Here is a 72,089-nt window from a genome sequence, read left to right as displayed (position 1 = left end):
TTAGAGATCCCCGCCACGACCAGGCGTCTATAATAGAAATTAGGGACTCTCTAAATGGTCACTGTCCGGCAAAGTGTCACACACTGCCTATGTAATCGACCAGTCATCACATATGACCTTATGGTGTTGAACAACCATCAATCGACTCACAATCTAGTCACTCCGAGACGTCACCTCATTAAGTGACTAGGGACAAGATACAATGTTCATCTTATTCACTTGAATAGTGTTCAACATTGTCTCCACAACTTATTCAGATAAACAAGGTATTAAAATTTAGTCACACTAAATAAAAATTCATAAAAGAATTAATAAGAAAACAATGAATGTGATTATCATATATATAATAAAAGATACACTATCCAATTATTACATATCCATAATCTAAAGAAAATCCGGTACTCGTCTCAATCCCATAGAGACGACATGACCATCATGCTTGGCCTTTGATAAAGGCTTGGTTAAAGGATCGCAATGTTGTCATCCTGTCCCAACCTTACAAATGTCAATTTCCTTCCTTTCCACATAATCTCTAATTACATGGTATTTCCTTTCAATGTGTCTAGATTTGTTACTAGACTTAGGCTCTTTGGCTTGAAAAATAGCTCCACTTTGTTATCACATATATAGAGTGATAGGATCTTTGGCGGAATGGACTACTCCTAGCCCCTCCATGAATTGCCTAATCCAAACAGCTTCCTTGGCAGCCTCAGACGCTGCAAGGTACCCAGCCTCTGTTGTAGAATCCGCAGTAACACTTTGCTTGAAGCTCTTCCAGCAAACAGCTCCTCCATTTAGCATAAACACGTAGCCGGATTGGGATTTCATGTCATCCCGATCGGTTTGGAAACTTGCGTCCGTATAACCTCTTACACACAACTCAGTTTCTCCTCCAAACACTAAGAACAAATCCTTAGTTCTTCTCAAGTACTTAAGGATGTTTTTTACGGCTATCCAGTGACTCTCACCAGGCTTGGCTTGATACCGACTTGTCATGCTCAAGGCATACGCAACGTCGGGACGAGTGCAAATCATAGCATACATGATAGACCCAACAACGGAAGCATAAGGGACGGTCTTCATGTGTTCAATTTCCTTAGGGGTAGAGGGAGACTGTGACTTGCTCAAAGTAATCCCTTGGCCCATAGGTAGAAATCCTCTCTTGGAGTCTTTCATATTGAACCGGTCAAGAACTTTGTCAATATAAGCTTCTTGACTCAATGCTAGTATCCTCTTGGACCTATCCCTATAGATCCGGATACCTAAGATTCGTTGTGCCTCTCCCAAGTCCTTCATTTGGAAGTGTTTCCCTAGCCACTCCTTAACGGAAGTGAGCGCTGGAATATCATTCCCAATGAGCAATATGTCATCCACATATAGGACAAGGAATGCAACCTTACTCCCACTAAACTTCATGTATAAACACGGTTCTTCCACACTTCTAGTGAAACCGTATTGTTTAATGACATGATCAAAGCGATGATTTCAACTCCTAGATGCTTGCTTAAGACCATAAATGGACTTCTTGAGCTTACACACCTTCTTAGGGTTAGATGTATCCACAAAATCTTCGGGTTGTATCATGTACACCTCTTCTTCTAGAATCCCATTCAAGAAGGCGATTTTGACATCCATTTGCCATATCTCATTATCATGAAATGCGGCAACCGCTAAGATTATCCTAATGGACCTTAGCATAGCGACTGGAGCAAAGGTTTCGTCATAGTGTAAACCATGAACTTGGGTGAAACCTTTTGCCACCAATCTAGCTTTGTAAACATCCACATGTTTATCCACGCCGAGTTTAATTTTGTATATCCATTTACACTGAAGAGGTCGCACTCCCTCAGGTAAATCCACCAAGTCCCATACTTGGTTCTCGTACATGGAATCCATTTCGGACCGCATGGCTTCTAGCCAAAGCGAGGAGTCGGGACTAGACATGGCCGATTTGTAGGTAGTGGGTTCATTACTCTCAAGAAGTAACAAAACACCATCCTCTTCGATGTTACCAAGGTAGCGATCAGGTGGATTAGAAATCCTACTTGACTTTCTAGGAATAATTACCATTTCAGAGGAAGAGGGAATGCTTTCCTCCACGTTCTCCTCTACCTCATTCTCGGTTTGTGGCTCTCGAACTTCTTCAAGTTCAAATTTTCTCCCACTCTGTCTCCTAGAAATAAATTCCTTTTCTAGGAAGACAGCATCACGAGCCACAAACACTTTGTTCTCGTGTTTATTGTAGAAGTAATAGCCACGTGTTTCCCTTGGATATCCTACAAAAAGACATTTGTCAGACCTGGGTGCAAGCTTATTGTCAGACTTGATCTTAACGTACGCTTCGCAACCCCAAATACGCATGAATGACAAATGAAGGACTCTCCCTGTCCATATCTCATATGGAGTCTTATCGGCCGCGTTAGTCGGGCTTCGATTTAGTGAAAATACTGCAGACAAGAGGGCAAAACCCCAAAATGAACTAGGAAGCTCAGTTAGACTCATCATTGACCGAACCATATCAAGTAAAGTTCGGTTTCTCCTTTCGGCCACACCATTTAATTGCGGTGTGCCAGGAGGAGTCCATTGTGATACTATACCACAATCTTTTAGGTGTGAATCAAATTCAATATTTAGATACTCACCACCACGGTCGGACCGTAGAGTCTTTATCTTTTTATCCAATTGGTTCTCTACTTCCTTTTGAAACTCTTTGAACTTGTCAAAGGCTTCACTTTCGTTCTTCATTAAGTAGACATACCCATATCCACTTAAGTCATCAGTAAAAGTAATGAAGTAGAGAAAACCTCCTCTAGCGGTGATGGTTAATGGTCCACACACATCCGTGTGTATGAGAGCCAAAACCTCACTAGCTCGTGTCCCTTTTCCCGCAAAAGGTGCACGAGTCATCTTGCCTAAAAGGCAAGACTCGCATGTACCATAAGATTCGAAACCAAATGGTTTGAGCACTTTTGATGAAGCAAGTCTCTTAATGCGTCTTTCGTTTATGTGGCCTAAACGACAATGCCAAAGGTAGGATTCGTTTGGATCACCCTTTTTGAGCTTTTTAGTTTCCATATGATAAACGTCATTAACATCATTTAAAACATAAATGCCTCCAATAGAAATGACTTTGCCATAAACCACATCATTTAAAGAAAAAGTACAACACTTGTTCTTAATCATAAAACAAAAGCCTTCCGCGTCTAACGCGGAAATGGAGATGATGTTCTTAGTTAAAGTTGGTACAAAATAACACTTATTTAAATACAACTCTAAACCACTAGCTAAAGTGAGCACATAGGTCCCTACGGCAACGGCGGCTACTCTAGCTCCATTGCCCATGCGGAGATCCACATCACCTTTTGCTAGTGCTTACATGTCCCTTATACCCTGCAAATGGTTACAAAGGTGAGAGCCACATCCGGTATCAAGTAACCAAGTGGAAGTACAATAATCATACCAATAGGCGTCACAAGCCCTTCCTTGAGATCCTCCAAGTATTTGGGACAACTCCTCCTATAATGCCCCTTCCCATTACAATGGAAACATTCGGCCTCGGAGAGCTTGACACTTTTTGCCTTGGGATTGCCATTCTCAACGGCCTTCCCCTTTCCCTTGTCAATTTTCTTTGATGATTTCTTGAATTGGGACTTTTCTTTTCCCTTTCCTTTCTTGACTCCAAGAGACATGTTCTTTAACTTCATGGTTAAAACATCTCCCTTTTCACTCCCAGTTGCCTCCATATCCCTCTCCGCTTGGGTGAGGAGTGCATGAATTTCATGGTAACTCTTATCCATGTCATTCATATTGTAGTTTACCCTAAAGTGGGCAAACTTGGTGGGGAGTGAGTGAAGGATACGATCCACCACAAGAGTCTTAGGAATCTTACACCCTAGACGCTCTAGGATGTCAACATATTCGACCATTTTAAGGACATGGGGACCAACCTTTTGGCCCCTCTCAAGCTTAGCTTCAAAGAAGCGTGCCGCCGCATCGTATTGACGGACTTTTGGTGTTTGTGAAAACATAGTGATCATACGAGTGAATATCTCGTAAGCATTTAAAGAAATGCATGAAAGCTTGAGCTTTGGCGATATTGACCATATCAACACATTCTTGATATCATTCAACATCCTCACATAGTCATCATAGGCGGTCCGCACCGCCGATGAAGCTCTTGCACCGGGCTCGATAGGAGGAGCATCGGTCAAGTAAGTGAGCACATTGTCGGACAACGCGGCACTTTTGATGTTGGATTCCCATTCAAGAAAGTTACTACCGTCATCTTTTAAAATACATTTGTCCATTACGGACCTTAGCCATGAATCTTTTCCTAGTGAAGTAGTCGATGGAGTTGATGAAGTTGCCATTGCGAATTAAATGTAAATGACGTGAATTGACAACCGCGAAAATAAAATAAAATGCATGTGAGTGGCGATTTTGGCATGCGCGAAAATAAAACAAGCAAACATGCAAGCATATGAATAAATCCTAGTATGGCCTCCTAGTTAATAAAAACTAGTCTATTACATTTTGGAAACCAACTCCTTGGTCCCTTGCCTCTTCATTGTGGGATTTGGAACACCTTCCAAAAATAGACTCCGTCTCGTTGTAATCCGTCTTTTGGAAACGCCGGTAAAATAACTATTACAAATGAATTACATAGCTATTCCTATTATAAATTAATTAATAAAATAAATAAAACTATTAATTAATTACAAACCGACGATACGAGATCGTATTTAATTACAAACAAATCGATATTCCCATTCATTTCGGGTAATAACGATTAAAATTAACTAGGCCATACTAGGTACAAAAAGATAAATACTTTAAATAAATGACAATCATTCATTCAACTTAAATAAATATGCTTAAAATGCTGTAAATTATGATGCCAAAATAGCCCTACCTATCATTCATTGGTATCCATCTCGGTTTTGTGGATTTAATCGATTTTTAACATGTAAAAATCAATAATTAACTCTTAAATCTCATTTAAGTCCAAACTAATAGTCCAAACTGTTTTGAACCTCAAAATTAGTCCTCACTAATTTTATGACAAATTATTAGTTTGGTTTGGTGATAATTTGCTAATTAAATCGGAAAAATCATAATATTTAAGTAAAAATCCAAAATAATTGAAATATTACCCAAACAATTGAAACAAAATTTTTTAGTATTCTGGAACACTCCCAAGAACACCAAAAAGTCAAAAAAATTGCCCAAAAATTTCGGATAAATTATGTGAAGAAAAAGATCGATATTTATCGGTTTTTAACCACTAAAACCAATAAACATCAAAACAAAGTGAAAACACACATGCAAAATTACTTTTGACATTTAAATAATATACTTAAATGTACATAAATTTATCATGGGCAGAATCCAAAAATTCGAAATTATGATTAATTAATTGGACTTTTATCGACTTTTTACTCAAAAAATCAATAAACATGCAAAAATTCGAACCAACCTTCAACCTTTTGCATACAATCAGTAGAAAACGTGCATGAACTACCATAAAAAAGCCATGCACCGAATCAACATTTAACTAATTTTAGTCAATTTTTCACTAAAATGCGACATTTTGACTCGGTTTTCTACCAAAAATCATTAAAATTAGCAAAATTACTTGACAAATCACCAAAAATTCCACAAACCTTTTGAGATCAGTAGGTATGCATGTCCCAAAAATTTCGTGCCAAAACCTCTTCTAACACAATTTTTGAGTTTTTACTAATTATCTCATAATTCATAAAAATGCTTAAAATCAACATGCAAATTACAAGCCTAAGCTCTGATACCACTTGAAAGATCATAGATCCATATTAGACTCTCTAATAAAATAAATTTATCTCATAAATTGTTGTTTATGTGATCTATGTAACATGCATGCTAATATGAAAGCATAAAAAACAAAGTATAAGGAAAAACAATTTCCTTACATTGAATATGAGGTAAAATGGGCACAAATTAGTTCTCCTTACTAATTTGTTCTTGAGCTAAAATGATGTGGATGATCCTCCTTGAAAAACCTTCAAATAGAAAGTCTTCTCCAAGTAGCACCCAAGAACTACCCAACAATATTAATAAGTATGAACTAGTAACTTATTAATATGTGCCCTTGATAATAATACTAGTAATATTACTAACTATTCTTAGTAATAATTGTATACTAGAGAAATGTTGTAGAGAGATGGAAGAGGTTTTTGTTCACATGCAAAATGAATGATTTTTGTGTAAGTAAGGTGGAGTGAACAAATGACCAAATATATGGAGTGTAGAATTGGGAAAGGAAGTGGCGGGTGGGTTGGTGCTCTAGTGGACAATTTTTGTTTTATATTTTTATCTTACATCACATGCAAAATGTAGTATAAGACATATATTATGGTAGTATACAAAATAAGGTAAAAATGATTATGTGAGTAATCATCCATTACACTTATTTTACACGGTCCACATGACCATATACGGGTCCATGTTGGTTTTTATATTTGTCGCACAAATCCGTGTAATTTTCATTTTAAACATCGTATCATGTTTAAATGCTTCCATAATAAATTCGTCCAATTCACTCCGTAAATATACGTGTACCACTACACATATTATTTACGTACTAATATTAATCACATTAATCAATTAGTACAATTTTAGTAAATTAACAGTTAATTAACTAAAACCCGTTTCCCAAAACTTATTATTTAATTATCGCATAATTAAATAATAACTGCCGCTCCTCGAGTTCGCAACTCGAAATCTCTCTAATAATAATCGACTAACCTCTTAGTCTATAAATCAAGGGACTAAATGAATTGTATCTCATACAATTAATTAGTTATCAATTGGGGTTCGTTCCTTTAGGTGTGACCGAAAGGGGTCAGTTGATCACCGCCGTCTCACGACAATAACGTCAAACTCTAGTCAGCCAACCGTTATCGATTTACGTTAATCAACTCACGAGGATCAAATAATTAAATATCTGATGATATTCTATTAATGAGATTTATTATGTTAACGCACTATTGTGGAGGACACTAACTCCAACATGCAACACATATCAATCAATCAATACTATAAATATATTCCAGAAATCAAGGGACTTCAATGTAAATATTATACTTCCTTCGTTCCTTTGAGTTGCTTACGTATTCCTTTTTGGCCCGTTTCATTTGATTGTTTACGTTTCTATTTTTGGACAAGTTATGGGCTTACAAATGACCAAGTTGCCCATACTTTTAATTAACCAAGTTCACCCTTTTCACTAAAACCCAACCAAACCATCGACCACAACGACTCCATGTATCCAGACAGTCTGACACCACCACCACCACTAAAACCACCGACTACCACTGAATCCCCACCCGCCGAGTACCAATCGAGTCGCCATAATTTCGCGCCTCTCTCCAGCGACCACCATGTCAATCACCAATTAATTCACCACCAGTTACTTTACTCGAGCAACGACCCTCGCTCCTCTCTAATCTGCTCTTATTTAGCGTCTGACAACTAGCGAACTAGTAATTCGTCACCTACACCCGCCATCGGTACCACCAAATAACATTTACGGTAGACACAAGCTTGTCACCGACCTTATAATAGGCCACCACTAAGATCACCGACTATCTTCATCTCTCTCCTCTAAACACCACGCACCTCCTCTGATCACCATTTTCTTTTCCTCGATATTGACATCAGCACAAAATTGCACGCGCGGGTCTATTTCTCTATCACTTTATGTATGTAGTGGGTGGTGAATGGATAGAATCTCATGTAGGTGGTGAATGGACAGAAGCTCCATGAAGATGGTGGATGTGGCTATGAAATCTGGTGAGGAGGGAGAGACGCCTAATCAAACCCTAAACCCTTTCATTTATTATCGGAACGAGAACCGTAAACTGACCCCTAAAAAGGGAAGGGTGAACCTCTTTCCCAGGTGGCCGGGTATCTTAAAACGGGACGAAAAAGGGTTTAGGGTTGGATTAGGTGGCCCTCTACCGCGGAACCGCCTAATCCAACCCTAAACCCTTATTATCAGAAAGGGGTCATTCGGAAGAAACGTACCTACTATACAATAAAATGAACCTAGGACTCTTTTGAAATGTACCTAGTAGGTAAAGGGATTAAACGAGGGGGTCGGGTATCCTAAAACGGGACGAAAAAGGGTTTAGGGTTGGATTAATCCTAAACTCTTTCCCTTATTATCGGAACGGGAACCGTAAACTGAGCCCTAAAAGGGGAAGGGTGCACCCCTTTCCTAGCAGGTCGGGTATCCTAAAACGGGACGGGAAGGGGTTTAAGGTTAGATTAGGTGGCCCGCTACCACGAAGCCGCCTAATCCAACTCTAAATATTTTCCCTTATTATCGTAACGGGAACCGTGAACTGAGCACTAAAAGGGGAAGGGAGAACCCCTTTCCAAGGGAGCCGGTTATCCTAAAACGGAACGGGAAAGGGTTTAGAGTTGGATTAGGCGGCCCTCTACCATGGAGCCGCCTAATCCAACCCTAAACCCTTTCCCTTATTATCGGAACGGGGTCATTCGGAAGAAACGTACCTACTATAGATTTAAAATGAACCTATGACTCTTTTGAAACGTACCTATTAGGTAAAGTGATTAAACGAGGGAGTCGGGTACCCTAAACCGGGACAGGAAAGGGCTTAGAGTTTGATTAGGCGACCCACTACCGCGGAGCAACCTAATCCAACCCTAAACCCTTTCCCTTATTATCACAACGGGAACCGTAAACTGGGCCTAAAAGGGGAAGGGTGAACTCTTTTCCGAGGGGGACGGGTATCCTTAAACGGGACGGGAAAGGGTTTAGGGTTGAATTTGTAACACTCCCTCATACCAAGGCACCTTACCAAGGACTACCCTCGTAAGGGCCTTAATGTGACTTCAGGACGTCTCCCAAGTCTTTGCGGTAGCTCCAAACAACTCTCCCCGGGTTCATTTTATTTAGACTCCCTAAGTTCATTGGGTTCATTAGTTTTAGGTGCCGGAATCGTCGGATCTGATACCACTTTGTAACACCCCCTCATACCAAAGTACCTTACCAAGGACTACCCTAGCATGAAAGGCTGTTACCATCTCGGTTGCCCGAGGTTAGTATATCAAAAGCAACAATCCAAAAGACATTTATTAAAGTACAAAAGGTTTAAAGTTTACATAATCTCAAAATCCGACATCAAAGTACTATCATAAATCCAACGACTATAAAAGACAACTAAGACTCTTGACAGTGGAAGCTAGCTTGCGTGGTGACTCCCTATGACTGCCCCAAAGCTAAACGACTGCATCACCTGTCACAATCTGTTCAACATCCCCGAATGGATCACCACAGATTTTACAAAACAACAACGGGGTCAGTTACTGAATAATTAAAGTAAGACAGGTACAATAAGCAACCAGCTGATCATCCTCCTCCTCCGGTCTCCCGATCTCACACAGTAACCGACTACACACCGAAATGTGTAGCCCTGCCAGATTACCTATTGCAATAGGTAATCCTCACCGCCAGTGGGGGACTGCAGCCAATCCCCACCAAAGTCCCGCTCATCAATGAGCGATATCCGTGTCCCTTAATGTGCACATCCCCTCCCATGGCGGGTTCCACGGAGGGCGAACTAGGGTGTGAAGCCACTCCTGCAAGTGACTCCACCACAATCATCACAACACCAACACTTTCACCATACCAACACCGCACCAACACTCCAACGATGATCAGCAGACAAATAATCGTACGCAAAATAACATAATCTCAAATCAATTAAACAGGAACTGAGTAGGGAAATCCTACCTTAGCACAACTGCAAGAAACACAAGCAAGCGATCAAGAACGGCTCCTCTACGAAGTCTCCGCCTAACAACAATCACATAACAACAATCACTATATGCAAAACCCCATTTTCCCCAAATCATAATTAAGGCCAAACCCTAAAAGATTAACCAACGAATTATAGGAACGAGGACTTACCGACGACGAAACAAAGGATGAATGCACTTGCTAACGATCACACACACACACACTAGGGAGAGATTTGGAGAGGATTAGAGCGTCGTTGAGTGATTAGGTTTTGTAAAAGTATAATTAGAAACTGGTAATCGTGTTTATATAACTCTAATCGTTTCCAAATCAAATCGTAATAAAAACACCCGTCAGACCGGATACTCGGTCGAGTATGGAGTATACTCGGCCGAGTACCCTCTACTCGGTCAAGTATTACACATACTCGGTCGAGTGTTCCTGGGCAGTAGCCAAACAGGATACACGACGCACTTTACTCGACCGAGTAGGCCATACTAGGCCGAGTACTAACCTAGGAAAACCGTAGTATTACATTCTTCCCCCCTTAAAAAGAACTTCGTCCCCGAAGTTCACACTCTACATATACACTCTACAACCAAACACGACCAGCAAACTCCCAACACAACGCACCAAACAAACCAAGCATAGACATACTAACACAAAACGTCACGAAACATTACTAAAACATTACTAAGACATTACTAAGGTGACTCAAACTACCCCAAAAACGCACATGCGACCATCTCCTAACCCCCTAAAAAGACAACGGTTACGTCCCCGTAACCAACCATACCTGATCAAAAAGGTTAGGAAAAAGCTCTCGCATAGCCTCCTCGGGTTCCCATGTGGCCTCTTCCACATTATGATTAGACCAAAGCACCTTAAGTAAGACGGTCTCCCCATTCCTTGTCTTGCGCACTTTGCGATCTAGTATCTCCTTAGGAACCTCGGCATAGGACAAGGACTCATCAAGCTCTATGTTCTCAACCTCAAGCACATGTGACGGGTCACTCACATACTTCCGGAGCTGTGAAACATGAAAGACATTGTGGACTCGATCCAAAGCTGGTGGTAAAGCTAACTTGTAGGCTACCTCGCCGACACGATCCAAAATCTCATATAGACCAATAAACTTCTGGCTCAACTTACCCTTCTTCCCAAACCTCATCACCCCTCGCATTGGTGACACTTTCAAAAGGACCTTATCACCCACTGCGAACTCGATGTCCCTGCGGTGCAAGTCGGCATAACTCTTCTGGCGATCCTGAGCTGCTTTCATCTTTTGACGAATTAACTGAACTTGTTCTACCATATCCTGTACCAACTGCGGTCCTAGAACCACCGACTCAGAACTATCATCCTAACAAACTGGACTTCGACACTTCCAGCCATACAAAGCCTCGAAAGGTGCCATCCCGATGCTAGTATGGTAGCTGTTGTTGTATGAAAACTCGATCAAATCCAGCCTATCCTCCCAACGTCCCCCAAACTCCATGGCACAAGCTCTCAACATGTCCTCTAAGGTCTTGATAGTCCTCTCCGTCTGACCATCTGTTGCAGGATGAAAAGTTGTACTCATCTTCAAGGTTGTACCCATCAATTCCTACAGTTCTTGCTAAAACTTTGATATAAATCTCGCATCTCGATCTGACACTATATCCTTAGGTATACCATGTAACCGGACCACATGTTTCCTGTAACTCAAGGCTAGCTGCATCTTGGTCCAGGTATCCTTCATAGGAACGAAGTGAGCTGACTTTGTTAACCGGTCGACAATCACCCAAATCATATTGTTACCTTGCTGTGTCCTAGGTAACCCCACGATAAAGTCCATAGAGATCGACTCCCACTTCCACTCAGGTACCTCAAGAGATTGAATCTTACCCTATGGTCTCCGCTGCTCACCCTTGACCCTCTGGCAGGGCAGACATCTAGCCACGAACTCAGCCACATCTCTCTTCATATTAGGCCACCAAAAAGTCTTCTTGAGATCTTTATATAGCATGTCACCCCCTGGGTGAACCGAATAGGGAGTACAATGAGCCTCTGTCAGGATTACCCTCCTAAACTCTGTATCATCAGGAACGCACCATCTCCCATCAAAGCGAACACTCCCGTCTGTGTGGGTAGAAAACCTGGAAACTATGCCACTCTCCACCCTATACTTCCACTCTTGGATCTTAGGATCAAGCTCTTGCTTACTCTTGATGTTCTCATACAAATCCAGCTCGATCGTCAAATCCCTGATGGCATCCCCTTTCCTTATCATATAGATCCCCACCCTGGATATCTCATCCCTCAGCTTCAGCAGAGACATAGATGTACATAGCGAATGAACGCTCTTCCTACTCAAGGCATCTGCAACAACGTTAGCCTTACCCTCGTGATAGATGATCTCCATGTCATAGTCCCCGATCAGCTCCATCCATCGCCTCTGACGCATGTTAAGCTCTTTCTGAGTGTAGATATATTTCAGACTCTTATGATCTAAAAACACCTTAAAGGTTGCCCGTAAAGGTAGTGCCTCCAAATCTTAAGAGCAAAAACAACTGCACCCAGTTCCAAATCATGAGTAGGGTAGTTCTCCTCATATGGCTTCAGCTGCCTTGATGCATAAGCTATAACCTTCCTATCCTGCATCAGCACACAACCCAAACCATTCTTTGAAGCATCGGTGTACACTTCAAATTTTTCACAACCCTCTGGCAAAGCTAGGATAGGATCTGTGGTCAAACGCTCATTTAAGGTTTGGAACGCCGTCTCACAACTCTCATCCCATCGAAAACTGGTCTCTTTCCTCATCAAAGCAGTCGTAGGTCGTGCTATCGTGGAAAATTCCTTCACGAACCTCCTGTAGTAACCAGCTAAACCTAAGAAACTCCGAATCTCAGCAACATTCTTCAGTGATTCCCACTTGATCACTGCCACAATCTTGCTAGGATCCACAGACACACCCTTCTTAGATATCACATGACCCAGAAAAGCCACCTCTTCTAACCAGAACTCGTACTTGGATAGCTTGGCATAAAGTTGATTGTCTGTCAAGGTCTGCAAAACTAGCCTCAAGTATTCCTCGTGCTCCTCCTTAGTCTTGGAGTAGACTAAGATGTCATCAATGAAGACAACCACAAACCTGTCCAAGAACGGACTAAAAACTCGGTTCACCAAATCCATGAAAGCTGTTGGTGCATTCGTCAAACCAAAAGGCATCACCACATACTCATAATGACCATAACGGGACCGGAAAAATGTCTTGGGAATATCCTCATCTGCTATCCTCAACTGGTGATAACCTGACCTCAGATCGATCTTAGAGAACACTCCTGCTCCACTCAGCTGGTCAAACAGATCATCAATCATAGGCAAAGGATACTTGTTCTTCACCGTGACACGGTTAAGCTCCCTGTAGTCGATACAAAGCCTAATGCTTCCATCTTTCTTTTTTACAAACAACACTGGTGCTCCCCATGGTGACACACTAGGTCGGATATATCCCATGTCTAACCGATCATGCAGCTTTTTCTTCAACTCTTCCAGTTCTTTAGGTGCCATACCATAAGGTGCTTTAGATATAGGACCTGTTCCCGGTTTAAGCTCTACGTTGAAGTCGATATCTCTCTTTGGCGGTAACCCCGGTATCTCTTCTGGAAAGACATCACTAAACTCTCCCACCACATGTATATCAGAAGCTGTCAGCGGCTCCACCCGGCGATCTCTCACTTAACAAAGAATCAAGGGACACTTTTACCTCAAACATGCCTTTAAAGTCATTACTGCGATGAACTTACACTTAGGCTTCACGACAAACTCCTTATAAGACACCCTTATTCCCTTAAGACACTTTATTTTGCCGACAATCTATCTTGGCATCATACTTACCCAACCAATCCATCCCGACGATAACCTCAAACCCACCCATATGAAACTCTAGCAAGTTAACCGGTAAGTCTACCCCTCCAACTAACATAGACACGCTCCTATACAACTTAACACATGACACCGACAGCCCATAAGGTATAAACACATCATCTTTTACTAGCTCAAACTCCCCCAACCCATAGACAAAGCATGGCCTCTAGACACAAAAGAGTGTGTTGCCCCCGAGTCAAACAAAATAAAAGACGGTGTATTATGAACAAGAAAGGTACCGGTAACTTCATGTGCATCGTTCTCAGCTTCTTGCTTGTCCATCATGAAGAGTTTCCCACTGCTTTTCTGACCTCCTCCCTAGACCGAGGCATTAGAAGTACTCGGCTTAGCTGCCGAATCCTGGGTGGCACTGTTGTTCAGGCGTTGGTAGGATCCTCCACTATTGCGGTTAAATCCGCCATTGTTATTTTGTCCCCCACGGTTACCCCACGACCCAGATGGCCTGTTGCTAGAAAAACTCTGACTCGGACCCTGTGAGAAATTCCCCTGGAAAGCTTCCGAGCCTCCTCCAGTTCGAGCGCTCCTACAATCACGTCTCTTGTGGCCTATGCCACTATAGTTGTAGCAAGAAAGGTTGGTGTTATCACTCACACCCCGTCCACCACCCCTGCCCCAAGCTCGCGATCCTCCCAAAAACCCAGCTCCACCTGAAAAATCCCTTGCCTGACCAAAGTTGCCCTTCTTGTTACCCGACTGGTTGTTATTCTCATTCTCTACTTTCCTCTTCTCAGCGGCAGTTCTCTCAGTAGCTTCCTTAGAGACATCTACCAACCTCTCAGCTTGTCCAGCCCTCAAGTACACATCTTTAATGTTGGACCATATAGATATATGATTAAGTTTTGATAATGACAAGTGTGTGCTTCGTTTTATATATACTCTTGCTTGTAATCGTTTGTTTAGTCTTTGTTAGAATAACTTAGGATTACAAGTTTAGCAAGTAATGTTATAGCTCTCTTAGCTATAACATTGAAGATTTGTGAAGCATCATTCAAGTCATGTTATAGCAGCTTGAGCTATAACATTGAAGGTTCTTAAAGCGTCATAAGCAACTGTAACAAGTTTCAAGTATGATGATCATTCAAGCAAAAGGCTAGATCAAGTCTTTAACAAAGCTCAAGATGAAGAGCTTTTGATCAAGATCAAGAGAAGATCCTTTACTGAAGATCTCCAGGAAGATTAGTTAGTATAGGTCTTCATCTAATGACGGTATCTTAAGATAAGAGTATTGGGAAAGTAAAGTTATAGCTATTTCACCTATAACTTTACTAACCAAACTTAAAGTTATAACTGTTTCTACTATAACTTTAGGTAGCATTTTAATGGCACGATTTTAATAGTTTTTAAAATCATTTTTCAAAGGATAAAATTCTTTAAACATATTTCGAAATCATTTGTGTATATAGTAGAGCTGAATTATGGGTTGTTATAATGGATGACTTGCATATCCCTATTGGTTAGTAAAACGACTTATGGGTCGTCATGCTACCTAGGGTTTGCTAGTCTATTTAACCTAACCCTAATCCATGAAGATAGGATTTTAACCAAGATGGGCACGGGCCTAGGGTTTCAGCCGTGAGCTGCAAACCATTGGGGCGTGTGAGGTTGTTGTGTTTAAGTAAACTATCTAATCAAATCTAGCTTATATTTATATAAGATATTTTCCTATCTTTATAATATATGATTTGATTTGTTTACTTATTCTAACTTCTTAAAAGATATAGTTTTAGATAACAAATAAGATTTACTTTTATCCTATTTACCTAAGCTATAATATCTTGGATTAAATTAGGAAAGAGATAAAGATTTATCTCTTGTAATCTTTGCCGCCAATCTCACGGCATCCTAGGGTTTCGTGCAAACCCTAGTTCCCTCTTCTACTATAAATACAATTGATCATTCCTTGTTTAAGTAAGCTTTTCGAAATACAGCAATCTTTGCAAAACATATTTGAGTTTAAATCTTAATTGTCTTATTGTTTTGTTTTTGAAAATATTGCGAAAAGTCGTGCTCTTCAAATTGCTTATCTTACTTAAGATTACGTCATAAGATAATAGTACTTCATATTGTTTCTTACTCGTTCAATTGTGTGAACACTTAGAAGAACAATTAAGTGCTTTCTTAGTAACTTAAGATAGTCAAATCGAATATCTAGTGATATTCAAATCGAGTTATAGTTAGAGTTAACTATACGAGTTGGGTTGATAATTTTGTAATCCGGAGTAAGGTACTAAAATTATTAATAGAGAATAGTGGACGTAGGCTTCGACGTGTGAAGCTGAACCACTTCAAATATCGTGTGTCTTTGCATCTTTCGTTTCAGTCATTTCATTACGTTCATAATCAATTAGTTAATTAGTTAAAGTTTAATCAATAAACTTTAAGTAATTAATTACCTTGATATAAAATAAAAAGTAAGCATAATTTTTAAATACTCAATTCACCCCCCCCCCCCTCGAGTATTTCGGGTGTGATAGACTCTTCAATTGGTATCAGAGCCTCGTGCTCTTGATTGCCTAATCGCAAAGAGGCTAGATCCGTCTATCTTTTTATCTTTTTATTTTATCTTTTTCCGCTGCCTTACACGTGTGAAATGGATTCCAAGTATCTTAAGTGTCCCGTCTTTGATGGGAAGAATTATGGACTTTGGAAAAACATGATGACACACTACATAAAAGGACATGATTGGGAGTGCTGGACGATTATAAAGAACGGACCACATAAAATCTTGGTCGCATCGTCCGAAGGCACTACCTATGAGAAAAAATAAGAAGACTATGTTGAGGCTGATTACAAGAAGGCTGAGAAAAACTCGAAAGCGATAAGCCTGTTACAAAACGGCATGACATCGACTGAATTCGATCATTTTTCTTCGTGTACTTCGGCCAAGGAAATATGGGATGGTCTTGAGTTGGCCTATGAAGGAACATCGGCTGTAAGGAAATATCGCATTGATTTGGTAATTCAAAAATATGAACTTTTTAGAATGGAAAATAATGAATCTCTGGATAGCATGTCAGCACGATTTTCTACTATAGTCAATGAGCTCAAAAATCTTGGTAAAACTTTTAACTCCGAGGATATTGCTAGAAAAGTACTTAGGAGCCTAACCAAGAAATGGCGTCCCAAGGTCACGGTTATGGAAGAAGTCAGAGATCTCACTTCCCTTCCTTATGCAGAACTTATTGGTGCTCTCATGGCTCATGAACTCATCCTGGATGACGATGAGGCTGAGTCCAGTAATAAGAAGAGCATGGCTCTACAAGCTTCTGCTAAAGAAGAAGATGATTTAGAAATAGAGGACGAAACGGTCTTGTTTGCTAAACGATTCAACAAACGCATTTTCAGAAATAAGCAAGTAAAATCGTTCAATAACAATAATAAGTTCTCTAATAAGAAAATTTCAGAGTCAAAGAATACGTTTGCTAATAGAGGATGCTTCAAGTGTGGAGAATCCGGTCATATGATTAAGGACTGTCCCACATGGGAGAAAATTAAAGACAAAGCAAAACGTGACAAGACTAAAAAGGAATTCAAGCAAGTGATGATAGCATCTTGCTGGGGAGATCTAGACCCTGAGGACGACGAAGCATCAGAAGAAGAAGAAGTTGCTAACCTATGCTTAAGCAACGTCAGTCTTGACCTCTTCTCAGACGATGATAAAGATAGTGTGGACTCCTACTGCTCCTTCCTAGGAGATTCTGATTCAGAAGAAGAATAAGAGGTAAGCTATCTTGAACTTAAGAAGAGCGTTAAGAAATTGTCTAAGAATGCTTTAATAGAATATTTTGAGCAATCTCTTGATAAGTGTCACGAACAAGAGATGGAATTGAAAGACTTGAAAGAACAAATTCTCGATATTGCTGAAGAGAATCAACTCCTTAAAGCAAAAGCCAAAAAACTCAAATCTAAAGTTACAGCTAATACGGCTACAACTTCAGATACGACAAATGCTGAGAAGAAGGCTCTTGAGTCTAAAGTTATAGCTAATGAAGCTATAACCTCAGACCTAAAACTCAACATTAAGCATCTTCAAGCCAAAGTTATAGCTAGTGAAGCTATAACATTGGAATTGAGGAAAGTCAAAGAGCTTCTTGAGACCAAGGCTACGGCTAGAGAGGCCGTGATCTCAGATCAAAAGAAGGAGATTGAATCTCTAACTCAGCAATTAAAGGAATCTAAGACTGTTCTTTCAAATACTAAAAGAACGCATACCGAGATGGTTCGAGTTCTTAATGATAGATTCCAGAACTTTCGTGACAACTATGAAGAGACTCATCCTCCCAAAGTCGTAGAGTCAGACCATTCCAAATGCAACAAAGAAATAGAGTCCCTAAAGGAATTACTTTTGCATGCTAGGAAAGTTCATGAGAAATGGGAAGGTAGCACACGTGTTCTAAATTTCCTAACTGAGCAATCAGATAATAATATGAAAATGGGATTAGGACATGAGTGCTATGGTCGTAGAGATCACTCTAAATGCAAATCAACCCCTTCCGAACGAGATTTCAGAAGGAGAAAATATACGAATTTACCAGAATATTTGATTTGCAATTACTGTGGTCATACTGGACATATCCAAGAAAATTGTGTCAAATATGCTCAGGATTTAAGAAAAGGAATCAACTTTGTTAAAGCATCCGACACTATTTTCGAAGATAATGATTGTACCCCATCAGAACCAAGTACAAGTGAGGAACGCAACAATGATCATCGTTGGTTCTACGATATGAGCTTCGATTTCAAGAAGGCTACCAAATTAAAACAAACACCTAAACCTAAAGAGTCCTTCAAAACCAAAGCTCCCCCCAAACAACCCGAAAGACCTCGACATAAGGAACCCACAACTCAACCTAAAACGGTTCCTAAACAAACCCATTCGCCTCCAAAACGTAAAGTCATAAAAAGGGTTTGGGTTAGAAAAGATCTAGTTTTTAGAGTGACTAACGTCAAAGGACCCAACTTAGCTTGGGTACCTAAAAAATGTATCTAATCATTTTGCAGGTTGTGGTGAAAGAAAATAAACTATGGTATCTTGATAGTAGATGTTCAAGGCACATGACTGGAGATGTAAATTTGTTTCTTTCACTTGAACCCTTCGATGGAGGTAAGGTCACATTTGGTGATAACAAGAAGGGCAAGATCATCGGTGTTGGTAAAGTTGGAATATCCTCTTCTCATGCCATTAGTGATGTTTATCTTGTTAGTGGTCTCAAGCACAATTTACTAAGTATCTCTCAATTATGCGACAAAGGAAATAAAGTTGTCTTTCATTCAGATTCCTGTCGAATAATAATTGAAGGAACAAGTAGTGTTGTGCTTGAAGGTCACCGTAGAAGGAATGTCTATATGATTGATTTAAATAATATTCCTACTAATTCATTCACGTGCATGAAAGTAACGACAGATGATCCGTGCCTTTGGCACAAAAGATTTGCTCACATAAATTCAACAACGTTGAATAAGTTAAAGAAATGGAATTTGGTTGAAGGACTTCCATCAACCAAATTTGATGAAGAAACCCTATGTGATTCTTGTGCTCGTTGCAAACACGTTAAATCATCGTTCAAACCCAAGAGAATAGTAAGTACCAAAGAACCACTAGAACTCGTGCATATGGATCTTTGTGGCCCAATGAAGGTAAGAAGTAGAGGTGGATCCAGGTATGTCTTCATTCTAGTTGATGATTTCTCTAGATATGTTTGGCCTATATTTCTCTTTTCAAAAGATGAAACTTTCGAAGAATATGCAGTTCTAATGAAGCTTGCCCAAAATAAATATAAATCAAAGTTAGTCTCCATTCGTACGGATCACGGCACCGAATTTGATAACCATGCTTTCATACAATATTGTAGGGAGAATGGTGTTGGGCATAACTTCTCGGCACCACGAACCCCACAGCAAAACGGTGTTGTGGAACGTATGAATAGAACATTGGAGGATATGGCACGCACGATGTTATTGTGTAGTGGCCTACCTCGAAATTTTTGGGCTGAAGTTATTAGTACTGCATGTTATGTTCACAATCGAGCTTTGATCAGACCTATTCTCAAGAAGACTCCTTAATAGCTTCTTAGGGGACGTAAACCTAACATATCACATCTACGTTGCTTCGGGAGTAAATGTTTTGTCCATAATAATGGTAAGAATAGATTAAGTAAATTCGATCCCAGAAGTGACGAAGCGGTGTTTGTCGGTTATTCTAATCATAGTAAAGCATATAAGGTTTTCAATAAAAGAACCTTATGCATCAAAGAAAGTGTTCATGTCGTTTTTGATGAGAATAATATGTTTGACAAAGCTGAACAGGATGAGAAAGAAGATTTGAACGAACCTGATTTCCGATTATCCAGGGATGAACTTCCAGAATTGGATGAGGAAGATAAAGAAATTGAGGGCAGAAATGATGAACAAGGAAGCCCTTCGAATGATAAAGGAAAGAGTACTGAGAGTTTAGTTGATGATACTAAAACCTCTTCTCAATCCAAGCAAATGGAGGATAAAGTTATAACTGATGAAGCTATAACTTCAACTTCTAATCAACGAACTAAGTTCAAAGTTATAACTGATTCTGTTATAACCCCAGACTTGGATTCAGGGGGAACAAGGCTTGAACCCCAATCATTCGAAGAAGGCGAGACAAGTTCAAATGAAGATGTGCCTCCTGTTTCTAAGAAATGGAAATATAAAGATTCTCACCCAATGGAAACCATCCTAGGAAGTCTGAATGAAGGCGTTCGAACTCGTAGAAGACTTAACAACTTTTGCTCTTTATACTCCTTTCTTTCAACCATTGAGCCAACAAATATCGAATAAGCACTTGCCGAACCATATTGGATCGTTGCTATGCAAGAAGAGCTTCAACAGTTCGAACGAAACAAAGTGTGGCATTTGGTTCCAAGACCTAAAGACCGAATGGTTATCGGTACGAGATGGGTGTTTAGGAACAAGCTGGACGATACAGGAGTTATTGTTCGAAACAAAGCTAGATTGGTTGTACAAGGGTATAATCAACAAGAAGGAATTGACTACGATGAGACCTTCGCTCCTGTAGCCAGACTTGAGGCTATTAGATTATTAATAGTATTTGCTGCTCATAAAGGAATTAAACTTTTTCAAATGGACGTTAAAACAGCTTTTCTTAACGGTTATTTGAATGAGGAGGTTTTTGTTGAACAACCCCCAGGATTTCTCGATAGCAAGTTTCAAAACCATGTTTTCAAATTAGATAAAGCTCTTTATGGTTTGAAACAAGCTCCGAGATCGTGGTACGACAGATTGTCAAAATATCTTCTAGAAAGCGGTTTTAAAAGAGGATATGTCGATAAAACCCTATTCCTGAAAACTGAGGTTTCTGATTTATTAGTTGTACAAATATACGTTGACGATATTATTTTTGGTTCAACTAATAATCGATTATGCAAGTATTTTTCAGATTTAATGACCTCGGAATTCGAGATGAGCATGATGGGAGAACTCAAGTTCTTCCTTGGACTCCAAATCCAACAAACTTCTGAAGGGATTATGATACACCAACAAAAATACATCAAGGAGCTAATCAAGAAATTCGGTATGGAAAATTCTAATTCTAAGCCAACTCCTATGGGTACTGAGAAGAAGTTGACTTTGGATGAAAACGGTAAGTCTGTCGATGAGACGACTTATTGAGGTATGATTGGCTCACTTCTTTATTTAACTGCAAGTCGTCCAGATATTATGTTTAGTGTATGCGTATGTGCTCGATTTCAATCGTGCCCTAAAGAATCGCATATGATTGCAGTTAAGAGAATCTTGAAGTATTTAATTGGTACATCTAAATTATATCTGTGGTATCCTCTTGAGTGTAGTTTCGATCTCATAGGGTATTCAGATGCAGATTATGCAGGCTGTTCACTTGACAGAAAAAGTACTTCCGGCATAGCTACATTTGTTGGACCGTGTATTATCACGTGGGGGTCAAAGAAGCAAAATTTCGTTGCATTATCTACTGCTGAAGCCGAATACATTGTCGCTGGGCTGATATGTTCTCAACTTTTATGGCTTAAGCAACAACTATGTGATTACGGTGTTAATGTAGGGTGTTTACCTATTTTATGTGACAACATAAGTGCTATCATTATATCTAAAAATCCTGCACAGCACTCACAAACTAAGCATATAGACATTAGACACCATTTTCTACGGGATCATGTAGATAAGGGCAACATAAGACTGGAATTTTGTAGTACAGAGAAACAATGGGCTGACATTTTTACCAAAGCATTGGCTAGAGAACGTTTTGAGATTTTACGGTTGGAAATTGGTTTAATTGGTGGCAACTAAACTTGTCACAAATATTTTATTCTCTATATGACTGACTAGATTTGACGAGATTGTATGACTGTGTCCGTATTTTTCGTTGCACGTTTATTTATGTCAAATTTATATTATATTATGAGAATATTCCATTTTCTAGTCATATATATCTTAAGTTTTATTATGAGCCAAAAGTCGTAACCAATTGTTCCAATTTCTTGCCAAAACCGAAATTCCCACAAGTTTATCTCTTACCATATCTTACCATATCTTAATATATCTTGTCATATCTTTTAGACAATTTACCCTAACCACTTGTTTATATTATGGTAAATCTTTTTTTTAAAAAAAACAAAAATCAAAAACTTACCTAACTCCTCTCCACACGCCACCTCAACTTTCCTATTTCCCCTAAACCACTACCATAATTGATCTCATCCTCCCATAAATACTCCCTCCTACCGTCACCATCACAAACACAAAACCCAAAGACCTCTCTTTAGACTTTTCTACACACTCAACCTCCAAAATCCTATAATCATCATGGCTCCTCCCTCAACTCGGTCCACAACTCGGACCGGGTCCTCCAAACCTTCATGCAAAACCTATGTTCCTATCAAAACTCCCTCACCTTCATCAAACCAAAAACCAACTAACCCCGATCATAACCGGGTTGATCCTAACTTAGAAGGAAAAAGACAGAAGTTAAATAAAGGGAAAAAGAAGGTCGTGGGGTTTGAAGATTCGGTGGAAGAGACTGAGGTTGTAGCTACTCAAGAAGGTCATCAAAGGACGATGTTTCGAGAATACATGCCGAATGCAACATCAATGGGGCTTGATAAGCTTCGACTCAGTGAGGATGAAAGAACCCGTGTCAACTATGTTATGAGGTACGGTATTCATGGTGGTCGTATTTATTCCGAAAAGTGGTATGGAAAAATCGAAGCCTTACAATTCTTTAAGGACTTCTTGAATTTTCAAGAATGGAAGAAAGTTTGTTCCTTTGTTGGTCCGGTTTATCCTATTGAGGTAATCCAATTTTATTCTTCCGTCTCTGTCAAAAATAATGTGTTGCATGTGGTGGTGAATGATACCGAAGTCAAAATCTCCCTTACCGATTTTTGTACTCTGTTTTCGGTCCCTGATGATGGGATTGAAATAAATCCGAGTGCGGAATGGGGAGATGTGACGGAGGAAGAGAAGCTTACAATTAAGAAGTCATTTGATGTTGATGCTACGGGGTCTAGTAACATGCTTGCGGGGCCGTTTACCCCAAAATTAAAATTCTTTCTTAATTTCATTTGGAACACGGTTGTTCCGAGAAGGGGTGGCCGTGATAAGTTGTCAAGTTATGAGATGGTGTTGTTGTCTAAGTGGCTTGAAGGATCCAAAGTTAGTCTTCCTCTTCTCGTGTTTCATAAAATCGTTCAAACAAGTATTTGTGTCACTGAGGAAAAATTTTATACAACTTTGGATTTGCCATATGGTATGTGGGTGTCTCGGCTTTTGGAACAAAAAGAGGTGATTGGGATTTCTAGCTATGGTGTAAAGGTGAAAGATGAGATGTGTGACACTCATCTTAAATTGATGAAAGTCGGTGCTATTGGACCCGATTTGGTGTTTTTGGCAAAAGGGAATGTGGTGGAGAAATCGTCAGATGTGGTTTCGGTTGTTGAACAAAAATTGGAAGTGTTTATGGCAAGTATTTGTGAGAAATTGGATGCACAAAATAAGATGGTTGTGGAGTTGGTCTCGGGTTTGGGAAAAGACAAGAGTGAGGCTTCGGGTTCGAAGGGTTCGGATCATGGTGAAGTCTTGTCTTATTTGCATGGGCTTGAAGCACGGGTTGATGCTATGGCTAAGGATGCGGCTAGGGCGGCAAAGGAGTGTGTTCGTCATTCTAGTTCGTTGGCTAACTTGGCTAGTCAAGGTGGGGCTTTGTGGAAGGAAGGGAAGGCTATGCATGCGGATATGCGGGTTGTGTACGAGGCTACTCAAACCTTGTCATTGAAGGTGCTTAATTTTGAGCGGTGTCTCACGGCACAAGCTAACCATGTCCGTTCATGCTTTGATCGTCTAGATTCTCTTGAGTTTAGGACCCGTCCCGGTTATGTCAACCCCAATGTCGTGAAACGTGACATTCCTTAAACTCGTCCTCCTCTTTTCCTTGCCTTTTCTTTTGTTAGACTTTATATTTGGAATAATTGTCTAATTCGGCCCATTTTGGCTTGATTTTCATTCGGCCCATTTGGCTTAAAACATTTGTTCCTATTCGGCCCAATTGGCAATTAGACTTTCTATTTGGCTTGTTAATGTAGATTACTTTCTCGTTTTCTAATATTTCCTTGCATGATTAATACGTGTCTCGACTCATATCATTCTAGTTGTTTTATGTCTTTTCTCGTCTTTTCGATGATGTCAAGAGGGGGAAGAAATCCTCGTGACTTAAGTATTTGCCTAAGCTTGCTCCTTGTCGGAATCTTTAATCTCGTAAGGTCCTTAGATGTTATACTTTGTATATAAGTGATTGTTCTTGCGTTCAACTGTCTATGACTTTTTATAGTATTATGTTAGAGGGGGAACTTACACTTAGTCACAAATCTTAAGAGACTTGTCATCATCAAAAAGGGGGAATTTGTTGGACCATATAGATATATGATTAAGTTTTGATAATGACAAGTGTGTGCTTCGTTTTATATATACTCTTGCTTGTAATCGTTTGTTTAGTCTTTGTTAGAATAACTTAGGATTACAAGTTTAGCAAGTAATGTTATAGCTCTCTTAGCTATAACATTGAAGATTTGTGAAGCATCATTCAAGTCATGTTATAGCAGCTTGAGCTATAACATTGAAGGTTCTTAAAGCGTCATAAGCAACTGTAACAAGTTTCAAGTATGATGATCATTCAAGCAAAAGGCTAGATCAAGTCTTTAACAAAGCTCAAGATAAAGAGCTTTTGATCAAGATAAAGAGAAGATCCTTTACTGAAGATCTCCAGGAAGATTAGTTAGTATAGGTCTTCATCTAATGACGGTATCTTAAGATAAGAGTATTGGAAAAGTAAAGTTATAGCTATTTCACCTATAAATTTACTAACCAAACTTAAAGTTATAGCTGTTTCTACTATAACTTTAGGTAGCATTTTAATGGCACGATTTTAATAGTTTTTAAAATCATTTTTCAAAGGATAAAATTCTTTAAACATATTTCGAAATCATTTGTGTATATAGTAGAGCTGAATTATGGGTTGTTATAATGGATGACTTGCATATCCCTATTGGTTAGTAAAACGACTTATGGGTCCTCATGCTACCTAGGGTTTGCTAGTCTATTTAACCTAACCCTAATCCATGAAGATAGGTTTTTATCCAAGATGGGCACGGGCCTAGGGTTTTAGCCGTGAGCTGCAAACCATTGGGGCGTGTGAGGTTGTTGTGTTTAAGTAAATTATCTAATCAAATCTAGCTTATATTTATATAAGATATTTTCCTATCTTTATAATATATGATTTGATTTGTTTACTTATTCTAACTTCTTAAAAGATATAGTTTTAGATAACAAATAAGATTTACTTTTATCTTATTTACTTAAACTATAATATCTTGGATTAAATTAGGAAAGAGATAAAGATTTATCTCTTGTAATCTTTGCCGCCTATCTCACGGCATCCTAGGGTTTCGTGCAAACCCTAGTTCCCTCTTCTACTATAAATATAGTTGATCATTCCTTGTTTAAGTAAGCTTTCCGAAATACAGCAATCTTTGCAAAACATATTTGAGTTTAAATCTTAATTGTCTTATTGTTTTGTTTTTGAAAATATTGCGAAAAGTCGTGCTCTTCAAATTGCTTATCTTTCTTAAGATTACGTCATAAGATAATAGTACTTCATATTGTTTCTTACTCGTTCAATTGTGTGAACACTTAGAAGAACAATTAAGTGCTTTCTTAGTAACTTAAGATAGTCAAATCGAATATCTAGTGATATTCAAATCGAGTTATAGTTAGAGTTAACTATACGAGTTGGGTTGATAATTTTGTAATCCGGAGTAAGGTACTAAAATTATTAATCGAGAATAGTGGACGTAGGCTTCGACGTGTGAAGCTGAACCACTTCAAATATCGTGTGTCTTTGCATCTTTCGTTTCAGTCATTTCATTACGTTCATAATCAATTAGTTAATTAGTTAAAGTTTAATCAATAAACTTTAAGTAATTAACTACCTTGATATAAAATAAAAAGTAAGCATAATTTTTAAATACTCAATTCACCCCCCCCCTCGAGTATTTCGGGTGTGATAGACTCTTCATTTAAGATCGGTGATAACCCCAGCTGGTAACCGATTCATAATCTTGGGTGCCAAACCCCTCTCTAAATTAAGAGCCAAACTCCATTGCCCTAACTGCATGTCTTCCGCATAGCGAGATAACTCGAAGAACCGGTGATAGTACTCGGTGACTGTCATGTCATCAGTCATGGTAATGGAATCGAACTCAGATCTCATCTTGTGACGGATATGCTCCGACACAAACTGTTCCCTCAAAGCGCTCTTCAAGCCCGACTATGGTATAGCCCCTAGACCCTCAGCCTAGTAGAAAGCTCTGGCGTCTTCTTTGACGTTTTTCCACCATACAGCAGCCTCACCCCTCAGGTAGTACACTACCTGCTCAACAGCTAACTCTGGCGGACACTTAACAACCTCCAGAAGACTCTCCATCTCAGGATGCCAGTTTTCGAGCAACTTTGGTTCCCCGACGCCCTCATAAGTAGGTGGGTTAAAGCGAGCGATGATAATGCTCAGGTGGGTCGCATCCACCGGTTTCTCAGCCCCTTACCCACATTCTTAAGAGCTTCAAGGAGTGTATCCTGCTGCTCGATCATACGGGCTATCTCATCAATAGACATCTCAGATGCCTGGATTTGCGCAACAGTCCTTTTTTGCGGCATTTTGAGTTGATAAGAAGCAAGGAAATGTAAGCACAAAAGCCTAAGGCTCAAAATGTAAACGATCCTCCGCCAAAGAAGCACTCGGCCGAGTATGTAGCGATACTTGGTCGAGTAAAGACTACTCGGTCGAGTATCACTGATACTCGGTCGAGTAATCCACTCCAGTAGCCAACGTCAAAAACTCAGAAATCATACTCGGTCGAGTATAGATAGTACTCGGCCGAGTATGCTTTACTCGGTCGAGTATGCTAAAATACTCGGTCGAGTAAACACGACCAGTAGCCACTGCTACTCACTGCCAAACAACACTCAGTCGATTGCTTAGTTACTCGGCCGAGTACCCCCTACTTGGTCGAGTACCTGCCCTGCTCGGCCGAGTCAGGCAAAAAAAACGAGATATGCTATACATGCTTTCATACCCAAAAATACATGCAACACATCATTAATCTTTAAAAGCCACGTAATAAACACGTAACATGCTAACACATTCATACAAAAATCCAAATCAACGAATCTCGCCTTGTTTTTTACATGCTACTACATACCACTTCTTCTACTGCATTATCCAACCATTCAAGTTTCAAGTACGACACACATACATTAATTTAACATGTAACAATTCCCCCCTGGTGACCAGTTTGAGATCGTAAGGGCCTTAATGCGACTTCAGGACGTCTCCCAAGTCTTTGCGGTAGCTCCAAACAACTCTCCCTGGGTTCATTTTATTCAGACTCCCTAAGTTCATTGGATTCATTAGTTTTAGGTGCCGGAATCGTCGGCTCTGATACCACTTTATAACACCCCCTCATACCAAGGTACCTTACCAAGGACTACCCTATCATGAAAGGTTGTTACCATCTCGGTTGCCCGAGGTTAGTATATCAAAAGCAACAATCCAAAACACATTTATTAAAATACAAAAGGTTTAAAGTTTACATAATCTCAAAATCCGACATCAAAGTACTATCATAAATCCAACGACTATAAAAGACAACTAAGACTCTTGACCGTGGAAGCTAGCTTGCATGGTGACTCCCCATGACTTCCCCAAAGCTAAACGACTGCATCACCTGTCACAATCTGCTCACCATCCCCGAAGGATCACCACAGATTTTACAAAACAACAACGGGGCCAGTTACTGAATAGTTAAAGTAAGACATGTATAATAAGCAACCAGCTGATCATCCTCCTCCTCCGGTCTCCCGATCTCACACAGTAACCGACTACACACCGAAATGTGTAGCCCTGCCAGATTACCCATCGCAACAGGTAATCCTCGCCGCCAGTGAGGGACCGCAGCCAATCCCCACCAAAGTCCCGCTCATCAACGAGCGATATCCCTGTCCCTTAATGTGCACATCCCCTCCCGTGGCGGGTTCCACGGAGGGCGAACTAGGGTGTGAAGCCACTCCCGCAAGGGACTCCACCACAATCATCACAACACCAACACTATCACCACACCAACACCGCACCAACACTCCAACGATGATCAGCAGACAAACAATCGTACGCAAAACAACATAATCTCAAATCAATTAAACAGGAACTGAGTAGGGAAACCCTACCTTAGCACAACTGCAAGAAACACAAGCAAGCGATCTAGAACGGCTCCTCTACGAAGTCTCCGCCTAACAACAATCACATAACAACAATCACTATGTGCAAAACCCCATTTTACCCAAATTAAATTAAGGCCAAACCGTAAAAGATTAACCAACAAATTATAGGAACGAGGACTTACTGACGACGACACAAAGGATGAATGCACTTGCTAACGATCACACACATACACTAGGGAGAGATTTGGAGAGGATTAGAGTGTCGTTGAGTGATTAGGTTTTGTAAAAGTGTAATTAGATACTGGTAATCGTGTTTATATAACTCTAATCGTTTCCAAATCAAACCGTAATAAAAACACCCGTCAGACCGGATACTCGGTCGAGTATAGAGTATACACGGCCAAGTACCGTCTACTCGGTCGATTATTCCACATACTCGGCCGAGTGTTCCTGGGCAGTAGCCAAACAGGATACACGATGCACGTTACTCGACCGAGTAGGCCATACTCGGCCGAGTACTAACCTAGGAAAACCGTAGTATTACAAAATTAGGTGGCCTGCTACCGCAGAGCTGGTTAATCCAACCCTAAACCCTTTCCCTGATTATCGAAACGGAAACCATAAACTGAGCCCTAAAAGGGGAAGGGTGAACCCCTTTCCGCGGAAAAGGGATTAAACGAGGGGGCTGGGTATCCTAAAAAATATTTTCATAAAAATACACATTTCTTAAGTTTTTTCACTTCTCATATTTTCTCATTCATTTCTTTTTGTTTTATATTAAACTAAAATGGAGCGAAATATTAAATATTAATGAGATACCGACTTAAAATGTGTAAATAACACCCATGAAAATAAAAACTCTATTTATGCCCACATGTATTGCGCGAGATCTAGACTAGTGCTTAATCATGCCGAGTAGATATGATATATGTCATGTAAACGTTAGTTTTAAATCTCAATAGTTATATACTTGAGTTTGTAAATAATTATTTACTAACTTTAACGCTACATAAAAACTAAATAAGAAAGAAAATATTTGCCTAATCAATATCGAAGATCAGCTAGTTCGAGTAATGTTTCAAGAGCCCAATTAACTACGACTCAAGCTAATTGGATTGGGGAGTCGATGGTTAATTATGTTTGCCTAATCAATATTGAAGACCAACTCAATTAATCGGTCAAGGCTAGACAAACGATTAATTGGGAAATAAATGGGGATTTATTATGAGATTTATTTAAGCATTTAGGAGTATTTATTTGAGCATTTAAACTAGCTTTATTTCAGCATTATAGTAATTTTATTATAGCTGTTATAGGGTTGTTTTATTTGGTAACTTTTAGCCTAGTCAAAGTCTAATTAATGGACTTAATTAGGTAGTTTATTACCACATTAAGACACCCGTTTTGAGCGTGTAAGCTTGGCTATTTATAGCCTTATTTTCCTTTGCATTTGCATCCAATAAATAATATACAAACACTTTGGTTTTCGATTAAAATTGCTGGTGCAAAATCGATTGTTTTTATTCAACGCGTATTGAGTAAATTCACGATAATTCTCAATAGGTCTTGAACTTGATCACCATTGTCGAGTTATAGGTCTAACTTGCCAAATATCCGTCCTTTGTTTGATAATTGGTTGCTTCACATATCACGGTTCAGATTGGGTTGCACCTAGTGCATTCGGATCTCATAGTGTGTTTGTTGCTCTAAGTTTCGAGTTAAATCACTTTAAGACAGTTCATAACACCGTTCAAAACTCAAAAACTTCGACAATCAGACAGTTTCAAATTTAGTTAATTCCGCTGCTAGACACGAGTTCCATACTTCCATTCTTTGAATCCAACTCGTATCATATCTCTAACTTACTAGATACATTCCTTTAAATCACTAGATACATATTTTTCACCATAAATAACATTGGCATTCCCTCAATCCTCTCCTTTTATGGGTTCACCCAAGCGTAAGGTAAATGGCTCGAATCCACAACTTTCGTGTAATGCAAAAGACCAACCACCACGGCGAAAAATTTCAATCATGTTAGTGAATGCTAAAAAGTAAATAACAGGATCACAAAAGTAGTAATAGCCCGCGATTTTGATATTTTTTTTTTTTTTATTAGGAAAGAAAACTAGCTTGATCCTCTAGGGTAGGACCAACCTATCTCATCCTTTCGAATGAGGGAGGTAAGTTGAAGCCACCGGCTATCAAACCACCTCGAAAGAGTTGGACATGAATGTCCAATAGAAGCCATGAAGTCAGCAACCTTGTTGGCTTCACGAAAGCAATGTTTAATTATCACTTTATCGAAAAAATGAAGGTCTAATTTCACATCCTTGATAATATTAGAAATTTCCCAAGGAATTTGCCAAGTACCTCGAACTGAGTTAATAACACATAAATTATCACCTTCCACAATTAACTTTGGGATTCCTAAGTATTTAGCTGCTAAAATACCTTGTTTTAGAGTGAGAGCGTCTGCAACAAGGATACTATTGGATCCGCACTTTTTTGCTCCTAACATAACGACTTTACCATTGTGATCTCTTATAGAATATCCTAAAGCATCGATTGTGATATGGAGTTTTTCTTTCATACTCATAAGAGAAGTTCCATAATTCCAATCCCAAGTGGTATTTGCTTTGCTAAATAATTTTGAAACAACCCCACCTATCTAATTTTTCTAACCTCTAAAGTGTCTAAACACAAAAAATTCTTGTCTAAGGAAATGTACAGCATAGTACTACCAGATAAACACAAACGGTGCACTAGATACACATGCATATTATGTATCTAACAGTATGTTAAAATGTATCTACAACCAATTTTAGTGTACCTAAGCCCATCTCCTATCCGTCAACACCTCCCGACGCCGACAACCACTCCAATCCCACGCCATCGACTTTGCTAACACCAATAACGATGACGGCTACATCACCAGCCATCCCTGTCTCCACTCCTTCCCGATGCTAACAGTCACTCAATGTGACCATCGGCTCCCCATCACTCACCCCACAACAAGCACATCTTCACTCAGTCAACTTATCAACATTTTCCTCCATCGCCAGCAACCAGCATTCACACAACGATCATCACCATCACCCTAAAACGAGCTACTCCTAGATCTACAATCACTACGTCAGTGATTATTCATGCTTAGTCAGCCGACACCGATGATTACTTAGGCGTACCCAGACGACGCTGGGAATTCCTTCAAAATACTCAACAACCGTTGCTCAGTATATCACAGAGCCACCATCCTCTTTCGTGATAGCCAGCAAGCCGAGCCTACGCAACCATCAGCTGCCACTACCACTGTTCCGTCATCAACTGGGGCGTTTCCGGCGAATAAACCAATTATCAAATTCAGAAGTTACCCATAATTTAATGGCTCACCTGTACAAATTGATTTTCGATTTGGATACATGCGGTGCACCGATCTGGTCGCCAGAGGTGTGGTGGCATCGACGAGTTCGCTGAAAACTTTAGTCGCCGGCGCTGGCAGCATTTGAGGAGAGTGAGGATGCGAGTAGATTGAAAGATAGGCTTGAGAAGGGAAGGGATAATAGTCAATTTGTTTCGTGCTGACACCGACACCGACAAGGTCGTGTCGGACCTCCGGCGGTACGACGACTCACCGGTGTATTGTAGTGGTGGGTATGGTGGCTAGTGTTGTGGATGGCGATGGCAAGGATTTTGGTAATTGGGTTTGTGCGAGATTTGGCTGAGTTATATGCGGCATTGATGTTTTCAATCTAACGGTTTTTTTTAGTTCTTACGGTGAACCGTAATTTTGTTCGCACGAGATCCTGATTATATATATATATATATATATATATATATATATATATATATATATATATATATAACACCCCCTTCTTACCTGGCCAAGGTAATAGGAAGATGTTACCTTCTCGGTTTCCCGAGGTAGTGAAATCGGAGTCGCAATTGAGAAACAATTAATATAAATAAGTATTTAGTGGATTACATATACATGAATGAATAAATGAAATGAATAATACAACTCATGACTACTAAACTAATCTAATCAACTATGCTTGACTCGAATGTCGTCACGGCTCGTCCCGTCTCCCGCAAGCTACCAAAGCTAACCTGTAAACAACTGCTCCCCATATGATCGGAAATATCATATGGATCGACACAGGCCACCCCGGAAATAGGTGACATTTACACGGACACAACAAACATCAGTTTCAATACACAACATATAACACAACAATCATAAGCGTGTGAATGAGACTCGACTATGCAATTACCATACCGGTACCGGGACACGCCCATACGTACCCACAACCACTGGTGCCAGGGACACGCCCACGACACCACATCTCACACAAAAGTACCGGGACACTTTAACACCCCCACATACCAAGGTGCCTTAGCAAGGACCACCCTAGCATGAGAGACTGTTACCATCTCGGTTGCCCGAGGATAGTATATCAAAAGAAACTATTCCACAACATTTATTAAAGTATATAAGTTAATGTTTACATAATTCCAAAAACCAAACCAAAGAAATGTTTACTACTACTCAAAACAACTGAAATCTAAAACAGCTAATCTCGTGACAGCGGAAGCTAGACTCGAAGTGATGACTCCCCATCTCGTCCCCATAGCTAAATACAATCATCACCTGTCACAATCTGCTCACCATCCCCGAATGGATCACCACATATTTTACAAAATAACAACGGAGTTAGTTCACTGCATAATCAAAATAAGACAAGTACGATAAAGATAAACAGTTGTTCACAATCCACCTTTAACTCCCAATCACATCTCGTAACTGACTACACACTAAAGTGTGTAGCCCTGCCAGTGGGGGACCGCAGCCGTACCCACCTAAGACCCGCGCATCAACGAGCGATAACCCTGTTAATTAATGTGAACATCCCCTCCTGTGGCGGGTTCCACAGAGGGCGAAACTAGGGCGTGAAGCCACTCCCGCAAGTGATTCCACTCAGCCGAGGACGCACCTCACGAACATCATCAACCATCTCAACACCAACATCATACTCCAATCCACCAACAGCAATCAATCACAATATCAATCGTACAATCAATTACAACACATATCTTAGTTTAATTAAACAGTAAACCGAGTAGGGAAAACCTACCCTTTAGCAATACTCTGATCACAAGCAATCAATTATGATTCTTCACATATCCAACACCTACATAACATAATTATGTATAATTACCACATACTCAATAAATTAGTCATGCACATAACCTAGACTCATCACAACTTAATAGGAATATCAACTTAAAGAACAAACACGACTTTTCCAGCACATGACAGACTCGGTATAAAATGCATAATTAATTCCAGAAAAATCGAATAGATACAAGGCCAATTGGATTAGAACCCCGTGAGTCTTAGCTACAACTCTTATCAAACGATTGTTTCTCAAATTCCAAACTTATCAAGAGTTTTCAGACTGATTTCCAAACGCTGGCAGAAACCGTCGCATAAAAAGTATCGATTCATAAAACGAGATTAAAACATCATTTTTCGGTAATTCCAAATCCTATTGTTATCTATACTTTACAAAGATAATGTATGAAAAAGCCCAAAAACTGAATCGACATATAAATTAGAGTTTCAAACCATTTTCCACAACCAAATCAGATTCGCGGACTTTTCAGCGATAGGTTCATAACTAAATCACATAAAATAAACCATAAGGAATTAGGCTACGAAATTTGATATGCATAAACTAGACTTCAAAAAAATAGGACTCTCTTTTCAAACTTTTCGAAAAAGAAGACTTTAAAATAGTATAAACAATTTAATGAAATCGACTTACAAACAGAAGAATCGAATTAGGTTGAAATAGGTGAGAAATCTCCAATCAATAGAAGGCTCGGCAACTCTTCTTCCTCTCCCCCTCTCTAGGTTTAGAAATGGTTTTAGAGATGCTAAAATGAAATTAGAAATGACTTAAGCGTTATAAACAAATCCCTTGGTCAAACATAAAAGAAACCGTCAAACTTGCTGAACTGGTTTACTCGGTCAAGTGCACTCGGTCGAGTAACACACACTCGACCGAGTACCAACCAAGTACTCGACCGAGTACTCCAACTAAAATACGGAGTATTACAGACACGCCCAGACGTACCGGGTTCGGAAGCCAACCGGATCCCCTGCCAGACGTCGTGCCTCAACCACACGAATCCCTCCGTGACTCAAGTCATTAATGTGCACATCCCCCTTGGAGTGGGAAGTTCCAAGGGGCGACCCGAGCGCAAGACGGTTTCCCAACCGCCTTACGTCTTGCAGTATATTACGAACATCAACAAAAAAAAGTAACAAAACCTTGATTGTTCTTTAAATTGATCAAACAAATATCTCCCACTTCAAAAGGAAATTCATATCAAACAAACAAAACAAATTTTCTAAGTATGAGGGGGAATTAATTAAAATATGGAATAATATAGATCTTTAAGGCAAAGAAATCATAAGAAAATCTTTGCACTATAAAGTTTTTTTTTTTTTTTTTTGACAGTTGTAAAGCGTAAAAGATCCTAACTAAAGAGTCATAGCCTTCCTAGCAAAGCTATGAGCCACCTTATTGGTTGCCCTTGGAATATAACTAAAAGAGAGACAATGAAAAGATCCACTAAGAGCCAGTATATCTCCAAGAATCTCTTTAGTCGTGTGATGAGCTTTCTCTAAACCTGCAAAAAAAACAATAAGAGGTAGACAGTCAGACGAAACTTCCACATGCCACTGTCCCTCCTCCTTAGCCCAAAGGACCACTTCGCGTAATCCTACAGCTTCCGCTTGAAGGGCTGATTCAGCTTTGATTGCTTTGTACTTCTCCACCATTAAATGACCTGTTACGGCGTAAGCCACCCATCCTATGCTTGCCTTGTCCCTAGCCTTCCATCCTGCATCTACCATAATTCTAATGCACTCACAGTTGTAACTTGCACCTATCGCGAAGAAGGGTCTACTCTCCCTTAGCCACTTTCCCCTTTCATCACCCATATCATCTGCCGCATGGGTCCTTTTCACCCGATCCTTATTGCATTCAAGTATTGCTTCATCCGCTTTTCGCACTTCCTGACACCATGAGTTCAGGAATAGGTTTGGGTGAATATTCTCCCCTTTGAAGAGAATCCTATTTCTTACACACCAAATACACCATAATGTAGCCATGAAGCGTACTAAGCGACTTGTAGCCTCCTCAAGTTTCTCTAGATAGTTTATCCACTGCATTATCCATTTCCTAATATCCATGCTGTGCGGTTGTGATGCCCGAATACCAAGTTCCGTGCATGCCCAGAGCCGCTTTGAAATCTCACAATCCCTGAACAGGTGTTCCATAGTCTCAGTGTTGTTCTCGTCATTTCCACATAAATTGCACCTTATCTCAAGCTGAATGTTTCTCCTTGCAAAATTGACTCCCACGGGTAATGTATCAGTAATGATTCGCCAAATTAAAATCTTCCACATTGCAGAACCCGGCAATTTCCACAGTTTCCTTCTGCAGAAGATCTTTTCCTCCGCCCCTATTCTTTCTTTGTCCTTTTCCGATCCCTTTTGTTCCATAAAGTTTGAGAATAAGATTACATCCCCACTTTTTACATTATACTCTCCGATGCTGCTATGCGGCCAAAAAACCATATCCTTCCTTCTAGAATTACATATTGGCATTGCAAGAATTTTACTAGCAGTCTCCTCCGAGAACAACTTCTTTACCACATCATCTTTCCATGTTCCACCCTCATTTATTGCCCCTTCATTACACAAGTCTCTCACCTTAAGATTCCTAAGGTTATCCCTGTCCACTGAGAGGAAATCATTCCCGGCCTCCGCAAAACCTCCTTCCACCCATTTACTAGTCCAGACATTTAGGTTTGATAGGTGGCCCGGTTTCCACCCCATGTGTTCTCGTATCAATTTCAAACCATGCTGAACGCTTCTCGACCCCCAAGAATTTCCAGAGATATGTCTCATTACACCTCCCTCTACTAATTCCTCTTTATAAAGTAGCTTTCTAAAAATCCTATTAAAATACGAATCATCCCCCGACACTATCCTCCACCCATGTTTAGCCAGTAATGCTTGATTCATGCATTCAACATTCCTTATGCCAAGACCACCTTCCCTTTTCGGAAGGCTAAGGAATTTTTTACTACACCAGTGAATGGTTTTTCCTGATTTGCACCCAGCCCACCAAAAATGTGACAGAAGAGCGTTAATTCTATAAGTCACACTTACCGGTACTTTGAATACCGATAGACAGTAATTTGAAAGATTTGATAGGACTGAAGAAATGAGGGTTAGCCTTCCAGCTGGAGATAGAAAAATCCCATTCCATGACGAAATGCGTTTGATCACGTGATTTACCAAGCCATCGAATAAAGCATTTTTTGATCCCTGAAACTCAGTCGGGAGGCCTAAATACTTTCCCATACCTTTACTTCCTTTAACTTTTAGCGTCTTCATACACTCCCTTGCCTTCCTAATGTTGATACTAGGACTAAAAATAATCCCGGATTTCTCCTCGTTAATAATTTGCCCGGACTCCTTGCATCATTAAATCGTAGAAATATATATTGTAATTGATTAGAGACTTAAATCAATACAATGCCCTTCAAAATCCCTATCAAATAAGGAAAAGTAACATTGACCAGATATATATGTGGGGTGAGAGACATAGGAGCAATAAAGTTGAATCTTACAAATGTCGAATGTTCATGGATCAGATCAACTCGACCATTGTCATTGTATACGCAACCCAAACCAACATAAAATAAAAAAGAACAGTCCAATAATGTTACAACCACAAGATGCACTAATTCACTAATTGGATATGAGCATTGGAGACTAAAAATATAGTCCCTACTCATCCTTCGATGTGATACTCCTTGTAAAACAAAAATGAAAAAGAAAAATAACATAAGATACAATTTTTTTCTTCAGTAATATATAGAACAAAAGGAAACCAAAAACGGAAGTGAATAAATTTTTTTAATCAAACAAACATCTAAAGAATGATAAAAAAAATTAAAGTAAGGATTGACCAAATGAAGCGCATCATGACTTGTGAGCTACTATATGGACCACTCCATATATGCTTAAATTTTTGCTACTCTGTCACATATTCAATCCATACATGATTATAATTATGTTAATGGGCAAACAAAATAAAAACAGTATTAAATTACGGTGAAGAACACAAATAAAAGATAATACGAACAACAACACTTGTCTATAACTTCATCTAATTTAAGAACAATAAGGCGGTGGTGATCCTACTCTAATAAGTGAATATATATAGGGGATGAGTAATTTAAAAAGATTATGTACGATTCAAAAAATTCAAAGTCACCCGAGGAAAAAGGCTCAAAAAAAATAATTATGTACCAATATCATCTTCCATCTTTTTTTTTTTGAATATTTTTCACCACCACATGGTCCAGGTGGTGACGCCGGAATGCCTGGGCCCGGGGGGAATAAACCCCTCGTCACCAAAAAAAAAATCATCTTCTATCTTGCTAAGGAGTAAGAAACTCTTTTCGTTCGAAATTTGTGTAGCTCCTCCATTAGTAATTCACCTGCCAAATAAATTAAATTTCAGTCAATAACCTCTCTAAATAATTTTTCTGGAATATCAATAAAAAAAAATCTACAGTAATAAACTACCAAAAATGAAAATTTGCAGCGAAATCAAATAAATAAAAGTATTAGAAATTAAAATTAGTGACCACTTTTCTATATGTGAATATTATTACCATTTTGACACTTTTTATATATAATTTTTTTCACTTATGATTAAGGAGTAAATTAGTTACTTTTGATATTCCTTAATAACTTTAATGTTGAAGATAAAATTTTAGAATATTAAAAGTTACAATTTATGTGGATAAATTCTAAAAATTAATATTGGGAGAAGAAAGGTCAAAAGTATGTTAGAAGTTATTAACTTCACCTATTAACTTTCCCACTTTAATATCCCCTTGAATATTTTTTTAGATGATTGTGAAATATAGTAATTAATTTTAATTTTTAATTTTTTAGATAAATACTTTGCAAATAACTTAACTTGACACGTGGAGATTAAAAATTACTTAAGTTAGTATTTTAATTATATTGCATATGTAATTATGTATACTATTTATACAATATATTTTTCTACTTATGATTAAGGAATAAATTAGTTATTTTTAATATTCATAAGAACTTTAATGTCGAAGATAAGACACTGGATAAATTCTAAAAATTATTATTGAGAGAAGAAAGGTCAAAAGTGTATTAGAAGTTATCAATTTCACCTATTAATCTTCCCATTTATTTTTATTTTTTTTAGATAATTTATGAGATATAATAAATGTTTTTAATTTTTTAGATACACTTTTTGAATTGTATATATAGATGTATATAATAATTTAATGAAATTGACGAAGTTTATAACAAAAAGAAAGAGTTGCATTAATGAACGATGAAAAATTAGAATGATGTGCTTTTTTATTTGTCGTTCAACATATTCTAACAATAAACGCCAAAATTTTAATTTAGTATGTATTTTGATTTGTTAATTGTTAATTTTTTAAAAATTAAAAGGTCGAAGTTTGTTATTTATTACTCCTATTATGCTATTTAAAAACTTAGTACACATTTAATGTTTGCAACCTAATTATTTTTTTGCTTTTCTTTTCTAAATAATGGTGATGAAGTGACTTTGCTAGAATTGTCTCAAAAGTGGATTTGTATAGTGTGGTAGTTATGTATTGCCTTTTTATACTCCCTCCCATCAACTCTTTTCTTCCCTATTTCCTAAAACGGATTATTCAGATTTTCTTCCTCTTTCCTTTTTGAGAAAGTTTTATTAATATAATACTCCTACCTCTCTCACTCATCAAACCCACTATATTCTTTATTAATATTTAATTCTAATTATTCCTACCTCTCTCCAATAACCAAACCCCACCCATCTCCTTTATTAATATTTAATCCTAATTATTCATACCTCTCTCCAATTACCAAACCCCACTCATATCTTTATCAATATTATACTCCCCACCCTTAATCTCCGTGTCCACTTCAAATGGGAAGAAAAGAGTGGATATGAGGGAGTATTATTTATAGTTATATATTAATTATATACTTTGCCTCATCCACTTGTCATCCGAACCCACATAACAATATTTATATTTAAGCGATTGTAAAAGGATAAAGGAAGCTGGTGGAGTAGACCTGGTAAATGAGTTATTCGGGTCGGGTCATTTCGGTTCGGGTCATTTTCGGGTCAATATGTTATCGGGTCATTTTGGGGTCGGGTCTATTGGGTCACTTTTGGGTCTTATATTCGGGTCATTTTTGGGTCCCGAGTCAGCTTTATCGGTTCGGGTTATTTGGTCGAGTCAATTTTATCAGTTAGAGATGGAAGAAAATGAAGGAAGAAAGTAAATAGCAATCCGTGAGGAACAATGTGAAGGAGAGTAATAGTGTAAATATAGACTCGGAACAAAAGCAACACTAATCCGAGTAGGACACAATTCGATGAACTCGTTTGGCATGTGTCGCAATCCAGGCAAGATGACAGCCCAATTACTCACTCAATCAGGCACAAAGGACAGTCGTCCTCTTCCAAAATTAGCTCTACCACTTTTCTTTTTCATGTTTGTCAATGCGTATTTTACACAGTAAATATCGTTAGTTACGTATTTACAAAAATTATAAAAGTTAAGATATTTTTAATGTACTCGTAAAGACGAATCAAACAAGATCTCACTTAAATATATTTTCATTTATGTATTGAGAGAAAATTACAATTGAAGGTTTATTTGTGAATAATGTGCAAAAACTAATCAATTGGTCTCCCTTGTGACGGGTCACCATTTGTGGCGGATATTTTGTGAGTTAAAATGGTAACAAAATGGGTTAGTGGAGAAAGGGGACCACATGAATAGTGTTGCAGAGAGAGAAAAAGTGGGTATTTTGTGAGGTAAAATGGTATCCGTCACTCCAAAGTGACGGATATGTGCCGTCCCAAATGAGAATTTGTGAAAACTAATATGGTAGAGTGAAGTTGAATGGAGAAAGTACATATCAACACACTATCCTAACGTAAGACGTTAGGACCTAAAATCCCAATTTTTACACAAAAAATAGGTACTGAAGAAATGTCCTAGCTCCGTATAATTAGAAACTCACATAAACCCCAAGTCATTGATAAAATGGCGACCATGGTGTCAGCAATCCACATTAGCAATTGCTTCCATAAAAAGCAATTACTAGAGCCAACAGTTAAAACTAAGAGTAGAAAAATTAGCAAGTTAAATTGTAAGGTGTGTGCAAGTGGAACGCATCGTTTTGACGTGGTTGTGGTGGGAGCTGGAATCATTGGTTTGAGCATTGCACGGGACTTACTCCACCGTACTAATATCTCTGTCGCCGTCGTAGATGCCAAAGTTCCGTGTTCTGGTGCTACTGGTGCTGGTATTATTTCCAACTCCTACTAGGTACACTATATAGCAGCAGCAGCAGCAGAGTTGGATTTGTACTTCTGAAGTTAGGGGGTCATAAGTAATAACATAGTTGGTTGGAAATTTAACATCTATCTTGAAAATTATCGACAACTGTTAACTAAAAGAGTCACTCAGAGACATTGGCATCTTAAGAATTTAATCCGACTACAGTTCTGATTCTAAAGTAGAACCTAAAATGTGACTGTGTTAGCTGATTCAAAATTTATAGGGTGAATTAGTGATGCAGTTAAGTAACCGAAAAAAAAAATATCTGCGACGGATGAAATACTTTTACATCTATAAAATGGATTACTTTATTAGTCTATAGTAGCTGGAACAGAGAGCTTCATGATTAGATGGTAGCAGGGAATAAAACCAAATAAATAAATGGATTTGTGAATGTTGAGCTGATTGACATAGTATTCTAGGACAGGGTTACTTATGGATGGCACACAAAACACCTGGTACTGATGTATGGGATCTTGCACTTCGAAGCCAAGAATTGTGGCAGTTGTTGGCACAGACTGTACATGTTCAAGGCATTGATCCCTTGGAAGCATTGGGTTGGAAGAAAACAGGTATGCAATTGTATGCACCCATCTGCCTTAGCTGCTTTCGAGTTTTGCAGACATCATCTGTGTTCACCACCTTACATGCTTTCTTAGTGAACTTATAATCACAGTGCACTCATTTTACATTTTTTTTCTTTTTTGAAAAGATTACACATTTGCCCATCAACATTCCACATTCCAAATGATTTCTTTTAACTAGTCAAGGACAAGATTGCACATCAACATCAAAGTGAGTTCACTACTATGTTTAAGGAAAGACATCAACATGTAGCCTACTGGTTTTGCCACCTGGTATATATTCAGTTGTGCTCATGTCAGCTAGCTTAGTCAGTGAAATATCAAGTTGTGAAGTCGTGGTACTCATGATTGAACTTAATGGAGGTGAACTGAAATGGAACTGAACTTGATAGAGTTCAACGGAAATGAACTGAATTGAAATGAGCTGAAATTAAGCCAAAAAAATAGGACCTTAAACTGCTGCTTTAGAATGTTGTTGTCATTATCCATTCTTGGGCTTAGGTGCCTAACCGTGACTGTTTAGTGCTGTCTCAGTTTTCCTCATTGATGGGCGATTCAGAATTCTACTAGTCTCAATCTCTCAGATATAAGATTGTGCAATGTGATCTCCCTTACACCCTGCGAGTGGCAAACAAACGTCTGCTTGACCCAAAGGGTGTATGATTTGTTTCTTGAAGAAATTATATTTGGCAAGAGTATTCAATCCTGATACTCGCCTGATAGTTGAAACTGAAGGGAACTGAAAAACTGCAATATGATCGACCATTGTTACAGTCAAAGTGCTCTAGCTTTGACATAAAAAGCCGAGTTGTTAGCGCTTATCATGTTATTTATGTAATAGTTTAATAGTTCAGAATTAGTGATCGGCCGCTTGAGACTTTAGACCTCTCTCTCTCTCTCTCTCTCTCGCGCTCTGTAGGAAGCTTGTTAATTGGTAGAACAGAAGCTGAGCTAGATCAGTTGAAGAGGCGAGTCCAGCTCCTATCTGCAGCTGGGATAAGGGCGGAATTCTTGCATAGAATTGATTTAGCAACTAAAGAACCGAAACTTGAAGTTGGCCAGGAAAGTGGGGCTGCTTTTCTACCTGACGATTGTCAATTAGATGCTTATCGCACAGTTGCGTATATAGAAAAGGTTGGGCTGTGATTTTTTTTCAACAATCTTTATTTTTTTTTTGCTTTGTTTCTGTTATTGCTTTGTTAGTGAACTATTCCTGAAATGGTCCCATTTACTTTCAGGGTAATCATCTCTTTGAATCTCAAGGCAGATATGCAGAATTCTATAATGATCCAGCCGTCAGTTTCTTAAGGTCTTCTCTTTCTCAAAAGTAGTCATAGATCAAGTCTTTTGTGATGTACAGATGTTTATGGTTACAATTCTATCCTGTCTACATTCAGGTCTGAAGGAAAAGGAAACATTGAAGGCATCAAAACTAAACAGCATACATTATATGGGGAAAAAGCTATTATAATTGCTGCTGGTTGTTGGAGTGGATCTTTGATGGATGATCTACTTAAGGACTCGGATATAGTGCTGCATGTCCCTGTTAAGCCTAGAAAGGTGAGGAAAAAATAAGTAGGAAACAGGTAACCACTGTAAGTTGGTAAAAGAAGACAGGTAAAATGTATAATCTTGAATGTGATATTACCAAATGTTGATACAAGTTTACATCTGATTTTAGGGACATCTACTTGTGCTAGAAAATTTTAACCCACTTGGGCTCTGTCATGGTCTTATGGAAGTGGGTTATGTTGATCGTCAACACTCCATATCTTCATCTAGAGAAGTTGATGATCAAGCCTTGTCTATTTCAATGGTAGCATCATCGGATGCGTCTGGAAATCTTCTTATTGGTAATTCTTCGTCATTTAGTTTACTAAATGGCTAAATGTCATTCACTTAATATTACTTTGCATAACGTGTCCTACATGGTATGACCCATGGGCCCTTCAATTTAAAGCAAAAGCATGTGTTCATAAAGATGAGACTGACACTTAGGGTGTGTTTGGATTGAGAGATTTGGAGAGAAAAGAAAGGGAGGGAGAGTAGGGGATTTAAAATCCTTTGTTTGGATAGCAAATCAGGGTGGAGGGAAATGAAGGGGGAGAGATTTGGAGGGATTCAATTTCCCTCTTCCAAGCCTAATCAAAATCTCTCCACAATAGGCAAGATTTGGAGGGAAATTGTATCCAAACACCCACACTCCATTCCCCTCCCCTTCCCTTCTCTCCTTTTCCCTTCCCTCCTTCCCCCTCCCCTTCTTTTTCCTCCATTTTTGCTATCCAAACACACTCTCAGTCTCCTACTGATGTTATGTAGTTCTGACCAAATCTGAGTAGTATATGTATACTTTCACTACTTTATTTTAGGCCTTACTTGAATAAGGGAATTTGGAGGGAAAGGGAGGGGAGGGATACAAAATCCCTTGTTTGGATAACAAAAGGTGTAGGAGGGAAATGGAGGGGGAGGGATTTGGAGGGATCCATTTTCCCTTCTCCAAGGCAAACTAAAATCCTTCCAACATAGGAAATATTTGAAGGGAAATTGTAACCAACACACCCTTACGCCTTGGATAGCAAAAGTGGAGGGAAAGGGAGGGCAGGGGGAAAGTGGGAAGTGAAATGGTGGATGGGAGTTTTCCCTCCAAATTTTTCCTATGTTGGACGGGAAACATTTTGCCTTGAAAGAGGGAAATAGAGGGATCCATTTTTATCCAAACAATGGAAATTGCACCCCTCAAAATCCCTCCCCTTCCTGTCCTTCCAAATCCTTCTATCCAAGCAAGGCCTTCGTGTCTTGTGTCAAACTGTAATCAATTTACTGTCAATCCGTCATCTAGGCATTGTGCCCTTTATTCTCACTCCCTTCATGTCTCACCTGTGACTTCAGGAAGCAGCCGGCAGTTTGCTGGATTTAACACTGATTTAGATGCATCTATTGTTGCATGCATATGGGAACGTGCTCAACTATATTTTCCTGCTCTGAGAGAGTTCTCCCTCAAGAACCTGAGTGAAGAATTGAATGTGAGGATAGGGTTGCGCCCTTTCAGTGAGTCCCATTCCTGAAAAGTAAACTTGTTATCCATGTGAAATTGCCATTTACTGCTTGTATAACTTGGTGGTTGTTTTCAGTGCCAGACAGCAAGCCGGTTATTGGACCTGTTCCAGGAATACCCAATCTTTTCCTTGCAACTGGTCATGAAGGATCAGGACTAAGCATGGTACAGTTGTATTTTGTTTTTGTATTGAGTACTAATGCAACTGTTTCCATTTCCAATGAACTCACAAGTCTTGATGTTCTTTGGTTTTCGATTTTGAATGAATATAACAAAATACTCCGTAGCTTACTAAATGATAGCATCTTTTAATGGTTTAGTATTTACTTAGTGCAATTTTCGACCCAATTTTCATTAAGGGTCATGTGAAAACAGCCTCGAGTTGTTAACACCAGGTAAGGCTGCATAAATTCAACCCTTCCTGACCCACCATTTGTGTCGGCTCTTCAAGCACTAAGTAATACTAATGTTAATCAGTGTGTTTGTAGTACTTACAAATTACTGAGTTGTGCCTGTAATGAACACTGAACAGGCTCTAGGAACAGCAGAATTGATCACAGACATGGTGTTAGGCAATTCTTCAAAGGTTGATTCTACGCCTTTTGCTGTGGAAGGTCGATGCTGCTGAATGGTTTTACGTGTTTGCCCTTTAACAGTCATGAATAGAGTTCTGATTACGTTAACGCTATCCTTTAACATGTGATTACTGATTACGTGTTTCAAATTTAATATTTATTAGTCTCTAAATTTATAGGGTGTTGTAAGGACACTGTAAAACAGTAAAGTTTATGAAGTAAATAAAAAGAATTGATTTGGATATCAAAAATTGAATCAAATAATAAGTACTCCGTATAAGGAATTAAGTTCCAAACTGATACCATATTACCACCCTGATGTGATTTTTTATTTCAAACCCATAACTAGCGCTGTTTAGTCTGAAACAAGCAGCTACAAACAAATGGCACAATCAGCAAGTACCAACCAATATGCTGGTATTTTGTCATAAAGAACTTCCATGTTTGCTGCTACTATTTGCTTGTGCTATTGATAACTTTGATTAACAAGATAGGAGAGTAAAATGACAACGTTTACAAGTTAAGTGTGAGTTAAGCGTAGATTGTTTCTTGGTGTAGACCGTCTGGTTGAGTCGATTCGAGTCAGGTAGGGTTAATAAGGTGATTCTTCTTAATGAATTTTAACACTTACATTCTGGTTGAGTCTGGATTCTACTTGCTTCTTCTTCAATTGGATCATGCACCCATCATCCTTTCACTGTTTCCGGGTTCTAAACCTCGCAAAAGACCATACCGTATTGACAATTGGTGTTTAGCTTACCCTGAGGTTCAACAACTAGTTTCCAATGTCTGGGAAACACCTTTCTTTGGATCCTCCATGTTTATATTGTCTCGTAAATTGGCCACGGTTCGATGCGCTATCCTGCAATGGGTTATAAATCATCGTATTTCTCATGGGATTAACTGGTCGGAAATTGAAGCTGATTTGGACTTAACTGCTGCTCAGATTGTTGATGGACATTCAGCATCTTCTTTCCAGCACCTTCGATCCTCTCGACTACAAATTATGCGTAATCAACGCCAATACTGGGTTCAACGTTCAAAAATCAAGTCCGAGGTTTTGGACGGCTTTCCTACACGGTTTCTCTTTAGTAGAGTAAAACAACGAGCGACAAAGCATCGTATCCTGGCTCTTTGTTCTACTGATGGCGTGTGGTTGGAGACACCGGACTCTATTACATCTGAAATCGTCAATTATTTCAGAAGTTTGCTATGCCGCGATACTGCAAATGTTCCTGCCACTCCTGCGGCGTTTGACCAGCCGTGTTTAGTCGGACTAGACCTGCCCAAGCTTGGCCCTGTTGAATGCTCCCTATTACAAGCACCTTTCTCGGAACATGACATTTTGAATGCTCTACGTGGTATGGATGAATCAAAATCCCCAGGTCCAGATGGTATTACACCTAAATTTTTCCGTACTTTTTGGCCACAAATTGGCCATCTAGTTACTTCGGCAATTCTTTGATTTCTTAATTCAGGCGTCATGCTGAAGGAGTGGAACAACACCATCATTGTTCTGATACCAAAAACTGATAAACCGGAATTTGTCTCGCAATATCGGCTTATTAGTCTATGCAATGTCATATACCGTCTGACTTCCAAGTGTATGGCTAACCGACTCAAATTGGTAATTCCATCTATTATTTCTGAATCCCAGCAAGCGTTTGTTCCTGATCGTCTCATGTCTGATGGTTGCCTTATTGCTCATGAAATAATGCACTACATTAACAAGACTAAGAAAGGCACAAATTGCTACTCTGTGATCAAGCTCGACATGCATAAAGCTTTTGATCGTGTCTCCTGGCATATCCTCATGTCAGTTTTGGATCGATTTGGTTTCCCGATGACTTGGCGTAATCTCATATGGGAATGTATCTCCACTGTCACTTATAGTATCATGATTAATGGTGAACCTTCACCCTCCTTTCATCCGTCCTGTGGATTACACCAAGGAGATCCTCTATCTCCCAACACCACATCTTTGGCCTCAAGATTTCGCGGTACGCTCCGCCTCTCTCGCATCTTTTTTATGCCGACGACGCTTTCATTTGCTGCAAGGCAACGCCTGCTTCCTTTGAGGATATCCGAGATATTTTCCAGGGCTTTGAGGAAGTTTCTGGTCAGATGATTAATCTACAAAAATCCTTTATTAAATTTAGTCCCAATTCACCGAAAGATTTCAAATCCCATATGACCTCCATTCTGCGTATGAAAGCAAATGATTCCTTTGGTACTTATTTGGGGGTTCCGGTTGATCTACCTAAATGTAAGAAGACGGCTTTTCATGACATTCTTGACAAGATTACTACACGTATTTCGTCTTTGTCTTCACTTCACCTATCTCAGGCTAGCAAGTTTGTTATTATTAATTCCATCTTGCTCGGTTCGTTGGTTCATATTCTGGCTGCTGTCCCTTTACCGCTTTCCATTTCAAGGAAATTTGACTCCTTAATTGCGGCTTTCTGGTGGAGTAAAAATACTTCACACCGCTCAATTCATTGGCTATCTCAGCAACATTTGCACACTCCAAGAGATACGGGAGGCCTTGGTATTAAATCGGTGACCACTCTTAGTCAAGCTTATCTTATGAAGAATTTTTGGCGCCTCCACCATAAGCCGGATGGTATACTTGCAAAGTACCTTAAGCCAAAGTATCGGAGAGATCTTCCTATTCCTAAGCTGAAGTCCAAAGTTACACAACCTTCCTTTGTATGGCAAGGTATTTGTCGAGTAGCTGCTTCATGCACTGAGGCTATGGCTTGGAAAGTTGGCAACGATAACTCACTTAATCTTCTCTCTAGTCATTGGATACAAGGTCATCCCCCAAAGTTGCGTCAAGATCAGTGCAATACCGTTCCTACAATTTCCAATTTTGTTCACGACAATGGCTCCTGGAAACTGCAACATATTTTTCGAGTTTTTGACAATTCCACTGCTAAAACTATCTTGGCTATGAAACCGTCTATTCTTGAAAATGACGATTTCCTTTATTGGAAATACACTGAGGATGGCTGTTATGATATCCAATCGGGGTACGCATACCTTTTATCTAAAGGTTCGACAACAATACCGATGCTAAGCACATTTCCTTGGAAATTGGTATGGCTTTTCCCGTTTTCAAGCAAATTTCCTCTTTTTATATGGCGGCTTGCACATCACATCCTCCCAACTAAGACGGTTCTCGCCCATAGGGGATTCCGTCTTGATACTTCATGTTCTTTATGTCGATCTGATTTTGAATCTCCTGAGAATTTATTCCGCTTCTGTGATGTCATTCAACATGTCTGGCGCTCTTCTTTGCTCGGTATACACTCTATGGCTAACCCAAGTGTTTCGTTCATCCGATGGCTAGCTGATCATATTTCCTACCTTCATCGGGTTTCTTTATCAGGTTTTAATTCCTTACTTTACTTCTTTTGCATCCTGCGCTCCATCTAGCTCACCCGCAACTCCATCGTTTTTGAGAATAATGCACTTGTGCCTGAACGGGTCCTTCATCTAGCAAATGCTTTACACCATTCGCATTTACGCCTGCCCTCTCTACGCCATGATGGAGATCAGTCCCAAGCAATTCCCCTGCCGGCAGGTAATCATCATTCAACTTTGGCATCTTCTCTTTCTTACCATCTTTACATCTGTAGGAATTCTGTCCAAAATGGTTACACTGCTACTTTCGCATCGGACTCTTGCTTGCCTGACCAGTACTACGTGCGAGCATCTACTCCTTTTTCTGCCTATTCTCAAGCTTTACTCCAGCTTATGTTGAGACAGGAGTTCGTTACATCCACTGCAATTACCTTTGTGGTGACTTCCCGAAAATTATGTTCAGTTCTGGCCTCTCAAAAGCCAGTCCCAATAGCTGTGCGGAATTCGTTATGTGAAATTCGCACACTACTTCGTGTACATCGTAACTGGTCGGTTATCCTTTCTACTGGTTAGGTTACTGATGCTTTTCTTGTATCTGTAACAACGCTATAGTTTCGTTTCTTTAATACAGTCAGTTTACAATTGTCGAAAAAAAAATTGGATATTCGAAAAGCCAAGATAAAATCTAAGACGCAGTATTTAACTATTTATGCGAGAAATAATATTGATATGATAAAAGTAACTTTAATAGTGTAGCAAAAATTCAAGGAACGAAATTGTGAGATGATCGGGGAGAATACAGGAATAAATTGGGAAATGGAGAATATGGCAGAGGATGATGGCCATCAGCAGTTTTTTAGGAGAGAATGGGGGATAGTGGGACGTAGCCTATTGGGTAGTTTTTGCTCTACTATATTGTAGTAATTCAAAAATGCTACATTTACACTCAGTGTATAGAATCTTCTATACACTGCGAGTAACATATTGACACATGGCAGTGTTAGGGTATGAGATTAATTTTTTTTAATTGTTTTGGTATGATTGGTAGAAAAATTTTGATAATCTTTTTTTTTTGGTGGAATGTGATTATATTATAAATAGAGTAAAAAAGGTAATTACATAAGGAGCCTTATAACTTTTACAAGAGATTCATAGTTTTCAGCCAATCTTTATCACCAATGGTTAGATCCTTCTCATCTCTTCTTCGAACCCTCAGTCTGATCTCTGCTATAATCAGTTCAGCTACCCTCTTTGGTACCATCAGCACACAGTCATTCTTGCTGCAATTTCTCTAATGCCACACATGGTATATAGCTCCCATCCCTACTGCAGTCTGTACCCCCTTCTGCAACTTAGACCCCTGCCTATCCACGCACCACTCCATAATGTGCTGATCAGGGAGAATGAAAGCAGATAACTGATTCAACCAGTTGATCACCTGCTTACTGTAACTACACCCAAAAAACACGTGATCCATGCATTCTGCAGCCTGTCCACAAAGATAGCATTTATCATCAATATCTAGCCCATACAGCAGCAGCTTATCATTAGTTCTCAGTGCCCCATGAGCAAACAGCAAACCCATAAATTGGTGTTTTGGAACAACCCAATCATTCCAAACTGCCCTGAACCACTGCACAGTAACTCCTGCCCCCTTAAGCCATTCATAGCAACCAGCAGGGGTATAGCCAGTATGCTGAACATCCCACACTCCATCAACATAACCTGATGCAATAATCTGCTTCACCCTACAGATCGTCCTCCAGACCCAACTCGAGTTGTTACTAGGTTGGTACTCCATCCAGTCCTGCCCCTTGATATAGTTAGTAGCCACCCAACGAACCCAGATAGAATCCCTCTTCTCAGCAACCCAGTTAGCCAGTCTCCCAACCATAGCTTGGTTACACAACTCCTGATCTTTAATCCCAAGGCCACCTTCCTCCTTTGGATTGCATACAGTATTCCATGCCACCAAGGGTACTCTTCTATAATCAGTGCTATTATCCCAGAGGAAATTTCTACATACTGCCTCAATCTTAGCAATAATGCCCTTAGGAAGGACAAACATGGAGGCCCAGTAAGAATGCAGAGAAGACAGTACTGCTTTAACTAATACTAGTCTCCCTGCATATGAGAATCTCCTGGCACCATAGCTATGAATTCTTGCACAGATCTTCTCCACTAAACACTCACAGTCCTGCTTCTTCAATCTAGTCGTTTGAATAGGCATACCAAGGTATTTGAATGGCAAAGACCCCTCAGAAAAACCAGAAACTTTTAGGATATCTTTCTTTATCTCCTCTGATACCCCCCTAAAGTAGGCATTTGATTTTGAAGCACTTATTTTCAACCCACTAGCTTTTGAGAAGGTGGTAAAAGACTGGAGTAAAATCATCATAGACTGAACCTCCCCTTTGCTAAACAACAACACATCATCAGAAAACATCAGACTAGCTAGCTTCAACTCTTTGCACATTGGGTGATACTTGAAATCATACTTACCAGCAGCATACTTAAGAGTCCTAGTCAAGTACTCCATACATAGAGTAAATATAAGAGGAGAAAGAGGGTCTCCTTGTCTCGGACCTCTTTGACTCTTAAAGTAGCCAAACATCTCACCATTGATGGAAATTGAGAAACAAGCAGTGGTAATGCACTCCATGATCATAGCTCTAAAATCAGAAGGGAAATGAAGCATTACCAACATTTGATCCACGGAATTCCACTCCACAGTGTCATAGGCTTGTTGCAAGTCTATTTTGAACAGGCATCTTGGGGAAGTATTTGGCCTTTCATACAACCTGATAAGATCTTGACATATGAGAATATTTTCCTGTATGCTTCTGTTTTGAACAAAGGCTCCCTGGTTCTGATCAACTAGCTGGGGCAACACAGTGGCTAGCCTTGCACATAAAAGCTTAGAGATCACCTTGTAAATCACATTGCAGCAGGCTATAGGACGAAACTGTAACACACTCTTGGGTCTCTCACATTTAGGGATCAAAGTTAAATTTGTAGCATTCACCTGTCTCAACAACTTCTTGTTAAGGAAAAAGTCCTTGACAGCAGTAACCACTTCCCCTCCAATCTCATTCCACGCATCCTTAAAGAATCTACTTGTATACCCATCAGGGCCAGGAGATTTAATGTCAGGGATACTAAACATAACATCCCTAATCTCCTTTGCTGTGACAGGTACCAGTAGACTACCAACCATCTCATCAGTACATTTAGGTCCCTGATCAATTATTCTCTTGTGAACCTTACTAGTTTCCTGACTCGTCCCAAGCAACTGTTGGTAGTACTCAAGAAAGGCAGATTGAATTTTTGCAGGGCTATCACACAGATTACCATTCATATCTTCAACTATGATACCCTTATTGCCAGCTCTCCTCTTCTTGAGCATCCCATGAAAGAAAGCACTATTGGAATCGGCATCCTGAATCCAAACCTGCTTAGATTTTTGGGCTAAAAACTTATCTCTTGCCTCACTTAACTCCTTGAGTTCCTGTATTGCCCTAAATTCCTCCTCAATGAGCTGCAAATTTGAAGGATCCTTGCCAATATCTTCCTGCAACTTCTGAACTTGCTGCTGTAGAATATTAGTAGCTTGTTCAATATTACTAAATCTATCCCTGTTCAACTCCTTCAAGGCAGGTTTAAGCAATTTCAGGTTTTTTGCAAGCTTGAACATATGATTGCCAGGCAATGCCCTATCCCAATTACTTCTGATTGTAGGGAGAAAGTTTGCAGACCCTCCCCACATATTAAAATATTTGAAGCTGCCCTTACTCTTAACCTGTTGAGACTGACTAACAATGCAAGGAGTATGATCATATAGGCCTTCAGGGAGGAAGTGTGCATAAGCATTAGGCATGTGGTCACTCCAATCTTTATTAATAAGGAATCTATCCAACCTACTATAGATTCTAGCCTCTGGTTTCTGTTTATTGTTCCACGTGAAGACAAACCCAACACTGGTAATATCAATCACTCCACAATCATCCACACAAGCTCTGAAGGAGTCCATCTCAGAAGAAGGAGAATTACCACCAATCCTTTCAGCAGCAGATAAAACACAATTAAAATCCCCAGCTATAGCCCATGGACCATTAACCAGATGAGAAATCCTCCTCAAATGAGCCCAGAGAGGCTCTCTTTCTTGAGCACCATTAAAAGCATAGACCATGGTCAGATAGAAAACATTCCTATTAAGCAAGGACTCCACTTTCATGTGTATGAACTGTGCATTATACTCCAGGAAGTGGATCCCATAGGCCTGAGGTTGCCAAAGAATCCAAATCCTTCCACCACTATGATAACCATTATTAGTAGAAATACACCAAGAATTAAAACTACCTAATGCCTTATGCAAGGCTTTATTTTTTATTTTTGTCTCAAGTAAACCAAACAAACCAATATCTTTATTCTGTAAGAAAAAATTAATCTCTTTTTGTTTCCCAACTCTATTCATGCCCCTAATATTCCAAAAACCTATCTTATCCATGAGGTAAATTGGGAGGGGGATCAATACCATTTGTTACTCTTGCTTGCTTGGTTGGAGACAGAACCTCCTTATAAGAGAAAGCACCAAAAGAGTTTACACTATACCCATCCTGACCACCATCACCTTTTTGCATCCTGACTAGTTTCATTGGCTGCTTTACAGTATTAATTACTGTGTTAGCTCCCTTACCAGCCATCTCTGGTTTCTGAACACCCTCACCAGGTTTCACCACAAGTCTCCACACTTTCTTGACAGCTTTTTGTTGCGTCTTCTGTGGCACCCCTTTCCTGCAATTCTCCATTAGATGTCCCATTCCCATACATTTTGAACATGTGATTGGCTTCCACTCATATTCTATTTCCACCTTAACCACATCACCCTTTTCATCTTTGAATGACACCTGAGGAGGTAGCTTCTGGTCAACCATAAGCTCAACCATAACTTGACCATATCCCAACCTTGTCCTTTCCTCAGTAGCAACATCACTTTTAATATATTTGCCAACTAAGCTAGTAATCTTGGGCAATCCTTTCCCCCAAAATTTGAAAGGGAGATGATGAATTTGAATCCATGCTGGTACAGACTTTACATCCGCATTCCTTAATTCCAAATCCTTGGTCCAAGGCTTAAAAATCAAGGGTTTATTATCAAAGAGATAATAACCAGACTGCAAAACTTTGTCCTTCATTTCCATAGTTTTGAACCGAACTAAAAATACCCCATTTGGCATAAAAGATATCTTGTCTATGTTAAACTTGGTCTATATGCGCCTGATAAAGCCCTCTATAACCTCCCATGGTGGGTTGGCCCCTAGTATGAAGCAAACCACCGCTTGATTCCAGAATTCAATCTCCTCATCAACGTCCTCCTGTTGAATTTGCAACATTTCATCATTAACATCAGTCTCTGCTTCCGATTCTCCTTTTGTCACATATTCTGCGTTTGGAGTATCAATGCTCTGTTTTGGGGTGTCATCCCTGTCAGACATATCGTCCTCTTCTCCATCTTCTGTCTCCACCACCACTTCTTCATCATCAGTTTCAACTACGAGTTCAGGAATTCCTGTAATCTCATTAATATCCTTGGATTTCTCATGGATTTCACCATCCGGTCCATCATGTTTTTCATTAGGGTTCATAGTTGCAGGTATTTCCTCAGAATTGGTATTAGTTTCAATACTATCAGACGAACTGCTAGACCTTACTATACTTCTTCCACGTAAATTAATTTCCCTTTGCTTTTGCTGATTAGATTTCCTAGCCATTAGGCTCGAAAATCAAGACGACGCTGTTCTCTCTCTAGTCGTTCATCGTTTCTCTCTCTAGGTTTTTTTTTTCGTTTAAATTTTGATAATCAACTTTAAAATTATCTTAATTAATATCTTTCCAACGTGCTAAATCCCTCGCACTACTTTACTAAATCCCGCGCATTTTGCCCCTGATATTCCATTACTGCCCTGCATTTTACAACATAATTTTGAAGAGTTTTCTCCCTTATTAAAAGAAAAAATATTTCTCCTTCTCCCTCTCAAAACCTAACTAATTCGTAAATAATTCGACAATAATAGAACATAATTCGCGCAAATCACATGTAATTTAACTAATATATTTTTTTTACGGAAAATTCACGTGGTATCCTTGAACTTTGCCATTTTGCACGTGGTACCCAACTTTTTATGTTTGTGTACATAATACCCTCCATGTTTAATTTTCATGCACAACATACCCTTTTTGTCGCTATAAAATAAAACTCAATTGCGCATAACTCCTAGACCGTAATTCAGAGTAGGCCAATTTTTTTTCCTTAAATGATTCATAATCTACGATTTGAGAAAAAAAAAATTGTCGACTGACATTTTATAGGGTTTTTTTTAACAAAAATCTCAAATCAACCATATCTTCGATCTTAAATTTCCAACTGATCATTTTCATTTTATCAATTTATAGATCTCGAAAAGTTAATCAATCTGAAAAAAAATTAGTCAATTTTGATTTCTGGTCTATGATTTATGCTCCTTTGAAAATTTTAAGAACGATAAATGATGTGACTCATATTTGCACACTTTTAGCCCTCGAACTAGCCTCGTTCCTATGCTTTCTTGCATGTATTAGGGTCGTTTCTTATCTTTAGCTTCCTACTTTGCATATTCTTTGAGGTTTTGTGTCCTTGGTAGGAGAGGAATGCTAACCTTGCATATATGGAGCAAAATGGAGCTAAATGGATCGCGTCTAACGACCAAGCAACAAAGAGGAGACCAATACTAAAGGTCTAGGTCAATAAATCAAGTATTTGGGCAATGATGAAGGACCCCCAAGGCTCCTCAACGATCCCCACGGATCATGAGGCAGCAAATTGAAGAAGAAGCCACACTAGCCTATGGGACGGGCGTCCCAAGCTCAGCCCGGGCGTCCTGAAGAACAAGACAGGCGTCCCAAGCCTCTGCCCCATCATCCCATAAGCAGGACAAGCGTATTTCCTTACACCATGGGCGTCCAACAGGGACAGGTCGAGCGTCTCCTTAAGGGACTCGCAAGGCGTTAATCTTCATCTTAGGGACTTAATCGTCATTTAAGCCCTTAGTTACCCTAATACTTGTACTTAGTATAAATACCCCATTGTATTAGGAGATTAATAACCAAGTTTTTACCAACCTTTAATGAAGTTAATTACCAAGTTAGTCAAGTTGTATTACACAATTCAATCTTAATCATATCTTAATCTTTCTTTAATTATTCAAGTGTTCTTAGATTTAGTTAGGTAATTTGAAGACTATTTGGGTTTATTGGAGAATTGATAACTCTTCATCATTCATCAAATTTTCTTCTATTATTCTTTGCTTATTATTTGGATCATCCTAATTAAGTTGGTACAATTCCTTTTACCCTTTGGTTAACCCTTGTTTATTGTTTTACTCATCCATCATGTTTAGTTTTGTTAATATGAGTAACACCCTTATTAGCATGTTTTCTATGATGATGAGTGAGTAGTCTCCTAGCTAGGGTTAATGGGGGATTAGGAGAGTTAATCATGGGATAGATCTTAAATTAATAAGTTCATATCATTGCTTGCTTGTTGTAGTTTCAACTTATGCACATATTATGCTTGATGAAATGCTTGATTGACAACCTAGCATGAATCTCTTATCCATTCAACAAGATTTGTAAGACATAAACCAACTCAAGGCTTGTTAGACCATGCATATAGTTGAATAGGGAGAATTAAGTCGACTTGTAGGAGTTGTAAAGTCTTGACCAACTCGGCTCCGAGACCCAAAACTTCCTAGGAATTGTAAGATATAAACTAACTCGATTCCACTACAACAATAATTTGCTTGCATCTATGAAACTTGTTTATGTGATCTCACCATGATTCCCTTATGAACCCATGACACCCAAGTGCCTTAATCAATTGTTTACAAACCCTATTTACTTGCTTTGCTTTGCTTTGATTTCATTTGTTTACATTTCCTTTGTTAAGTAGTTTAGATTGAAAACCTCAAACTCAACCCAAATTGTGACACCCTAAGACATAACTCTCTATAACCGATAAATCAATACAATACCCGTCCCTTGGGATCCGACCTTTACTTACCACTCTACTAAGAGTACTTAGTTGAGATTATAAATATTGTTTTGATTGGTAAGCTTAGACGACAAAGTTTAAACCGAATCAAAATGGCGCCGTTGCCGGGGACGGTGTTCAATTGAATTGTTATCATTTGTTGTTTTTAGTTGTGTCTTTCTTAACCTTGGGGAAGTCAAACTCCTCAAGGTAGTTTAATTTTTTTCTAGTTGTTTGATTTTTGCATGTCTAGGAGATCACAAGGCGGTCTTTTGCCTATTGATCTCGAGATTGAGAGAACTTTGACCAATATTAGAAGAACCGTTAGAGGAACTTCAATAGTTGTGGGTATTGGAGAACTTGTGGACATTGGTATCATCCATTCGGGTAGTATTGAGTTTACCAACCCTTTTGCAAGACAAGGAGAGGAGAACCCAATTTAAAACCAACCACAAAATCAACTTACAATACCTAAATTTTCATCTCATTCCGTACCAACTGAGGAGAACCTACCAAATGGTACTCCAACACCACCCCACTTGATCGGTAATTTAATTGCCAAATCCACATTCATACAATTAGTTTAGAGAAGTCAATTTGGAGGGACGCCTAGTGAAGATCCTCATCTACACATGGAGACTTTTTGTGACTATTGTGATGCAATTTCCCAAACGGGGTTAACTCAAGACCAAATTCGTTGGGTATTGTTTCCTTTTTCCTTGATTGGAGCCGCAAAGCAATGGTTAAAGAGCCTAGACAAGGCCAGTCTTGGAATTAATTCATGGAAGAACTTAACACTTGCATTTTACAAGAAGTTCTATCCTCCGGAGAAGACCAACATGTTAAGAGCCCAAATCACCGGGTTCAAGCAAAGAGATGAAGAGGTCTCTATATGAGGCTTGGGAGATATTTAAAGATACATGTCGCTCTTGTCCTCATCATGGACTAAGCGAATGGTTTCTTGTTCAACAATTTTGGAATGGGTTGTAAGAAGATTCAAGGAATGTGCTCAACATGGGTTCTAATGGAAGATTAACCGAGGTAGATGACAACCAAACTTGGGCAAATATAGAGGAGATGGCGGTTCATAACTCTCAATATAGTAGGCAAGAAAAGCTACTGGGGGAGGGAGACATGAAGTTGACTCCATCACACAAACGAGTGCTGATTTGGGTGCCCCACTAAGCTCCCATATTGACACAATGAACTTGAAATTTGAGAAAGCCATAACCAAGTTGAATGAAGCCTCTCAATCATCCAAGCAACATGTCAATGCCATGGTGGCAATATCTTCTATTCCAAATGAAATGTGTGAGAATTGTGGAACTTTGGGACATGATCAATAAGAGTGTAGGGGCACAAGTGAGCAAGTGAATGCTTTCCAAGCATACAAGAATGACACCCCTTACTCCAACTATTACAATGAAAATACCAAATTTCACCCAAACTTCTCATACAAAAGCCAAAATATTCAAAATCCTTAACCAACATACACCCCACCTCCAATGAGAAATCATACTTCAAGCAAAACTAACCCTCTTACAATCAATCCAATGACCAAGCTTTTGATGTTCAAAAAGCGCTCCTCCAAATACAAAAGAGCGAACAAGATTTCTTTGCTCAAATGCAAAGAGATAGCCAAGCTAAAGACACTACCACCAACAATATCCTTGCTCATACCAAGATGTTGGAAACACAATTGTCCCAATTAGCCTCTTCAAGTTCCCAAAGGTAAAAAGGACAAGTACCTCTTCAAGGTAATCCTCCTACAAGACATGAAACCATCAATGCCATTCACTTGAGGAGTGATACAAGATATGAGGGACCTAAAGTGCCAATTAAAGAGGATGTTATTGCGGAAACTATCAAGCAAAGAGATGTGATGGAACCATTGAGGAGAAATCCTAATGTAGTATAACCAACTACCAATGATTCATTGACCAAGAGAAATAAAGATAAGGCCAAAGAGGTTGAAAAAGAACCTATTGTGATTAGACTTCCATTCTTAAGTCGCCAAGCTAAGCCCAAGCTTGATGAGCAACTTGGAAAGTTCATGGAGATTGCGAAGAACCTAGAGGTTTCTATACCATTCACGGAGTTGATCAACCATGTTCCGGCCTATGCAAAATACATGAAAGACGTCCTTACCAAGAAGAAGTCCATAAGGAAGTTGGATACCATCGCTTTCACAAAGATAAGTAGTGCAATTCTTCAAGGGAATTTGTAATACCCGTCCTTTTAGAGACTTGTTAACCGTCGTTGACTGACCTTAGACACTTATCTAAATCTTCGGAAACCTTACCAGTAAACCTTGTGACGTTGTGAGCCTTTGAGTTCGTGTTACTCGATCTAGCGGAGGCTACTTGATAGAGTAACTTAGTCACTCGATCGAGTAGAGGTCACTCGATCGAGTAAGTTGTTTACTCGATCGAGTAACGTGAGTTCAGCGGGGAATTATATATCGCAATATCGTGAAACCGAAATCATTTCTTTTCCTTTTCTCCTAAACCTAGATGTCGTCATATCATTTCCCCTTCACCTTGAGTCACCCTTTTGGAGCCTTTGAGGGTGGAGACACCATGGGGATGGGATGCTTGCGTCGAGTAGCGGTCTTGTCGCCGGAATGCTATGTATAGGTATGTTGACATCATCATCATCATCTCCCTTGGTTTCGTTTGTGATTGTGGTAGTGGTAACAGATGGTTATGTTGTTTGTCATTGGTGGTTATGGTGGTTGCTTGTTGTCTTATGGTCGTGTGCGGAATCACTACGGTTGCTAGAGGTAGGTTCTCCTACTCAGTACTGTTGGTTGTTTAGTGTGTCGGTCATATTATATAATTGGTTTTGGTATCATTGTTGGTAGTATGGATTGGTTGTGTTGGGTAACTATTGTTTGTTGTCTTTGGTTCACGAGGTGCGCCCTCGGCTGAGTGGAGTCACTTACGGGAGTGGCTTCCCGCCCTTGATTTGCCCTCTGTAGAACCCACTATAGAAGGGGATGTGCACATTAAGGAACATGAGTTATCGTTCAGATTAGATGAGCGGGGCTTAGGTGGGAACGGCTGCGATCCCCCACTAGCAGTGTGGATTACTGAATGCGATTGGTAATCTGGCAGGACTGGACCTTCGGGCAGTCAGAGGTGTGTGGGTTAGTGGAGGAGGTGGTGTATGTGTGTTACTGTGTTTGTTGTGTCTGCCTTTGTGTTGTTCCTTCAGTTACTGACCTTGTGTGGTGATGTTGTGTTGTCTTCTTGTGTTGTGTCTACCGTGATCTACTATGGTGAGCAGTCGGTCTTACCAGGTTGATGTCAGGATCATAGCTGGGTGCTTGGAGGGACGAGTCTACCACGAGTCATGGCAGAGATAGTTTCACATAGTTGATAGTTGTCACGAGTTGTACCTTTTATTTTGTTTATATCACTTGTAATTTAATATAACTGTTCTTTTATCGGCGTTTGCTTATTACTGTCCTCGGGCAACCGAGATGGTAACGTCCTTATCTGCTGGGGAAGGTCTTGTTAAGGCTCCTTGGTAGATGGGGGTGTTATAAAGTGGTATCAGAACGACGATTTTGGAACCTGTAACTAATGGGCTAATGAACGTAGTGAGTCTAATAAAATGAACCTGGTGTATGTATGTTGGGAGCCCCGGCTGATGCTTGATTTTGGGTTAGAAGGCGCCCTCATTTCAAAATCATGGCCCCAATATGTTTAAGCCAGCCACCGAGTATGGGGATATCTAGTCGGGAATTGTGTGCATAGATGTGTATAATAAATAGGTTAGAAATAGCTGTGATGGAGTCTATGGTAATGTCTAATGCGTGCAAATAGTAACGATGAACCGTGAAGGGCTGTGAATTGTTGGAAGTGTGTGTGTGGATGTGATAAAGATGGTTAATGTGCTAGGAGTTGTATACGAGTATTGGATAATGTGATGATGATAATGAGTTGTGAGTCTTTATATGCGTTCTAATTAATAAAAGTTGTCAAGTAATGTTGGGAAATGCAATGGATGAATGTTGTTGCGTACTCTTGTGACATGGCATAGTTATGTTAGATATCTGGTTGATGAATTGTTGTGACATAACTTTGAGAAAACTTGAGTAGTAAGTGGTAGCTATATTGCTAAATGGATGCTTGATGTAATATAATCACATGTCGAATGATTGAGTTTACATATGCGTAAGTGGGCGTAGAATAATGTGTTGATTGTATACATGTATAAATTGATGTCATAGTTGAATTGTCTTGTATAATGTTTGATATAGGATAGAATGATATGTGTAATGTTCGGATGAAATAGTTGTGTTACATTTGAGTTAGTATTAATGTATCGTAATTGGATGAAATAATCAGTGACGAGTTCCAAATATAATTTGGAATTGACACGAGTTGTTGTTTTGCAGGAATCGTTAACCGAACTCGTAATTTTTGACCTCGTTCGTAACCTTACTCGACCGAGTACGAGTGCCTACACGACCGAGTAGACCTTACTCGATCTAGTTGTGGGGTTATTAGATCGAAAACATTGGAACTGCCAGCGAAAACTCGATCGAGTAGCTCCAACTCGATCGAGTAGAGGCCACTCGATCGAGTACCTAACTTACTCGATCGAGTAAGTGCTACTGTACCCGGGTTAACACGGGATTCTAATACTTTCCCAAACCCATTCTTCTTCTTAATTCTTCATACTTCAAACCCTAATTCTCTACAATCATCCTTTTCTCTCAAAACCTTGGTGAAGTTTGTGCTTGATTTCTTTGTTTTCTCCTTGTTAATTCGTTCTATTCATTTGCAAATCATTCAAGGTAAGAAGCTAATCTTTTTCTTTGTTTTTAATCAATTAGAACCATATAAAAGTGTTATATTTTCTGAAAAATTCGATTTATACTCATGGATTTTTGTTTATAACTGGTGTACTTTGGTAAAAATTGCCCTGGTTTATTGATTATTGATGCTAGAAGTAGAAAAAGCAAACCTATATAAGTACATATATTGACCGAAATTTCTAGGGTTTGGGTTACAAATTGAATTTTTGTTTGTCTTTTGAGTATGGAAGAGGGAAAAATGAGTAATGTATGTTGTGGGTATCATATTTGGTGTTGATTTTGACTAGTTTTACCCAAAATTTTGTCTTAAAACTCCGTCTTAAAAGTGCCTCAAACCGAAATTCGTCCCAAATCTTTATGATGATTACCTTTTTGTGAAACTATTTTGGAGGGATTAATACCCCAATATGCTAATTGTTGTTGCAATTTTCATATTTTGAAAACTATAAGACCGTCTTTTATGAGTTGTGGGAGTAGCATGTTTTGAAAATTGTTGGTTGTTTTGGTGAAAACTAGTTTGCATTGTTGTTTCTTCCCCCATAAGTGTACTTGAAAAGTTTATTTTCTTCAATTAAGTGTCCGTTTGTGTGCCTAAATACATGTTGAAACAGATGTCGAGATCTGCAGCTGCCACCCATTAGAGTAAGAGAGGAAGGGCTTCTGAGCCCGAAGTTGGGGAAGGGAGTCAGGGACCCACTGTTTTACCGGTTCCCGAGTATCCTACCGTGGTCTTTGCTGACTTTAAGAAAATAGATGCTTTTGTTGAGTTACAGAAACGCCGTATGAAACCAACTCGATGTAACGACACCACCATCCTTGAGGACCTTAAGGTAGAGACGGATGTGAGGTATATCTTTGAGACCTTGGGTTTGACGGGTTTATATCGTCTTAGGAAACACTCCTACCCTTTCTTGACCTTGGAGTTCATGAGCTCTTTTACCTATGATGCGGCAGCTAAGAACGTACAGTTTCGTCTCATGAACACTAGTTTCCTCTTGACCATGGACATGTTTGCTACTCACCTTGGCCTTGCTCGACCGGAGAAGGGATCCCTTAGGGATATCCCGACTGAGTGTGGAGCTAGTAGTTACATGCCTTGTTTTACTAGCAAGAACGCCTCCACTTCGAGTAACATGTTGATAAATGACGTTCAACATGTCACTTTGAAGATCTTTCTTCGTGCCTTGACTTGTCTGCTCTATGATAAGAAGGATGTGAGTACGTTGAACTCACATGAGGTGATGTTGCTAGTTACCTATCTCAACCCCACCCGAGCCCCGAGAGTTTCTTACAGTGCCCCGGCCATAGTCTGTGATAGCCTATCTTTGATGGCCACCTCTGCGACACGGTACTTGAGTTGTGGTGCCATTGCCACACGGTTAGCTGAGCGGCTGGTCACCTTTGAGGCCTCTTCGGCCCTTACACCTATGGCTCTATCTGTGCCTACCTTGGACCGAGACTACTTCCTCGACTAGAAATGGTTGAGAACTTTGGAGGGTGGTGGGTTGGCTTGGAGAGTATGGGGTATGAGTTGGATGAGGATACCTGATCCTGAGCACCTTCCTGTGACTGAGCCTTTGGCGGTGGCGGTAGTGGCATCGGACTCCGATGATTATGAGGAGGCTTCTACTCGGCAGTACTACCTCATTGATGATGGTATTTTGGAGGTGATGCAAGAGCCGACTAAGGGGAGTCAGGCTAGACCTGAGGATCGACAACCTAGAGTGGAGAGGGGTCCGAGACGGGTGTGAGAGCGAGTTGCTAAGACCCAGCTAGAGCAGCCCGTGCCTCAACAACATCAGTTTCCCAGCTACCCTTCGTTCTTTAGTCCTGAGATGCGGGTGAGCGAGCTCAAAGAGAAGGTATCTACCACTTTGACGCTCCGGAACCTATACGATATGGCATATGTGCAGGGCATTAGGACCGCCTCGGCCCAACCGGTGTGGTGGAGAGGTGTTGGAGATGACAGTGGAGTATTTCACTCCTTTGGTGAGGATCCGACTACATGGGGGGAGCCTCGGAGTTACCCCTTTGGTTGCTTGGCACCATGGCGAGTGGGAGCAGACTCAGGTACAGGAGCCACCACAGGCGAGGAGACAGGAGAAGCTGGCACGTCCGGAGGAGGAGGTGGATATGAGGAGATGGAGGAGCCGGCCTTAGAGTGATATTGTTTCTTTTATTTTATATAGATTTTGTCCCATGGATTTGTCGTTAGTTAGTACTTGTTTTGTTGGCACTTAGTTACACCTTGGTTTGTATTTGGCCATAAGGCCGTATTTTGGATGATTTTGAAACTTGTTATGCAAGTGGATAGTGTCGGAAATGAAACTTCGACTTGCTTATGTTTTCTTGGTGTTGCAACGTACCTATTTGGAAGAATTTGACCCGTGGCTACTCGATCGAGTGCCCCTCACTCGATCGAGTAACTGCAGACGTGAGTTAGAAATGCCTACTGGACTCGACGTACTCGATCGAGTAGCTGATGAACTCGATCGAGTAGCTGATGAACTCGATCGAGTAGCGTCAACTCGATCAAGTAGCTTCTTAGCTCGATCGAGTGCCTCTATATACCGGTTGTTTAATCCTAAATTGTTTTTAATCTTCGTGCATGTGTACCTCGTTGATAATAGTTTCCCTTATCATCCTTGGTAATAGCATCGTCGTGTCTCAAGTATGGTTTATAAAAATATATATATCGTTCATACAATATAAGTATGGTTTATACACTTTTGCATGCTAAATTGAATTGCCTCAAGTAACATGTTGAATGGTGGTTATAATTCTGGTTGCATGTTTTGTAATGTCGCGTAAGAAATTAATCGATGTCGTGTATAATAATGGGATGACGGAATGTGTAATTGTGTCGTTCACTTTTCATATGGTCTTAGTATCCAAAGGTCATATCTATGTAATGTCAGTGAAGTACCATGTTCGTTGTGAGTATCAACGCATAGTATAATTTGTTCGTAATGTCAAAATGGAATAAAAGTTAACGTCTCGTGTAATAATTATAGTTCGTCTTAAAGGTGAACTTCGGGGACGAAGTTCCTTTTAAGAGGGGAAGAGTAATGTCGCATGGGAAAATGACAAATTATGACAATCTTATAGTATTTTGAGTAATTGTTAGTGATTGATGAATAATTGTTGGCAATTATTGGTCAAATTCATCATACTATCGTATTTTGTTTCCGAGTACTTGTTAGCAAAGTTGTTAAGTAACTAAAGTGTTGCTGCATTGTTGAGTAATATAAATGGTTTATGGGGGTAATATAAATGCTGCAGAATTAATTTCCAACGGCATGTTAATTGTTTGTTATATGAGTGACTGATAAGTTACTGCATTTTTGTGATTGATAACTAATTGTTGTTGGTAAATAGTTGATGGAGGAGTAAACGGATAGTTGTGTTAGTTTATACTTGAGTAATGATAGAAATAAGTGGAAGTAACGGTTGTGTTGATTATTCTCGTGTATAATGTATGTTTGGCAACTTGATAGGAAGCCGTGTTGAATGATGTGTGCTAAGGTAGATGATGATGATGGTTGATGATCATTCATATCGGGGTGGTATTCATGAACGGTTGTACTTGTCCTTGTCAGAATGGATAGTTGTAGGTTGCCTTAGTTCCTTTTTGCCTTGTGTCGTGGGGGAGGATGAGTTGAACTTCGGGGACGAAGTTCTTTTTAAGGGGGGAAGACTGTAATACCCGTCCTTTTAGAGACCCGTTGACCGTCGTTGACTGACCTTAGACACCTATCTAAACCTTTAGAAACCTTACGAGTTATCCTTGTGACGTTATGAGCCTTTGAGTTCATGTTACTCGATCTAGCGGAGGCTACTCGATCGAGTAACTTAGTCACTCGATCGAGTAAGTTGTTTACTCGATCGAGTAACGTGAGTTCAGCGGGCAATTATATATCACAATATTGTGAAACCCAAATCATTTCTTTTCCTTTTCTCCTAAACTTAGATGTCGTCATATCATTTTCCCTTCACCTTGAGTCACCCTTTCGGAGCCTTTGAGGGTGGAGACACCATGGGGATGGGATGCTTGCATCGGGTAGCGGTGTTGTCGCCGGAATGCTATGTATAGGTATGTTGACATCATCATCGTCTCCCTTGGTTTCGGTTGTGATTGTGGTAGTGGTAATAGATGGTTATGCTGTTTTTTATAGGTGGTTATGGTGGTTGCTTGTTGTCTTATGGTCGTGTGCGGAATCTCTGCGGTTGCTAGAGGTAGGTTCTCCTACTCAGTACTGTTGGTTGTTTAGTGTATCGGTCATATTGTATAATTGGTTTTGGTATCATTATTGGCAGTATGGATTGGTTGTGTTGGGTCACTATTGTTTGTTGTCTCTGGTTCGCGAGGTGCGCCCTCGGCTGAGTGGAGTCACTTGCGGGAGTGGCTTCACGCCCTTGATTCGCCCTCTGTGGAACCCGCCACAGAAGGGGATGTGCACATTAAGGAACATGGGTTATCGCTCGGATTAGATGAGCGGGGCTTAGGTGGGAACGGCTGCGGTCCCCCACTGGCGGTGTGGATTACTGGTTGCGATTGGTAATCTGCCAGGACTGGACCTTCGGGCAGTCAAAGGTGTGTGGGTTATTGGAGAAGGTGGTGTATGTGTGTTACTGTGTTTGTTGTGTCTGCCTTTGTGTTGTTCCTTCAGTTACTGACCTTGTGTGGTGTTGTTGTGTTGTGTTCTTGTGTTGTGTCTGCCGTGATCCACTATGGTGAGCAGTCGGTCTTAGCAGGTTGATGTCAGGATCATAGTTGGGTGCTTGGAGGGGCGAGTCTACCACGAGTCATGGCAGAGATAGTTTCGCATAGTTGATAGTTGTCACGAGTTGTACCTTTTATTTTGTTTATATCACTTGTAATTTAATATCACTGTTCTTTTATCGACATTTGATTATTACTGTCTCGGGCAACCGAGATGGTAACGTCTTTATCTGCTGGGGAAGGCCTTGTTAAGGCTCCTTGGTATATGGGGTGTTGGAGTAGTGTCCTCCACAATGAGTGCGTTTACATAATAAATCTCGTAAAAGGAATATCAGGAATTTATTTATTTATTTGTCAGCTGGTCATCGTTAATCGGTAATGATTGGCTGACTAGAGTTTGACATTACTGTCGTGTGACGGCGGTGATCAGCTGATCCCTTTAGGTCACACCTATAGGATGATGCCCAAATAGAATAAATTAATTGTTTGTATGAGATACGAGATAATTAATTCCTTGTATTATGTGACTTTTAATTAGTCACGTAAATGTATTATTTCATGACGGGTTACGAACTCGGGACAAGGAGATTTATTATTTAATTATGTGATATTTAAATAATAAATTATTGGAATTTATTAATTAATTGTTAATTAATTAATTTTATACGATATGTGTATATGTTTTGAGGTAGAATAAATAAGCTATTAAATTTTACAAGAGGTTGTAAAATTAGCTAAATGGGTTAATATTGACACATTGTATGTTAATAAAATGGTCTTATGATTACTTAATAGTTAAGTAAATATTGGTAGTTAATTGATATTATTTAAGTGTTAAATAATTAAATTAATATTTAATTATGTAAGAAAATTAAATATAAGACTTATAAGCATTTGTGGGGCAAATGTCAAAAACCGAAATGGACCAAAAATAGTCCATATGGACCGGTTTTTTGAGGACATACAAGTGTGCTTTGTTGTGGATTTTCCACTAAGGATTGTTCCCATATTTTTGCTATAAATACCCCACTATTCACCTTATTTCTTAGGTTGAAAAAATTTGAAGTAAAATTGGCCCATTTCTAAGCCAAAAACCGGTTGCCTTCTCCTCCTTTAGAGACCAATTTTCCTTCTTATTTTCTTCATCTTATTCATCTAAAAACACATATAATTATCAACTAATAATATTATCATAGTAATAATATTTATTAGTACATCAAATATATTATAAACAAGGTTTACTATTAAATTTACCTAGTTAGTAATTTAGTAGATTTTGGGTTGATTCTTGGGTGTATCCTTAGGAGACCATCTTTTTGGTGGTTAGTCGTCTTGGAGGATCATCCATTTTCATAGCTCAAGAACAACATCAAGGACGGAGTCCTTGAGTTGTGCCCAAAACTTACCTTATACAATGTAAGGATTTTCTTGTCTTAAGATGGTTTAATACCATCTTTTATACTTTTATTTGCATGCATGTAGATTTAGACCATTTTAAATTAATTTGTAATTTTAATATCATAAGATGAGTATTAATATGGTCTAAATAACTAACAAGTGGTATCAGAGCATTGTTAAATACATGCATGTTATCTTAAGACGATTTTAGTAATATATGAGATAAATTAATAAAATTGATATTATGTTACTAAAATTAGTTTTATCACATAATATGGTCTTGCATGTAAATAATATGGTCTTAGGATGGAACGAAAAGTTGATTTTTGTTATATTTTTCCACTTTTTATAACTTAAAATGGCTTAAAATTGAGTAAAAATGCATTAAAATTAATTAAGAGTTAATTAAAATTGATTGCATGTTAATTTTATGCATATTTATTTAGAAATAACCACATGCATTTTATATTTATGAGAAAATTATAAACTTTAAATTAATGTGATTAATTTAGGTAGTTTATTGATTTTTATTTGATAAAAACTGGTAAATAATGGTTATTTTGCAAATAAATATTGAATTAATTTTAGGGCTCGAAATTTTTGAATTTTTAGCTCCTGAAAATTGTTCCAAAATGTACAAAATTTTATTTTAAGTCATTTCAATTTTTTATGGTTTGATTTAGAATTAAATCGTAAAAATTATCGCTTTACCGATTAAATTGTGAAATCGTTTTAAATAAATTTTAAAAACAAAAATTTTCACTTGCATGGCATTTTTGGTGTAAGACCAGAATGTTCATGGCTTTGAAATTTGTTTTTCCATAAATTTTTAAATTGAATGGAATTTTTGTATGATAATTGTGAATTATTATATCATTTTTGTCATAATTGTGTTTTAATTCCCATATAAATTCAAGATAATTATTGAGAATAATTATTTTGATATTAGACCAGATTAGTATGATGAGTAAGTCTTCAACTTATTTTAAGAATTGTTTATGAATTTTTATTGGTAAAAATTCCGTCAAAGCAAGCTCAAATGATCGTTGTTGGTAAGTTAGACGATTTGGCATGTCATTTTCCATAATGCATTTTTTATTCATTTGGATGAATGTTTTTTTAGCATTATAATTATGTAATTTTTCCTAATATGGCCATAGGTAGAAGTTGGTATTTCCCGTAATGTAAGGGAATATCGACTTGTTTTGTAATTAATTGCGATTTCGTATCGCCTAAATTGTAATTAATTAATAGTTTTTATTTTAATTTTATTAAAATTTTTATAATAGGGTATTGTTATGTAATTTAATTATTAGTAATTAGATGAAGCATCTAAAGACGGAGTTTTCATGAAGACGGTGTTTTCGGAAAGGCGTTCCGAAATCCTAAAGAAGGAGGCAAATTTATGAAGATTCAAGGGACCAAGGAGTTGGTTTCCGAAGTGTAATAAAATTAGTTAATTAGATTAACTAGGTGGCCATATTAGGACTTGTTTGTTTTAATTCTTATATGCATTCATGCCAAATCGTCACTACATGTTTTATTTTTGTTGTTATCGATTTAATCGTCTAGCATTCACTAATTTTGTTCACTTAAAGGTGATAGACAATTAAATTGATAAGATCTCTCACATTTGTTTAAAATTGAGATTAAGCCTTACTAAATAATAGCACCTATGAATCCCTTCTTCATTAGAGGTAGGTTCGGATCACCGAGGTACACTCTTTTTACGTTGGGTAAGTAGGGTAATAAAGGTTATTACACGTGAAAATTGGTTGGACTCAACGGGATAAATATGGGTTGAATCGGTCTACTGTGCCCATATTTATTTCTGGGGCTAAAAGATAGATTTTAAGAAAATCCGTCAACCAAGAGTTCTAGTAGTAGAATCAGTGTAAATATTGACTCACCAAATTTATATAAATATAGGTTGAATCGGTCCACCGTGCCCGTGTTTATATAAAATTGGATATTGGAATCATTTATATAATTTAGTGGGAGATCATTATATAAATGGGAACTTGTTAAATAGTTTCACAAGTTAAATATTTCTAGACGATAAATGTTAATCTTTCCTTTATTTCCTTTGTAGTAATCACGATGACTTCTACTAGTGAAACCGTCACCATAGCTAGAGATTCATGGCTACGTTCTTTTATGGACAAATATGTATTAAAAGCCGACAGTAGTAATTTTAAAGATTGGGAGAAACAACTTCGATTACCTGCCGCAGGTGATGGCAAATTACGCTACCTTGTCGATCCTCTCCCCCTTCGCTTAGTACTAGGGCCACTGCCGATGTAAGGGAGGCTTTTTCAAATTATCAAAAGGAATCCGCTGCAATTAAAAATGTTTTGATTTTTTCAATGGATCCTGCTTTACAAAGGCAATGTGCCAAGTTTCGCGATGCACATTAAGTATTCTCGAGGCTTTCTACTATGTTTTCTCAAGCCCCGAGGATAATCCAGTATGACACCGCAGTTCGTTTCTTTGAGGCTAACCTCAAAGATGGTCAACCTGTAAGTTCACACGTACTTAAAATGATTGAGTATGTGGAAACTTTAGAGGGGTTGGGATGTAAAATCCCCGACGAACTTGTGGTGGACCGAGTGCTCCACTCTGTTTCGCACGTCAAGGGATTTACCCAATTTAGGGTAAATTACAATATGACGAACATGAAAAAGAGTTTACATGAGCTCCATTCTCTGCTTGTGCAAGCAGAGAAGGACATGGGATTGAGTGGGAGCACGAGGAAAGATGTGCGTGCGATTAACGTGAAAGGGAAGAAGCAGTTTAAGAGGAACGCAAGTAATAAGCCCGTTCAGGTGGAGGGCAAAGGTAAAGCAATTGTGAATTGCTCTACCAAGCCTAAACCTATAAAGGGTAATCCTCTTAAAGACACTTGTAATTATTGTAATAACAAGGGACATTGGAGACGTAATTGTACAAAGTACCTGGATGACATAAAAGCTGGCATTGTGAAGCCGACATGTAATTTCTCAACCAAATCTTTTATGATAGACATAAATTATGCTTCAAATACAACTTGGGTATTAGATACTGGTTGTGGTCTCACTTGTGTAATCATTTTCAGGGCCTAAAAAGCATAAGAAAGCTAAACAAGGGTGATGTCGATCTCCGAATGAGAAACGGGTCTAAGGTAGCTGCCGTCTCAGTAGGAACTTATGTACTTAGTTTAGCTTCAGGAATACAGTTGCATCTTAATAATTGTTATTTTGTACCAACGCTATCTAGAAATATAATATTCGTATCCGTGTTAGACACTGAAGGATTTTCTTTTGTAAATAAAGACAAGTGTTGTACTTTTTCCCTTAATGGGATTGTATATAGCCAAGCTATTTCGATCAATGGAATTTATATTCTAGATACCTGCAACGATGTTTATCATCTAGATAATAAAAGACTCAAAACAGGTGATCCCGATCAATCTTATTTATGGCATTGTCGTTTAGGACATATCAACGAGAAGCGCATTAAAAGACTAGTGTCGACTGGTGTAATTAAACCTTTTGATTTCGAATCATTTGGTACATGCGAATCTTGTCTTCTTGGCAAGATGACTCGTTCACCTTTTCTAGGAAAAGGATCTCGAGCTATTGAGTTGGGTTTAATACATACCGATATATGTGGTCCAATGACAGTCACTGCTAGAGGTAATTATGAGTTTTTCATTACTTTTACCGATGACATGAGTAGATATGGGTATATCTACTTAATGAGGTATAAAAGTGAAGCTTTTGATAAGTTCAAAGAGTTTCAGAATGAAGTAGAAAACCAATTAAATAAGAAGATTTAAGCATTACGATCAGATCGTGGTGGGGAATATTTAAGCAATGACTTTAAAGATCACCTTAAAAACTGCGGTATTGTATCTCAGTTAACTCCTCCTGGCACACCACAATTAAATGGTGTGGCTGAAAGGAGGAATCGAACATTATTAGATATAGTTCGATCGATGATGAGTCAAACAGAGTTACCTAAGTCATTCTGGGGTTTTGCCATTTTATCTGCTATACAATCACTTAATAAAAGTCCCACTAAAGCAACTGACAAAACTCCATATGAGATATGGAAAGGGAAAGTCCCAAATCTGCGATACATGAAAGTATGGGGTTGTGATGCTTATGTCAAGAGCAAGTCTGACGATAAGCTTGCACCTCGTTCTGAAAAATGTATTTTTGTAGGCTACCCTAAGGAAACTTGTGGATATTACTTCTACAATAGTAACGAGAATAAAGTGTTTGTTGCTCGTGAAGCTATCTTTCTAGAAAAGGAGTTTATTTCTAGAAGACAGAGTGGGAGAAAATTTGAACTTGATGAAGTTCAAGAGCCACAAACTGATGTGACAGTGCAGGAAGATGTTCTTTCTACGTCTGAATCGGTTATTGTTACTGTTGAACCTAGGAGGTCAGAAAGGGTTAGTCGCCAGC

The 72,089-nt window shown here is 39.0% G+C and overlaps 2 protein-coding genes and 1 non-coding gene across 3 annotated transcripts; 1 reads left to right on the top strand and 2 right to left on the bottom strand.

The window, feature by feature from the left end:
* Window positions 1–3,116: 3,116 nt before the first annotated feature.
* LOC141601595 (uncharacterized) lies at window positions 3,117–5,159 on the bottom strand. The gene is made up of 2 exons (XM_074421912.1): window positions 3,461–5,159; window positions 3,117–3,390 (listed from the first exon to the last, which is right to left on the bottom strand). Exons 1-2 carry the CDS (start codon window positions 4,368–4,370, stop codon window positions 3,356–3,358), a joined length of 945 nt encoding a protein of 314 aa, XP_074278013.1. The 5' UTR covers window positions 4,371–5,159; the 3' UTR covers window positions 3,117–3,355.
* Window positions 5,160–40,610: 35,451 nt separating this feature from the next.
* On the top strand, window positions 40,611–45,506 carry LOC141608691 (uncharacterized). The gene is made up of 9 exons (XM_074428038.1): window positions 40,611–41,006; window positions 41,464–41,613; window positions 42,545–42,759; window positions 42,864–42,934; window positions 43,023–43,185; window positions 43,307–43,478; window positions 44,515–44,673; window positions 44,757–44,845; window positions 45,213–45,506. Exons 1-9 carry the CDS (start codon window positions 40,745–40,747, stop codon window positions 45,306–45,308), a joined length of 1,377 nt encoding a protein of 458 aa, XP_074284139.1. The 5' UTR covers window positions 40,611–40,744; the 3' UTR covers window positions 45,309–45,506.
* Window positions 45,507–57,528: 12,022 nt separating this feature from the next.
* Window positions 57,529–57,636, bottom strand: LOC141621499 (small nucleolar RNA R71). The gene has a single exon (XR_012532395.1). It is a non-coding gene; the product is annotated as a small nucleolar RNA R71 (small nucleolar RNA).
* Window positions 57,637–72,089: the final 14,453 nt, after the last annotated feature.

Source organism: Silene latifolia, chromosome 1, assembly GCF_048544455.1.
Source record: "Silene latifolia isolate original U9 population chromosome 1, ASM4854445v1, whole genome shotgun sequence".
NCBI classification, from domain to species: Eukaryota; Viridiplantae; Streptophyta; class Magnoliopsida; order Caryophyllales; family Caryophyllaceae; genus Silene; species Silene latifolia.
Note: the sequence above shows the minus strand (reverse complement) of the source record. Positions and strands in the feature narration are given on the sequence as shown.

Coding starts and splice junctions, on each gene's coding strand:
- LOC141601595 (XM_074421912.1), bottom strand. CDS start 4,370: ATGGCAACTTCATCAACTCCATCGACTACTTCACTAGGAAAAGATTCA. Junction 3,391..3,460: donor AGGGCTTGTGACGCCTATTG/GTATGATTATTG, acceptor AACCATTTGCAG/GGTATAAGGGACATGTAAGC.
- LOC141608691 (XM_074428038.1), top strand. CDS start 40,745: ATGGCGACCATGGTGTCAGCAATCCACATTAGCAATTGCTTCCATAAA. Junction 41,007..41,463: donor TTCTGGTGCTACTGGTGCTG/GTATTATTTCCA, acceptor ATAGTATTCTAG/GACAGGGTTACTTATGGATG. Junction 41,614..42,544: donor ATTGGGTTGGAAGAAAACAG/GTATGCAATTGT, acceptor CGCGCTCTGTAG/GAAGCTTGTTAATTGGTAGA.